The sequence below is a fragment of the Neofelis nebulosa genome, chromosome 11, assembly GCF_028018385.1.
Source record: "Neofelis nebulosa isolate mNeoNeb1 chromosome 11, mNeoNeb1.pri, whole genome shotgun sequence".
Classification (NCBI taxonomy): Eukaryota; Metazoa; Chordata; class Mammalia; order Carnivora; family Felidae; genus Neofelis; species Neofelis nebulosa.
In genome coordinates, this window is record NC_080792.1 from 70597345 (window position 1) to 70667903 (window position 70559).

The 70559-nt window shown below is 55.3% G+C and overlaps 1 protein-coding gene across 1 annotated transcript; it reads right to left on the minus strand.

Moving 5' to 3' along the window:
- Positions 1-9055: 9055 nt before the first annotated feature.
- MN1 (MN1 proto-oncogene, transcriptional regulator) lies at positions 9056-54124 on the minus strand. The gene is made up of 2 exons (XM_058693125.1): positions 49807-54124; positions 9056-9280 (listed from the first exon to the last, which is right to left on the minus strand). Exons 1-2 carry the CDS (start codon positions 53564-53566, stop codon positions 9099-9101), a joined length of 3942 nt encoding a protein of 1313 aa, XP_058549108.1. The 5' UTR covers positions 53567-54124; the 3' UTR covers positions 9056-9098.
- Between the last annotated feature and the right edge of the window lie 16435 nt (positions 54125-70559).

Genomic DNA, 70559 nt, shown 5'->3' on the forward strand with positions numbered 1-70559 from the left:
GCTGCCCAGGTGACCTGAGCCAAGCGGCTTCACCTCTCTGTGCCTCTGTTCTGGTTCCTCCTGAGTCCCCACCATCGCTAGGAAAACAAGGTGACCACAGGGCCTTTGCTAGGAGGGATGAGTTTGTCCTCTGTTTGCTCAAACCTCTGTAAAAAGCACAAGTAGAAGAAAATGACCCCTTGCCAGCCCACAAGCTGGGAGCTCAGATCTTCCGGGCATCGGCCAGCCACCCAGCTCCTGGGCGAACTTGGCCCACAGATGTTTGCCTGAGCCTCCTTTCCTCATCTGTAACCGAGGAAGGGTCCTGAGGCCCTCACTTCCCACGGCTGGCGGAGCACTAAATGTACAGGATGGGTGCCTAGCCGGCACTTGGGGTACGGCAGGCAATCAATAACCGTTGGCTGGACAGGTTCTGCTAACGGGCTAGGGTGTTCCCTCAATGCCCCCAGGAGTTCGCCATTTTCAATGTCCGCCTTCTATCTTTCCCTCGGAGAAAGCTTGCCTTGGGAGGCAAAGCCCAGAGAGGCGACTCTTGGCTGGTCAGTGGGGAATTTGGCACTGGCTTCCTCGCACCCCGTGTTCAGACCCCACCGTGGGCCCTGACCCGGCTGGGCTGGGGCTTCCTGGTGGCCACAGAGCACAGGCAGAGTTTGGGATGGGGATTCGGGCAGGCCTGGGTTCAAATCCCAGAAAATGGGGACAAGAAGCCTGAGCTTACAGCTGGAGCATCGGAAGTCCCTGTGCACGTGCGCAGTGAGAGGCAGGCAGTACCCGCAGTGACAGCATTATTCCCGCCCTCCTTCCCACCCCGGAAAATCAGAAATGGGACCGGGAACCCCAAACCATCCCAGGATAAAAGGAGAGCTTCTAGCTCGAGTGCGGGAGCATTCACGGCCATTCCCTGGTGCCCCCAGGTCTGCCTGCAGCCACAGGCCCCGAAGCTGTCGCCTCTGGCCTGGCAGCCTCTGCACACAGAGGTGATCGTATCACCTCCCTCGCCAAAATAAAGTGAGATGAACAGCTGACACCCAGGGAGCTTTGATGGGAGCCGGAGATGCGCAAACCCAGCAGACAGGCCAGGCCCAGGGAATGAGGTAGCAGGTGGGTCGGGATCGGGACAGAGAAACTCAAGGGAACACTGTGGGATCTCAGGAGAGAGTCATAAGGCAAAGAGGATGCTGGGAGCTTACTTCAGTTTCAGTCTTGACACGCCCCAGAGTAAGAGGGCCAGAGGGTAGGGACTGGATTCTCGAACCCCTTGCTGTTGTGTTTCCCTACAAAGCCTGGGCCCAGTGCAATCGTTATCACCACAGCCACCTCACTATTCCTCCAACGTGCCGAAGAGGCTCCCACCACAGGGCCTTTGCACATGCTGTTCCTGCTGTCCATATATCTCCTTGGCTTGCTCCCCTACTCTCTCAGCTTCTACTGCTGGCCCTCTATGAGGAAGCTTCCCTCAGCAGTCTAATGTCACCGTCTATTCCTACTTGTCTTCATACCAGGGCTCACTCAGGACCTGTTGTATATTTTGTGAGCACAGCCATAAGCGGCCCCAGGAGTGTACATCAGCCAGAGGCAGAGTCTGAGCAATCGGCTCTCATCCCCAGACACAAGCGTCATTCTTCACCCCTTAACCTCAACAGCAGCCAAAGGTGAAGAGGTCCTCAAGCAAGAAAAGAGAACCAGGATCGGCCCCTTTTCTTCAACCCGTATCTCGTGAGGTCCTACTGTGTGCCGGGCCCTGTGCCGGCTGCTGTGGGTACAAAACAAACCTCCCCCCGAGAGGAGCTACCCTCCCTCCCAGCTACCCTGCAGCCAGATCTCCGGACGAGGGATGACGGGAGACGGCAGGGAGGCAGGGCATTTGGTTCTGACCCCATGGCTGACTGCTGCGTGACCTTGAGCAAGACGCCGGACATTCTGAGCGTCTGTTTCTTCCCATGTAAATGGAGACACGGAGCGACATTTCTGGGAAGTCTGAGGCACGGTGGCACGAGAGGTGCGCAAACGCAGCCCTGAGCGACTCCCAACCTCCCAGCAACGCAGTCACCCTTTTTTTCAACTCTGCAAACCTTTCTGTGGCTGCAAGGGGATGGTCTCTGCTCGTGCTACTGGGTCTTTAACACTTTTCCAACAGACAGAAGTCCTCGGGCCGAGAGCTTTCATCAGCCAACGGCGACATGGCCGTGTTTTCAAGGCGTTTATTTTAGGATTATGGTAGGACACCCTGGGACCTTTCCCCTAGACTCCCTCTATTCTGTTCCATTCTTCAGAGGAGGCACGCCCAAATTTCCATGTGACCCCAGCTGAAAATATGTCCGAAAGGTAGACAAGCAGCACAGAGGGTGCAAAAATATAGCCCAACACGCACAGTCAAATGACCCCCACCCAAGATGGCTGAGGAGTCTACGGAGGAACGGAAAAGCTCTCCCAGCAATGCCACAGGACACCTGCACATTCTGGAAACAAAGAGCCCTTACCTTTGTCTCAAACCTAAACCAAAGTGTACCATCGAAAGCTAAACAAGCAAGCAAGCTAAAGCAAGACCGTCAGGCACGACCCTAGGGAGGACACAGCTCTTGCCATAAAAAAAACTTGATAAAATGGACCGTATGGTGAAATTTTAAAACCTTCGCCCTTCAAAAGATCGTGACAAAAAGCCACAGACTGGGAGAAAATATTTGCGAAACACAGAGAAGGAGCTTGGATTAGGCGATGATAAAAAGACACTCAGCCAAATTTAAAAGAAGAAAGAAAGAAAGAAAGAAAGAAAGAAAGAAGAAAGAAAGAAAGAAGAAAAAAGAAGGAAGAAAGAAAGAAAGAAAGAGAAAGAAAAGAAAGAAACTTGGGCAAAAGGTTTTAAGAGATACTTCATGAGAGAAGATGTACTGATAGCAAATAAGTACATGAAAATATCCTCAACGTCATTAGGGAAATACACACTACAACCACGCTGAGATGTCACTACACCCATATTAGCATGGCTGAAGGTTAAAAAGAAAGACAATATCGAGAGTTGGCAAGGGTATTAGGAGGAACTGGAACTCCCATGCTGGGATTGCAAAGTGGTACAATTTTGAAAAATGGTGGTTCTTTTTTTTAAGTTTATTTCTGGGGCGCCTGGGTGGCTCAGTCGGTTAAGCATCCGACTTCAGCTCAGGTCGTGATCTCGCGGTCCGTGAGTTCGAGCCCCGCGTCGGGCTCTGGGCTGACGGCTCAGAGCCTGGAGCCTGCTTCCGATTCTGTGTCTCGCTCTCTCTGCCCCTCCCCACTCATGCTCTGTCTCTCTCTGTCTCAAAAATAAATAAAGGTTAAAAAAAATTTAAAAAAAAAAGTTTATTTCTTTTGAGAGGGAGAGAAAGAGAGAAAGAGATTGTGTGTGAGCAGGGGAGGGAACGAGAGAGAGGAGAGAAAGAATCTCAAGCAGGCTCCACACAGTCAGTGCAGAGCCCAATGGGGGGGGAGGGTGGGGCTTGATCTCACAAAGCGTGAAGTCATGACCTGAGGCGAAATCAAGAGTCAGACACTTAACCGACTGAGCCACCCAGGGGCCCCAGTTTGGTAGTTTAAGAAGGGAAACATGTACCTGTGATATGACCCAGGCATTCCAGAAAAATAAAAGCCTAAGTCCACACAGAAGTTCGTATACACATGTTCAGTGGTACTTTTATTCCAGCTCCCCCAAAACTGGAAACAAATATATATCAACAGGTAGATGAATACACAGACTGCTTATGTCTACAGGAGGAAATGCTACTCAGCGATAAAGAGGGAGGGGCTCCTGGCTCGTGCTTCCTTTTATAGGACATCAAGATGCAAGAACGGGAAAAGCTAATCAACACCCATAAGGGGCTCCTGGGTGGCCCAGGGGGTTGGGCGTCCGACTTCGGCTCAGGTCATGATCTCACGGTCCGTGGGTTCGAGCCCCGCGTTGGGCTCTGTGCTGACAGCTCAGAGCCTGGAGCCTGTTTCAGATTCTGTGTCTCCCTCTCTCTCTGCCCCTCCCCACTCATGCTCTGTCTCTCTGTCTCTCTCTCTGAAAAATAAATAAACGTTCCAAAAACATTAAAAAAAAAAAAAAAAGGTACACACCTGAGAACTTCAGGCTGAGTGAAAGCAGCCAGTCACAAAGGACCACATATTGTATGATTCTGTTTATCTGAAATGTCTAGAACTGGCAAAGCCATAGAAGCAGGAAATACATTAGTGGTTGCCAGGGGCTAGAAGGAGGAGATCACGGGCATTTAGTGATTATGAGTACAGGATTTCATTTTGGGGTGATAGGAATGTTCTAGAAGTGGATAGCAGGGATGGACGCACAACACTGTAAGTTTTTACCAAAATCCCTGGACTATACACTTTATAGTCATTTCGGGGGCATCTGGGTGGCTCAGTCAGTTAAGCGTCTGACTCTCGATCGTGGCTCGGGTCCTGATATGGTTGTGAGATCGAGCCCCGCATCTGATAGTTATTTTGAGAGAGAGAGAGTCAAAGAGAGCATGAGTGCGAGTAGGGGAGGGGCAGATGGAGAGAGAATCCCAAGCAGGCTCTGCGCCCCCAGCCCACGAACCGTGACGTCATGACCTAAGCCGAAATCAAGGGTCGGATGCTTAACCGACTGAGCCACCTAGGCTGTCCTTCATCCCCTGTCTTGAGATGGCGCCTCAACCCTCCGGAAGGTCAGTGCTGGGTGGAGAAGCTATGTGGCTGGACATCTGGCTAAGGCAGTGTTCCTCTGTCCAGATGGAAAGGTCAACCTGCAACCTGTACCCTCCCCTGGAGCCCCCCCGAGGCCAACATGCACCCCCACGTGGCAGCCCCCACGTCACATGTTCCCACCCCCCCCACCCCCGCTCCAGTGATGTGCCAGTCCGTGGTTCTCCGGTCCTTGGGCCCTCTGCGACAGCAGGGGGACTCAGCCCCTCAGTCATTTCACACTGACCTGAAGTCTCCCAAATGCCCACACCCAATGCTCATCATTCTGTCATATCGCTTCCCTTCCTTGGGTACTGAACGTGATCATATACCACTGTCATTTTGAGCAGGAGACCTTTAAAGGTTAGAGAGATTTTTAAGCGTCTCCAAATTAAAGTGGATATACGAGCCTTGTCCTTAAAACTCTATATTCTGACAAATATGCCTTTGCGTGTATAAAGAGACTCTGAACTGATAAAGGGAAGAAATACAACAAAATGTCTGCCCAATTAGGGTCAATTTATATGCTGGGATGAGTAAGACGAACTCCTATTCATCCTTCAAAACCCCACCTGGACATAACTTGCTGAAGGAAACCCTCCCTAAGCCCCCTACATGGGATTCATGAATCTCACAGAGTGACATTCATCCCTCATATTTCCATGGGCTATGGGGCATATTCTCACTTTTAACTGCAATTTACTTTGTCTCTCCACCCCCAAACCCCCTTTTGCAAACTACTGTTTTGCAATGACCTTGAGTCTGAGGCTGCAGGTACCAGAATGAAGCTGCTGCCCATAAGGTGGCAGAGCTTTTACGGGACCTGGAACAGGGTTGGCGCTCATGGTAACCTTCAAGCTAGATGGCATTTGCTCCATTTCTGAGACAAGAAAATGGAGACCAGGCTTAAACCACCTGCCCACAGCCCATGGTTGTTCGCGGAGGAAGCAGCATCCAGCCCAGGAGAGCCCGAACCCAAAGGCTGTCAGCTGTGCCCCGCTCTGAAAGGATACAGTGTTAGCAATTTATCCACATGGAGCCCTCCCACCTGCTGGGTCCACATGCGTCGTCTCCTGTAACTCCACAAATCTGACCCATTTCACAGATGAGGAAAAAGGGGAAGCGGGAGTCTCCAAATGTCGCTTGCGGGAGGTCACAAAGCTCCCTGGGATCTGAACTCAGTGCTGGGACCCCAAAGAATAGCCACAGTAAGGCCACTTGGGTGGTCTCTCCTTGCCCCTTCCCTCCGGCACCCATCAGATACCAGAGGTTCTCAGTCCCAGGTGGCACCCAGTGGGTAGTGCCCAGGGATACTGCTGAACACCCTACAGTGCACAGGACAGCCCCACCGTAAAGAATTATCCAGCCCAGGCATCAACAGTGCCCAGGTTCCATGCACATGAGCACGCCCTGCAGCATCCAGACCTGCACTCCCGTCCCCCACGGAACCTGGAACAGACCTACGGAAAAAGGAGGGGGCAGGAGGAAAAGCAAGCAAAGCCCCGCCCACAAAGGTACCACAGTCACCATTAACGTCATATTTATTGTTATTTAGCTGCTCAGGAAAACATATACAGGTATATACAATATGCATGAATACAGAAGACTGCACTTTACATATTTTTTTTAAAAAAGAAAGAAAAAAATAACACTCAATTTCATGAGCTATTGTCACAGTCTTCCAACCAAGCATTTCAGAAATGAATTTCTTTTAAGAGTCAAAAAAGATTACAGGATTGCCTAACACACAGCAGAGTTAAGATTTCATATTTTACATGTGCAATAACGTTTTCGTTTTCTTTCCCAAAAAAAAGTTTGCTATGCAGTACCGATTACCAGTGTTTGGAGTCTCGTGGGTTGGGCGTGTTTTTAATTTGCTTTGATTCTTTCCATTAAACCAAATTTAATGAAATAACATCCTTTTGCTTAAGGCTATTTTTAAAGCTGTTCCATTCTGGGGTCGTGGGGAGCGAGGAAGTTTAAAACTTCAGGGGTTTCCGACGTTGCGGGGACCTTGAGCTGATGGCCAGGTGCTAATGAACTCAACACAGGGAAAGTCAAGACGCTTGGCTCCCCGGCCTTAAGCAATTAAGGAGAAATCATTCCTGTTTAAAAAATAAAATAAAACGATGCAGCTTTCAACCTGTTGTACATGGAGGAATCAGAGGGGGTGTGGAGTTCTGCTCAGACTGTGACTGACCCTCCTGCAGCCCGGGGAAGGGGGACATTCTCTCTTTCTTTCCTCTGGAGGCAGAAAACGGTTCACACCTTCTGGAGGCTGATCAGTTCACAACCCCTTGCTTCTGCCTGCCTTCTACGGGGCCCGGGGCCGGGGCTCTGGTCAGACAGTCCATGCAAGGACCTTCTAGTCTCAAGACCCGAGCCAAAAGGATCCCGCCCCCGCCTTGGCCGGAAAGATGAGGGGGAGGGGAAAGAGTGAGATGACCCTCTTCTCCCTTGGCTGAAAAGTTCTTTGAAATAAAGTGTGGGTGTTGTATGGTGAGCCCCAAGCCTTCAGGTCACTTGCTAAAATACAACAACAAAAAAGCCAGGTCTGTGAACTAACTCTTGGGGACCTGGGGGCAGAGGGGAGGGGACGCAAGGCTCAAAACGGGGCGTTCAGTAAGACTTGCTCTTGAACAAAAACTGAAGTAAAATAGGGGAGATACTGACGTGGGTGAGAGGCTATCCGCGGCTTCTGGTCTGGCCCACCTGGAATCTGTGTGCTCCCCACAGCCCCCCCCCACCCCGCCGAGCCATACAAGCCTTTCGTAGGCGTCCACAGCACCCAAAGGTGCCCGCCCCACCAACTCTGGGCTCCCAGTGACTGCCGTTCTGGGGCCCCCACTGGGTCCAGGAGCCCCGCTCTCTGATGCCACTCACCTAGCCGCCCCCCCTCTCGGCTCTGAGAGATTATTTCTTGGTGAGGCGCATAGGACTTGCCTCTAGTTTTGCAACAGGGTAAGATTAAATCAAAAGATGGGTGGGGGGTATTCCGGGCTTACATAAAAAGGCCCAGGAATCAAAGTCATTGGTTCTATTCATTGTTTCCTTCCTATAACCCGCAGGAGCCCGCAAACCCCTGCAGAGAAATACACCCATGTTCCGAGATGGGGGGGTTTGGCAGGCTCAGCCTGAGGGCTCCTTCCCCGCCCTGGCAAACGCCCCATTCCTCCCAGGGATGGGAGGTTGGTTGCCCAGGTTGGAGGGGGAAAAACACAGATGGGGAGGTGGGGACAGAATGGGAGAGGTGAGGGAGATACACGCATCCCACCTCCTTCCTCCCACAATGCCTGCATGGGAACAGCTGTCGGCAAAGGTCAAGGGCTAAGAACTGATCCTCCCCTAACTTGGGCACCCACCACCCCAGCCGGGCCCGGCTGCAGCAGGGCGGGAGCCAGGAGCCCCCAGAGGCTCTGCAAGCTGGAAAGGCACCATCCCCCATGCACACTAAGGCTGGTTAGCATAGCATGAAAATTCAGAGCCTGGGCGTTTGCACAGAGGCCCAGAAAAGGAGAGAAAAAACACCACTGTTGAACATTCCGACTCCTTCCCACTGAGCGGGCTGGACACATCATCACCTCCGTTGCAGAGAGGACAGCTTCCAGCAGAAGACAGAACGGAGCTGAAGGCTGAGCGTGTGTTTGTAGGAACGAAAAATATATCTCTCTCTATTTTCTTAGGGAACAGACAAAACAAAATCCCAGGCGGAAGACCTAAGGGGGGCATTAATTGTTTGGCTCCTGCCTGACTGATGACAGTTGGGTGTCAATATATAATATCGTGATGACAATTTGACTTTCACCCGGCAATCTTCCAGAACTACTATTCTCCAGGATTTCCATTTTAATAAGCAGTGAACAAAGCAAAAAGAAAAAAAAAAAAAAAGAAAGAAAGAAAAGGCGGTGGGGTGGGGGGGAGGGGGAGAGGGACAAGACTAAAAGAGAATAAAAAAAGAAAGTAACTCTTGTCTTATTATGAAATAACAATGCTTTGGACATACAGCAGCATGAAAATAAAACAAGGAAAGAGGTCATCTAAAAAACGTATGCCAAGATTACAGAAAAACGGGAATTATATCTAGCAGGAAAAAGGCTGAAGCAAAAGTTTGCTAACTGCAGAAGGGTTAACACTGGTAACATACTGTGGCAGACAAGTTTCTTTTTTTAAAAAATTTTTTGAGGCTTTTTTTTTTTCCCCTTTAAATTAACCCTTTCCGGTCCATATGCCACTAAGCAGGTACCAACCTAGAAAAAAAAAATCATCCACTCAGCAATAGTGGCCCTTTCAAATTACCAGGAGGGTGGGGGTGGGCGGAGGGGGGCGGGGGGGGGCGGGAGGAGAGGGGGGTGGGGGGAGGAAAGGGCGGAGGGGGGGTGCAGGGAGGGGCATTTCTTGTCAATTCAAGTCAGGGCGGCCACGAACGTCCCGAATCTGTTGGAAATGTCGGAGTGCAGAGACCGCCAGGTGGGCACGGAGGCTCGGGCCTTGGTGTCACCCACGTCGTCTGTGCAGTGGACAGACAGGCACTGCAAGTGGTTGCCCGGCTGGGTGGCTGAGGCCTTATTTGCAGGGAGGTCATGGGCTGCAGAGAAAAAAGGAAGAAAGGTTAGGAGCTTGCTCCGCTCTGCAGGAGGCCCTAAGGAGGGGGGGGGGGATGGAGTCGGAGAGACGTGCGTGGGAAGAGAGACACCACCCACGCCCTCTTTTCATGCCTGAAGACCATCCGAGGAGATCTAGAGATGTCTGGTTCAAATCCCCCTGAGGTTGCCTCTGACATGGCTGGGAGGCCTCCGCCAAGGGTAGGCCCCTGGCTCGGTGTCAGGTGTTTCCCTTCAGGAAATGGGAGAATGGGGCAGGGTTTGCCCATCTCTGACAGACTAGAGTTCCCAAAAGATTAACTGGATGTGGAATAAGTTGGGAAGGCTTCCTGGAGGAGGGGTATCTAAACTGGGCATTGAAGCATATGTAGGAGTTCGCCGGCTATACGGTCAAAGGGTGGAGGGGAGGACTGTCAGGGTCCAGAACACGGCTCATTCTCTTGTCATCCTCTGGACAGACACTCACTAAGGGCCTACTACGTGCTGGGGACTTCCTGAAACAGCAGCAAACTGCTGAGACCCGTGTCCTTTGCCCACCCCAGCTGCTTCACGAAGGGACTTGCGGTGGTGCGGGTGAGGGAGTCGGTTCCTCCCCTACACCCTCAGCGAAAATCCCTTCAATTTCCTTCTCAGTCGCACAGCACCAGAAACACCACCGATCATAGTGATGTCTGGGTTCGACAGACTTGAGGGGCAAGAGAGTCTGACAACCACTCATAACTTAGTATGAATGACACTCAGAGCACGAGCTGGGAGTTCTAAGGCAAGGAAGGAATGGAACAGTCGTTTCGGGGGCTGCTAACACGCTGGAATTGGGGGTGGGGGCCCAGCTCCGGCCGAGGGAGCACACCCAGATACTGAACTCCGTGACCGGCCCGCCCTCCTCAGCGTGCTGTTGCGCAGGCCCGGCCAGGGCCCTGTGCCAGGCAGGAGTTACCCCGCCCAGCCCGCCCTCCGGGATTAAGGGGGGGAGGCCTCCCCTGGGAGCCGAGCCACGGCCTGCAGAGAAAATCCTCCCAGAGAATGGGCCAGGCTGTGACTAAGTGAGCTCCCACCCTGGAGCCCCAGAGACACCCAGCTTAGGACCGGCATGCTGGGAGGAGCTGGGACTGGGGAGAAGGACTCTCTCCCTGGCTCATTCATCCAGTTAACAAGCCTTTACGGAGTCCCTACTATGTGCCAGGCACGGCACTAGCCTTGCGGATCAGGGAGGATTCGGATAAGGCAGACACCGTCTTCCTCCCCCTCCTGGGGTGGACAGCGAGATCAGGAGACAGCCTCGGTGGAGTCACAGGCTGGGGCTTGAACCCCTAATCCCTGCCACATTCCCCGGCTCTCTCCGAGCCTCAGTTCCTCATCGCCCCCCAGGTGGGGGCAATGTCACCTCCCTCGGGCGCACAGAGCACTCCCCAGACGGGGCTGTTGGGACTGCCATCCGTTTCTGGGGCGGCCAGGAGGTGAGGGGTCCTTCCAGAGGCCCCCAAGCCTCGTCCCCACCTTAGGACTAGCCACGTGGGCCTGCTCCTGCCCACGAGACTGGAGTCTTTGCTCCCCTTTCACAGAAGGGGGAGCTGAGCCAGAGGTTTCAAAGCTTGTTAGTGGTGGTGTCACTGCTGATGCCACACCCAGGGTCTCCTGGGGACAAGGTTCCCCACGAAGCTAGAGGCATCAGATTCAGGGTCCCCTAGCACACAGTGGGCCCCGGATTCCAGCCCCTACACCTCTGCTCTTGAGCCCAAGCTTGCCTTGCTCCCAGTGACGCCCTGCTCCCTGGTCTCCGCAAAAGGGATTTTGCTCCAAGCACTGTGAGATCTGGATTGGGGGAGGGGAGCATCTGCCAGAGAGACAGAGAGAGAGAAAATTCTGAAGGGGCTTCCTCACTTCATTTCGCACACATCGTCTCAAGGAGCCAACAGAGCAGTTGCTTGGGCCCATTTTACAGACGGGAAACCGAGGCCCCCTGCCAAAGTTTGCACAGCCAGAGGAAGACGAGACCCAGGCCCAAGCCCTGCCGCCAGGCTCCCTTGCCCTGAGGCTGCAGGATGAAGGGCACGAGATGAAGGAACGTTCTCCAAGTTCTGTGCTCAGATGCAGGAGGCCTGGGGGCCCTTCTGGAAGCGGGCTTTGCTGAGCGACGCTTCCAGACTGACCCAAACGGCCACATTTCCTAAAGACGCTTTATTGCCAAGTTATGGATGACTCCTAAACACGCCGTGTGCCGATTCTAGAAATAGCTGCTCCTCTTACTTGGGGAGGATTTAAGGAGGGAGTGTCAGGCATACAGCTGAACCTGTCCGTGTGTGATCTCATCCCGTCCCCCCGCTCCCCGCAAGCCCAGCAGCTGGGTGCCCCTTCTCCCCACCTGGGGGCTCAGAGTGGGGGAGGCCCTCGCCCAATGTCACAGAGCATGGGCCCACGATTCCCCAGCCTCTGCCTGGGACGAGCCAGAGAGTCTGATATCCACGGGGAATATTTTTAAGAGAGAATATTATTCTTCAGTTCCTGACAACCCCAAAGCATGACCAAACTCATCCTCCCTCCGGATTCATTCCAGCCGGGGGGACCCAACACGCCCTAGGTCTGCTGCTACCCCCCCCCACCCCCCCCCCCCCCACCCACCCCCCTCCGGCTGCGGATAAATCAGTCCCATGGAAGCGGCCTCAAGTCAGGGCCTGCCCCTACTCGAGAGAGGCCCTCACTCCCCGCTCCCCCGGGGGGCAGGCATGCGGCCCCCCAGGCCAGGACCCAGAGATACAACCACCCCTCGCTGAGCTCACAGGATCAGGGGAGACCCTGCAGCTACTCAGCGCACCGCGGAAACTGATGTGAAGTGTCACATTTTCCACTTGTTAGCTCTCGGCCTCCCCTGTCGGACTGTGGCTGCAGAGGGGACAAGGTCTGTCTGTTTGCCACAGCGCCCCATGTACAGGAGGTGCTCTGTTGGGACCCGTAGGCCGCGAAGTGAGCCTCATCCCTATTTGACAGATGGGAAGACTGAGGCCCCGGAGGGCATGGAACTGCCCCGGGGTCGCCGGGGGCCAGGCCACCAGCTTGGACCAGCCCTCTCCTTTTAGTCCAGGATTCCCCAAGGACTGGGCTGAGGTGGAAACCCAGATCCCCCATACCTGGGCAGCTGGCCCCATCTGCAGAGTCTCAGTTTCTCCATCTGTAACTTGGGGATGGTGATCCCTGGCAGGCCCATCTCAGAGCGGCTTGGGGAGACCATACAAGAAAAAGAGGGGATAACAGTGTGCATGTGGGGGTCAGTCCTTGAGGCATCAACTCAAAATGTGTCACCCTGAATGTGCCTCCCCCCTGTGCAGGCAGCACAGGGGCCAAGGGGAGGAGCTTTGGGGTCACGGGACCCAATGTCACGCCCGCCCAGCAAGAAAGGGCTGCGGGGCAGTTTTTAAGGACATTCCCCTCTTGGCCAGAACAGAGCACTTCAGTCCCCAATCCAGGGGCAGGGCCTGGAGCTGGCCACCCCCCCCCCCCCCACCGGTCTTCCTTCACGCACAGAACAAATCCTGGCTGAGCTATCCCGCCCTTCCTCAGCTCCCCCTCCCTTAACAAACACAGCACTTGACTTGGTCTTTTTTGCCACCAACTTGGAATCACGGTATCGGGGTACCGGCTGCCTCCGGCTCACCCCACTGTGAACATGAGACCGCGTCGGGTTTTGCCTTCTGTGCTTCTCCAGCCACGACAGGGGTCAGTAAATTCCACGAGGGGAAAGGCAGGACCCCGAGCCGGTGCGAAAGCAGCGAGCACACGAGTAACCCAAGTGATGCCATATTCCCTTACCGGGTTCGACAATGACCGCGCCTGCCGTTTGTGGAGCACAGGACTTCTGCGAACTTCACTTGAGCCCCCAGAACCTCAGCCCCAGAAAATGGGGGAAATAATAGGACTGGCCGCCACGGAGGCAGTTACGAGGATTAAAGGAAATGATCCATGTAAAAGGCTTAGCACGCGGCCTAGCACACAGCAAGCACACTCCCTGCCTGAGCGGGGAGACCCGAGGGGCCTGCCAGGACGGCCCGGGGACCCTTTGGCCTGGGTTGGAGGGAGGAGGGGAAAAGACATTTGTTTCCCTGGGGACACCTCGTTGTTGATTCCACTTCTGGGGAGGCCGCCCACACCCACGGAGGGGACTGACTGAGTTTTCTTTTTCAGAGTCCGCAAAACAGACCTTGCCACCGCCTTGCCCTGCACTCAGTATCCCCATGGCTGGGTTCCAATTCGCACGAGGCACGTGGCCCAGGGGTCATGAGCTTGGTGGGGGCAGCTGCCCGCCCCCGCCTCCCCGCCCCGAGGCAGGGCTTGGTGACACAGTACCACCTACCCCTCTGTCCTCGATCCCTCAGAAAGGGGACTTCTGCCTGGCCACCTCTTGCCCGCCCCCCTCCCCCCACCCCCACCCCCACCCCCCCCACCCCCGTTGCCGCCCTCCATACGGAAGGCCGGAGGTATGGGGGAGGGGGCTGTGGAGGTCAGGGTGGCCTCCCAACTAGCGCCCAGATCAAGGGCCCCCCGGGTGCTGATCCAGGGTGTGGCCTGAGCAAGGTGGTAATCTGTGCTGTAAAATGGGAACCAAGTTCACGGGCTTCTGGGAGGATTAATGGAGATAACACGGGTGAAGACTTGAGCACATGAGGAGCCTCCCCAAAAGGTTAGCTGCTCTCAGGATTATTACCCTCACTGTTCTTCAACAGCCCAGGGCCTTGCAGGCATCAGACCTAATACTGCCCATACGCCAGCAGGGGATACTGGCCACGGGACCGTCTCTTCGTCTCCGTGGGTGCGGGGGTGGGGGTGGGGGGTGTCTGCCCCACCCCCTGCCCACCAATGGGTGGGGGGACCGGGGTGCGATCCCAGGCGGAGCAGGCAAATTAGAATTCCGTGCGTATTTTTAACTCAAAGCTTATGTAAGGAGCAGTGTGGGCCCCAGCACACAATAGCGAATGACTCTCGCCCGACTCACCCTCGCCGGATTCCGACAAAGGGAAATGTATTTTGGTTTTTCCTTTATTTGGACCTGGCAGGGGGAGACACTGGCGTCTGACAGCTGCCACTCAGCTGGGGGCGGGGGGGGGGGGGGGAGCTGGGCCCCTGGGCCTGGAAGCAGAAGCAGGCCGGGGAGCCACGGGGTTGGGCCACGTCCCATCGGCCCTTCTGTCCTGCAGCCTGGGAGTCCCGTGGGCCCCCAGACACATCTGTGATCCTCCTGGCTCCTGTTCCCCATCTCCAAGAGAGGCCCGGCTAGCTCTGGACATTGAACATCGCCTTTCACTCTTGCCCAGGCCCCAGAGTCCAGGCACCAGGGAGGGAAGAGGCTGCCTCCAAAATCCACCTGCTTCTCTCCTGCCCCCCCTGCCTCCACCCCGGTCCAGGCCCCCACTGTCTCCTGCCTACTGTGGCCTTGTGCTGGCCCCCAAGCCCATTTCCCCCGCTGTGAGTCAGGTGACTTTCCTAAAGCGTCAACCAGAGCAGGCCCCTCTCCTGCTTAAACCTTCCATGGCTCCCCAGGGCCCCCAAGATAAAGCTCCCAGCTCCGCATAACCTGGCCTGCTCCCCTCTTGGGCCTCCAGCCTCAGAGTCTCAACAAAGCCCTGATCCTTCCCACCTCCACAACCCTGCTCCTGACGTTCCTTCTGCCTAGAACACCCTCTCCTCCTCACCCCTGCTGACTCCCACCATCCACCTGGCTGTCAGCCTTTTGGCAACGTTTCTCTGATGTCCCTACTCTGAGGCATGTGACTCCTCTCCCTGCTCACAGATGGCACCTCTGTCCCCAGGTCCCCCAGTGGCAAGGATAGCACCAGTGACCCCCTAGCACTGATACATCTCACCCTGGCAGAGGGGGAGTCCTGGGTTCAGGGCCCCTCTGTAACACGCAGCCTAAGATGGAAAACATCAGGGGGGGGTGGGGGTGGGGGTGGTTTGGAGTCAGATGACTTGGTCCCTGGCACTTCCCCAGCAGGCTGACCTCGGGCAAATCGCTGTCCCTCTCTGAGTCTCAGCTTCCTTCCCCGTGAAATGGGACAAGGACAGCACCCACTCGCTGCCCAGTCACACCAGGCTCTCCGGTGCCCGGCACGCGGCAGGTGCTCAGGTAACGGCCACCAGCTATCACAGCAGACAAAAGCCATGCAAGGGAGTCTTGCCCGGGGTGGCCAAAGTCCCCTTTCTAAGGCACCACTAAGGCCCATCTCCAAGAACCCGCCCCTGGGGATGTGGGGGACCCCTACCACCCAGCTGGAACCCTTCCGCAGAGCCCCACAACCCCAAAGCAGACCCCTCCTCGGCTGCCCGTCCACAGTGCGTCCCCGGGCCGTGTCCCCTCCTCCGGGGAGGTACACAGGCTCCAGGAGACTCACCCACTTTGGGCTCAGAGCAGGAACAGCAAATCTAAACCGGATGCTGGGCTACACAAAGAGAGTCCATCCACAGAGCCACGAACCAAGCCGGAAAGTGGCAAACCCAAAGCCCCACACCAATCCTCCCCCACACTCGGCAGCTTTGGGGGAGTCGAGGCTCTGTGTGCGCTGAAGCCTAGATTCACATCCCACCCTGCATCTGAATCTCACCAGCTCCGTGACCTTGGGCCAGATCAACTTGCTGAGCCTCAGTTTCCCCATCTGTAGAAGGGGATGACAATCCCTCCTGTGCCTGGCCTAGGGGCCCTGAAGGCAGACACACCCACGAGGATCCCAGCTGTCCCTCTGGTCCCTGGCACACAGTAGGCACCTGATAAGGATTTGTTGCATATTTTATGCTTTGCTGTGTGACCTTGGGCAGGTCACTCTCCTCCTCTGGGCCTATTTGGGCCTCTCTAAGATGACTGATAGTAGACAGATATACAACCTACTTGACTCTTTTTATTCCTTTGGGGAAATGAGATTTCAACGTTTTTTTTTTTTTTTTTTTTTTTTTTTATTTATTTTTGGGACAGAGAGAGACAGAGCATGAACGGGGGAGGGGCAGAGAGAGAGGGAGACACAGAATTGGAAACAGGCTCCAGGCTCCGAGCCATCAGCCCAGAGCCTGACGCGGGGCTCGAACTCACGGACCGCGAGATCGTGACCTGGCTGAAGTCGGACGCTTAACCGACTGCGCCACCCAGGCGCCCCTGGGGAAATGAGATTTTACATTCGACGTGGGCAGGAAGTATCCCCACGTGAGGGGCACTAAGATACTCAGCCTGAATAAGCCCCAGGAAACGGCACCCGCAACCTCAGGGATCAGGAACGGGGGGCTGGTGGCTGGAGGCCTGACTCTCCATCCGGGCATCTGCCGGCACCCCCTACCCTTTCTCTGCCCGCCCTTCAAGGACGGCTTCTGTGTCACTGTGACAAATGAGGAAAGGAAAAAGATGACCATGTCCCATGTCTCCAGTCCCATCAGCTCCAGGGATGTTAAGAGGGAGCACTGACCTCAGGCTCCCTGCGGGCCTCGGCCCGTATCTCATCGGATGACGCCAACACCTGGGGAGAGAGGGCCCGACACCCCAGCTCATTTCACGGGGGAGGAAACGGACGTTCAGAGAGGGGACGTCGCTGACCCACGGTCACACAGCTAGCCAGTGGCCGAGCCTGGGTCACTCCCAGGTCTGTCTGATGCCAATGTGTGTGGGTGCATCAAAGTCACATGAAAAAGTAAAATGTCCCAGCCAAGGTGGCAGGTGTTACCTCCCCCCCAACCCCCATCCCTCCTCTTTCCGTCTCCCTCTCAACACCCGCGAACTATTCTTTCTCAGTCTCCCTTGTTGTCTGTCTCTCTCTGAGTCTCTGGTGCTCTCTCTCCCTCCTTCCCCTCTTCCCCATCTTTCCCCGAAACCAACGCTCGCTTTTTGGGGAAGGATCCTAAGGCTCACAGATGGGATGAGAATGACCCGGGGTGACAGAGTAGCCAAGGACAAAACCCGAGGCCCCATCCGATGCTTTCTCCACGGACGCTGCCTGAGTTTCCACATCAGCCCCCTCTGATGCGGGCGACACGGAGCTTGCACGGGGGCTCCTGAGAGGTAGAAAGCGCCCCCCCACCAACGATCAGGAGGGACCCTGTGAGGCCCCACCTTCCCCGGCCCCACGAGGGTGAAGAAGGGGCTCACGCTGGCCCGCCGGGGCAACGGAGTCTGGTGCGAGGCTCGGCCAGGCCCCTGGAAGGCTTCGGAAATTAATTGGAGTTGACTTGGCTGAGGGCAGCTGTCATTTAGATTGAGAACTGGCTGAGGCCTCCACTGAGGCGAAGCAGCAAGGGCATCGTGGGGACCAGGCTGCTGAGCGCTGGGAATGGGGGGCGGGGGCTGAATGCGGGAGACCTTCTCCAGCCCTGGAGGAGGAGACGGGGTGGCATCGGAGGCCCAGACTCCCCGGGATGGACGGGGCAGGCCCCTCACCCCAGCCGGAGCCTCCGATCGGGCTCCCTCTCCTGGTGCCTCTGGACACACAGCCAGTGACCCGTGACAGATGCAGCCCCGTGCACCCCCCGGGCCACTCCCGGCCTGTGTGCTGCAGAGACGTGACAGGCTGGGGAGGGGGGGGGCTGCAGGCCGACCCCTGAGCTTGCCCCTTCCTTCTGACAGTGCCCACAGCGGCCCAGCAAGGGGGCCAGAGCAGGAAGACCACTCACGGCCTGCAGAGTCCAAAGCGCCAGGTTTCAGCCTCGGCCTTGGGGACGCGAGCTGCCCCCCCAGCCTGTGTTCTCATCCGTGAAATGGGGACGGAGGCAGTATTATTCTGAGAGAACCACCGGAAGGGTCCGGCGGGATCTCAAGCAGAGCAGTTAGCACCCTGCCAGGCACCAAGGACGCCCGGACAGACAGATGCTGCTATCGGTGTCTCTAGTAGGATTGTTAGGTTTGAGACACTCTCCAGCCCCGTCTCTGGCAGAGCGCTCCCAACCCTCTGTTTTCTCTCGCCTTCTCACTGGCAATTCGTTCCCCTTGGCACCAGAGCCACCCCTGGCCACCCCTGGCCAACCTAGTGCTGGGTGGCCCTGGACAGGATGCCGCCCCTCTCCGGGCTCCCGCCTGCGCACCTGTGCCCTGGGAGCGACCCAGCGCCTGGGTAGACACCTCCCCGGAGCCCCCAGCACCCTGCCTGGCGTGCGGCGGGCCATTCAACAAATACACTAAACTAAACTAAAACAAATACACACACACGTTCCTGTTGAGGTAGAGCCTCGTCGCTTTCAGCCCACGGAAGGAGAGGCCAGATTTAGTGACACCTTGGAATTTAAAACAGTTTTCAAAGTGCTGATGCTTTGGGGTGGAGGCTCTCGGGGACACCTGCCCCGCCCACCCACCCGGGGCCTGCGGGAGCTCTGCGGTCCTCCCATGGGGGGGGGGGGGGGGTGCTGTGTGTCCCGTAGTGCTTCTGCGTCCCCGAGGAAGGGCTCTGCACGGAGGTCAGTTGTGGAAGAGTCACGCGCTTTGCAGACAGGGGCTTGGGTTCAAATCCCAACCCTGCCAACCGTCAGGCTGGGGGACCCTGCATCAGCTCCTCGACCTGAGTCTCCACTTCCTCACCTGAAAAAAATGTGTCCGGTCATTCCTGCCTTGCCGACAGGGGCAACGGGCTGGTACCCAGGTGCCTGGTACCCACAGGACCCTCGATGTCCCGTTCCCATCATCATTCTCCAAACCTGAGGCTTCCTCGGGCAGCCTGGAAGAGGGGGCCCTCGAGACAGCAATAACAGGAGGGCGATGGGCCAAAGCATCACTACTGAACAGTTGTGCCCAGCTGTATGCGGGGCACGGGACTCGGAGAAGTGATCCCAGCACAGAGCTCCCAGCACCCCCACCCAGAGTTCTCAGACTGATGGAGAGTTACTCCACAGACACGTAAGCGTAAAACAGAGCGTTGTTGCTCCCACAGCAAAAGGCTGGCCTGTGTCATCGACGCAGGGCACAGGTGGGGGTATCCGGGAAGAATTCACAGAGGAAAGGGCATACAGGGGGGCTTACGAATGAACATAAAGCTTCGCAGCGAGAGAAGCAAGAGGTACGCCCCCGGCCAGCACCGTCACTGGAAAGAACAAGAGGCCAGCTCAGGGGCCCCGATTCAAGGCGTGGAGGACAGGGAGGAGGAGAAATCTGCAAAGTTGAAATGAAGTCAGTCACAGGGGACCCTGGACGCCCCAGGAAGTAGCTCTGTTCCTGAGAGCAGAAGGGAGCCAAAGTAGGCTTGTGAGCCGGAGAGGGGCGTTGGGAATCTGTCAAAACGAGTAAGAAGTTTCCACCTCATCCATTCCAGCCTTAGCATGGGACACCTGACTTAGAAACACATTCCACTGGGGACAGGGTCCTTTGTGTTCCACCACTCTCAACAAGAGGGGGTTCCGATCCCAACCCCGAGAGAATGGTACTCTGGGAGAGCTCTGATCTAACTGCACGGGCCGTTCCTCCCCAGCAGCTTCTGAGTCAGACGCCTATAACCCGGGTCCCCAAGAACCCCACTTCAGTCTTGCCATGTGTCAGCTGATGACCTCTGCAAGGGACTCCGCTCCACCTCTCTGTGCCTCTACCTCCCTTCCACACGATGGACGTGAACATCGTGCCCTGTGCATTTACATAAACGAATTCTCTCTGAGGACACTGGTGGGGAAACCGAGGCACAAAAGACACACATCCCGGGTTATCCAATGGTAAGCAGAAGCATCGAGGGGAAGTCCCTTGATCTCTCTGCATCTGAGTTTCCCCATGTGTGAAATGAGACCACACACCTACCCGGCAGAGCAGCTGGGAGAATGAATACAATAACATTAACAATAACAGACAAGAATTACAGTTAATACCTGTCACAACTTCATCCCTCGCCATAACCCTGGAGGACGGCTTCTATTCTCCCAACCCCTTTTTCACAGGTGAAGGACCTGCCAGGGTCAGCAACCTACAGCCCATGGATCAAGTCCGGCCGGCCCACTGTCTGACTTTATCAATAAAGTTTTATTGGTACACGGTCACGCTCAAACACTTACATTTAGTCCATGGCTGTTTCATGCTACAAGGGCAGATTTGAGTAGTTGTGACAGAGACTCTATAACCCATCAACCTAAAATATTCACTCTCAGGCCCTCTACAGTGAAAGTTGGCTGACCCTGAACCTGAGGCTTATAGAGATGACGTCACTTGTCTATGTAAGTTCACACAAGTAGGAAGGAGCAACCAGGCACCCAGTAGGCACTCAATACATGCTTCCTAGAAACATGTTTATATGTGAACAATGCTGCTAATCTGTGAAGACCCTTAAGGAATCAGAAATGTCCTCCTTGTTCACTGTGTCCCTGGTATTCCTTCTCGGGCCACCTCCCTCCTCCCTGCCTTCTTATTTAAAAGTCAGTAGGGGCACCTGGGTGGCTCAGTCGTTTCAGAGTCCGACTTCGGCTCAGGTCACGATCTCACAGTCCGTGAGTTCGAGCCCCGCGTCGGGCTCTGGGCTGACTGCTCAGAGCCCGGAGCCTGTTTCAGATTCTGTGTCTCCCTCTCTCTCTGACCCTCCCCCGTTCATGCTCTGTCTCTCTCTGTCTCAAAAATAAATAAATGTTAAAAAAATAATAATTAATTAAAAAATAAATAAAAGTCAGTAAATCATTCAAATATTGGCCAGGGGTACTGGAGGGTCGGGGTTGTTATTTTTAAAAAATCGTTCCAGGGGCACCTGGGTGGCTCAATCGGTTGAGCATCCAACTTTAGGTCAGGTCACGATCCCATTCTTCGTGAGTTCGAGCCCTGCATCAGGTTCTGTGCTGTCAGCACAGAGCCCGCTTTGGATCCCTCCGACCCCTCTCTCTCTCTCTCTGCATCTCCCCTGCTCGCTCTCCTTCTCTCAAAATTAAATAAACATTAAAAAAAAAATCATTCCAGAATGTGTCTACGACGCAGCCAAAGAGAAACGTGGGCCCTCCAAGGCAGAGTGAGTCAGCCACATCAGGCCAGGGGAGACGGGTGCCGCCCCCCAGAAGGAGGTTGTCACAGCTCAGTCTCCCCTCGTGGAAGGACAGGGACGGGCTGGGCACAAGCGGGGCCGAGGGGACACCAGTGGACAGAGCACAGGCCCTATGGCAGGCTGCGGGGTCTTCTCACTGGCTCATCTCGTTTATTCCCTCAGCGATCCTATCGGAGCCAAGGTCACACAGCGAGAAAGCGAAGTGTCGGAATCCAAACCCAGGTCTGTGTGAGTCCACGGGCCGTATTGTCTTACCCACCCGTGGCATCTCCCTGGCCTGGGGGAGAGAGACGGGTGGAACCAGGGAAGCTGGTCTGGGCTTGGGGGGAGCCGGTCGGTCACTCCCAGCAAAACAAGAGGGAACAGAGCCTCTGGATCGCCGGTGGCAGGCACAGACATCCTGAGCTCCCGTGTTCCAGGGGATCTGGCAGGTCGGGCCTACACTTTAGAGGGGAGGTGTGCCTGCCACCCCAGCTTGCGTTCCCTCCCTCCCCTGCTGCAGGAAACCGGGGCCCAGCTCTGCCAGAAGCTGGCTGTGTGACTTCAAATGCATCACTCACCCTCTCTGGGCCGCCGTTCCCTTTTGTAAGTGGCAGGAGTCCCTACGGCCAGGCCTGTGATTCTGTGACCTAAAGAGGCCATCCAAGTAGGTACTGCCACCCCAAATTCTGCTGTGGACTGACGGGAAAGGCTGGCTAAGCTGTACCTCGAGGACAGAGAGGGGACGGCTCTGCCCTTTGTGTGCCCAGTGGGGCCTGCAATGCCCAGAGCGAGTCTCTGGGGTTGACCTGGGAGGAAGGTAGGGTATGGATTCTGCGGGGAAGGCGGGGGCCACCACATTCCTTCCATGGCAGAGGTCATACCCCCTTGTCCCTGTGGTTTTCTGAAAAGACTGGGCTAGCCGTGCTGTAAACTGGAGAAGCTGAGGCCGGAGAGGAGCAAAAGTGTGAATAGATCAGAGGACTCCTGCCTGCTTGCCCAAGCCAGCACTCAGTCCTCTCTTCATCCGGAAGGTCTGACAGTGGAGTTTGCAGTATGCTGTCACCAAGTGGTGGCAACACTACGCATGCCTGCTCTCCCCTCTTTCTGGACCACTACGGTCACTTCTCCCTTCATCTAAGTCAACCCTTCTGTCTCCTCCTTCCTCAGGTAGGTCTTTCCAAGACCCTCAGGGGACTCCCAAGTGCACTGTATTATAACACCCGGTGCTAACCCTGACCTCTCATAATTGTCCTACCCTCTACCTCAACCCCTAGAACACGAGTTCCATGAAATCAGAGCCTGGTCTCCCTTAATCACCACTGTGGCCCATGGTAGACCCTCAACCAATTTGTGCTGACCCATCAATTCCTAGGAGCAGGCATAAACCCTAAAGGATCAGTGAAATAAGGAAGCTGAAACTACATCGCCTGGGCCTCCAGACAGACCTGCATAAGAACTTTTCAAGGCTTCCTGGTGCCAATGAAGCAAGCCTTCATTAGGAGACTTTCCCACTGACCCCCACCCCAAAATTTACTGAGAGGGGCCACATCCCCTCACAGACTTATTATCCAGCAATGGAGGAATTACATCCACTTCCTTCCAAGTCTAGAGGCTACAATTCGCCCAATTTATTTTAGACCCTGCTCGTGCATGGGGAAGCCACAAAATCCAAATGCCTTTTGAACGGAAAGAAAAACTCTGTGGGGAGAGGCAGGGGTCCGCTGACAAGTGCCAGAAACTCCCTCCACCTTAGAACCACTACCCAGGAAGACCCCTTTCCCAACCAACACCCCCACCCAGCCCACCGTGATCTTAGGCACCCCTCCTGCCTACTGGCCCTGAGCCCCTGAACCCACTCAGACAACCTCTGAGATGAGTATTCACGCGGACACCGGGCAAGGGAATCCGTTGAATAACCTCCAACATTCCCACCATCTCTGTGTTCCCTTCTTCTTCAGGGAAGGAGACCAGATTCCAGACACTCGTTCTAGAAGTTCCATGTCCATCCCTGCATCGGGACCTCCCACCAACCTACAGAAGGAGGGCCTGCTACTCCTTCTTAAAGGAGGCGGAAACAGGTGCACAGAAGCGAGATGACCCACCCAACACCACACAGCAAGGGAGCAACTGAGTCAGGATGAAGTCAAGTCCTTTCCCCAAGGCTCGGGTACTTGCACAGTAAGCCAGAAAGACAGAGGAGAAGAGGGAGCGAAAAGAAGGGAGAGAGGAGAAGGAAAGAAAAAAAAGAAGATTCCCTCTCTCCTAAAGGGCTGTCACCCTCCCTTCCCTCCCGGTCCGCCCACTGTAAGTCTGGAAGCACCTGCCACTTTCTCGGGAGTGAGAAGAAGCTAGCATGCCATCGGATGAGGGCATCTGATCCAGGCCAGGCCCCGCCCACTGCAGGGTCTGAGCCCTGGGGAACCAGGCCTCTAGGGAGGGAAGCGGGACAATAGGGAAAAGCCTCTGCCCTCAGGTGCGTGGGTCACCCACCTGAGCGAAACTCTTGCAGAGGGAGGTTTCCAGTGCAGGGGGCAGGGCATCTGTTGCTAAGCAACAGGCTTGCACCAACAACCTACCCAGAGATCACGACATGCTTGGGTTATAACAAGTCCCTGATCTTGGGGGCCCCTATGACATAGCTCAGGAGCTCTGTGCATCTGAAACCGGGCTGTCCACGCTCTGGAAAACCATGTGGATGATTCTCAAAAAATTAAAAATAGATCTACCCTATGACCCAGCAATAGCACTGCTAAGAATTTACCCAAGGGATACAGGAGTGCTGATGCCTAGGGGCACATGTACCCCAATGTTTATAGCAGCACTTTCAACAATGGCCAAATTATGGAAAGAGCCTAAATGTCCATCAACTGATGAATGGATAAAGAAATTGTGGTTTAGATACACAATGGAATACTACTTGGCAACGAGAAAGAATGAAATCCTGCCATTTGCAACAACGTGGATGGAACTGGAAGGTATTACGCTGAGTGAAATAAGTCAGGCAGAGAAAGACAGGTATCATACGTTTTCACTCTTATGTGGATCTTGAGAAACTTAACAGAAGACCATGAGGGAAGGGAAGGGAAAAAAATAGTTACAAACAGAGAGGGGGGGAGGCAAACCATAAGAGACTCTTAAATACAGAGAACAAACGGAGGGTTGGTGGGGGTTATGGGGGAGAGGGGGAAATGGGTGATGGGCATTGAGGAGGGCACCCATTGGGATGAGCTCTGGGTGTTGTATGTAAGCGATGAACCACGGGAATCTACCCCCAAAACCCAGAGCACACTGTACATGCTGTATGTTAGCCAATTTGACATTAAATTCTATTTTAAAAATAAATAAATAAATAAATAAATAAATAAAATAATAAAACTGGGCTGTCCAACACGGCAGCCACTAGTCTCATGTGGCCTTTTAAATTTAAAAATCAATTCCTCGGGGTGCCTAGGTGACTCAGTCGGTTAAGCATCCGACTTCGGCTCAGGTCACGATCTCACGGTCCGTGAGTTCGAGCCCCACATCAGGCTCTGTGCTGACAGCTCAGAGCCTGGAGCCTGCTTCAGATTCTGTGTTTCCCTCTCTCTGCCCCTCCCCAACTCATTGTCTCCCTCTCTCTCTCTCTCTCTCAAATAAATAAACATGAAAAAAATTTAAAACATAAAATAAAAATCAATTCCTGATTCACAAGTATTCAACAGCCATCTGTGGCCGGTGGTCACTGTCCCTGACAGCACAGGCAGAGGACCTCTCCATCATCGTGGAAAGTCCTATTGGACGGCACTGGTCTAGAATTATCATCTACGAGGTCCCAGTCTCTGTCAACTGGTTTTCTTACAAAAGGCAAGCTCCATCGTTTTTCCAATAAAAGTTTGTATAGACGGAGGTAAACGGGGGGGCTGGGATAATCCTTTTCCCGGATTATCAACCACTAGGGACTCCCACCAAAACATATTTCCTCTTGAGCCCAAAGCAGAGCACGGCCCGCTGACCGCCCACAGCTACTCCCTTCCGTGGAGCCCAGACACAGCCTCAGAGTCTTTCTCAACGCAGCATTCGAGGCAGCCAGAACGAATCGATCCGGATTAGCAGGTGATATTCAGTCTAGAAATCTGACTGACCTTGTGCAGTCCCAGGAAGGGAGACACTGAGGCCCAGGGAAATACAGCTCTGGACGGCTGAAGTTCACACCCTCAAAAAGTGCCTGGATATGCAGTGACGGAAAACAAAAAAAAGGTAGCAATAATGACAGTGATGCCTCTGTGCTGATCACCTGCTCCGCGGCCAGCCCCGAGCCTCCATTTACACTGGTGCAATCCTGTATTGTCATGACAACCTATAACGTATGCATTATGATCTCTCCATTTTCCAGATGATGAGTGAAGGGAGATGGAGAGATCCAAGGGGACCCACCCAAGGTCACACATTCGCTAACGGGGTGAGCATAATCTGATCTGGATAACTGGCACCTGGAGCCCTCCCAGGCAGGCCCTGGGCCAAGCGGAGAACGAGCGATGCGCTCAGCGCCCCCCCCCCCCCCCACCCCATGCTTTTCCCCGGCTTTGTGACCTTGGACAAGGCACTTTCACTCTCTGGGTCTAGTCTCCCTGCCACGGGGTAATAGGTCTTGCCTCGGTCAAAGAACTGAAAAATACGTGCAGATGCTGTATCCACAGTAGAAAGGAATGATTATCAGCCAGACTTTACAGTCCAAACCTGTTTTTAACTTACGCTTAAATCTACCGTCAAAGGGATTTCGAGTCCAGAAAACGGTAAGACCAACCGGTTCCATTTCTTGAGCAGCTTCTCTGTGCCACACGCCATGACTGCTTTCGCGTGACAAGAGCAAGGTTAGGTAGAAATGAGAGACCGAGCGGCCGGCAGAGCCACAAGCCCTTCACATCCGACCCCTCACAGAAAAAGTTTGCTGACCCCTGCGCTAACTCATCGAGGGGGCAAAACTACCCCCGTTTTACAAATGAAACACCGAGGCTCGCGATGAAAGGGAGGTGATTTGTCCGAAGTCCCACGGCTGGGCAGAAACTGCGGAAGTCTGGATTCCGTTTCTGGAGGTCGACCCGCAGGGATCTTCCAGGAAAAGCGGATCGAGACACGTGCCAGGCCACCTGCTGGAAGCACCGCTCCTCGGACATAAAGGAAGGGCGGGGGAGAGGGGGCACACGCAGCCTCTGAGCCAGGGCCGCCCACCGCCCCACGCCCTCTCAGCCTTGGCCTCGGGGAGAGCTCACCACTCCACGGGCAGCTCACGCCCAGCCGCCAACAGGCCCGGCGCCTGGCCCGGTGGGCACCAGCTCGGCCTGTTTTATCCCACTGCCTCGTCGCCTCTCAGTAGAGAAATCGCCCAAGACTAATTGCAAGTAATATTTAATTTTATCAGGGATAATTACATGAAATTAATTCAGCTTCTACCTGGAAGCACTTTGTTACCGTTCGCTTTCCCAAGTAGCTGGGGTGAGAAAAAGGAGGCAGGCAGGCAGGCAGGCAGGCAGGATGAGGGAGAGACAGGGCCCCGACATACGCGCGGAGCAGGCAACGGGCAAGGTAATCAGGCGATGACATAAGTGAGCGCCAACTGTATGCACGTGGGAAACGCTCCGCGGCACGGCGGTCACGCAACCCCAGGACAACCCTGCAGGCGGGCGTGACGGGCCCACCCCCCGACCGCCACTGCTTTGCAGAAGACGCCACGGGGTCCCAAAGGATCCCGGGCAGAGATCTGCGCGCCATCGGGGAGAGATTCCTGCTTGGAATCGCCTGCATTCCTGCTCGGCCGCTTCCTGGGGGCATGACCCTGCACAGGCCAGCTCGCCTCTCGGGCCCAAGTTTCCTCATCTGTCAGATGGGTGAACTGCCACAGTGGTTTCCAGGAGTCCACGAAGTAGCCCAGACGACAGCAAGCGCTCCACGGAGGCAACCGCGACTACCATCATCGTCATCAAGAAATGCTGCTTCCGAGCTGGGGCCTCCTGTCTCCACAGAACCCCGTCTGAGCCAGGGGTGGGGGAGGATCGGAAGAAGAATTTGGGGAAGGCCTGGCTTTCTCAGCCTCCCCGAGGAGACCCCACACACAGAACCTCCGAGCCAAGAAGTACAGATGAGGCCCCCAACAGGCCGAGAAACCCAGGCTGCTCCTCCCCAGGCTCTAGCTCTCCACCGGGCCCTCCAGGAGCCCCATTTGGGGGCACAGGCTCCCCCGGGGCACCAAGAAGAAAAGGGGGCCCCTCTCTCACAGCTGCTGTGGTTGCCAGCCTCCCAGAGGTCTGGGGGTGGGGGGGTGGCGGTCTGGAGCCGCTCTGAAAGGCCGCGGGCGCCGGGGGTTCATTTAGCTGTTTTCGGGTGGCTCTGATGAGTTCATTTTACCCCAGCAGAATATTAAACAGCTCCTGGGGAAACAGATGCTGGGCTTCGGTTTCAGAGGGAGGGAGGATGGGAGGCCACAGGCCGGCAAGGGGAGAATTCAAGTTCCCCTTCAGGCAGCTCCAAAGACCTTTCTAGGCTCGGTTCAGCTTGAGCCGTTGCCACGGTGACCGGTGACCAGGGACCAAATGCATGGCATCAGTGGGAGCCCAGGCTGGCACCCCCGAATACCTCACGTCACCTAGTCCTCACAGCCCCCGCCACGAGGCGAGAAATGTGCTATGCCCATTTTATAGAGGAGAAAACCGAGGCACAGAGTAGCAACCTGACTCACTCAAGGCCACACAGCAAAACGGCTGCGCTGAGATTCAAACATCACCTTGGTCCTCTGATCTCTCCCCACCCCCACGGCACCCTCTTGGAAACAGACGCCGAGCAAACGGTCTCGGGGCAGACCCGAAGCTTCCAAGTGTCCCGTGTGTTCAGATTTCCCTCCACTCGGCAGAGACATGATCCCACTTTCTATCATTCTAATAATAATCTCTGACGTCTGAACAGCTTTGTTGGAGGCTACAGAAACGTCTGGGCATGTCGTTTCCTCTAAGCTTCGCTGCGATTTACCCATTCCAGGCAGGGAAACTGAGGCCTGGCCAGCAGAGTGGATCCCAGAGCCACTGCCCAGTTAAGGGCAAAGGCATGACGCAAATCCCCTTCTGCTCCCCCTGCAGATTCAAGGTCCGGACCCCTTCCCCCCGCGGACGGAGGAAGCTGGCATGCCCTCCCACCTCCGGAGCACAGAGAGGTGGGGTGACTTCCCCGGGGCCACACGGCCTAGGCTCTGAAGTCAGCCCCTTGCGTACCCCCCGACCCCGCTCCCAGCTCTCACCGGCTCCCACCGGAAACCCTCACACTCCTGGCTATCCACACAGGTGCCAAGGGGTTTCTTTTGGGAGTTTGTGGTTGCCTATAGTTTTTCCGCCCCCCGCATTCGGGGTAATTAGGGGATTACAAATCAATAACAAGTTAATATGCACCGAGTCTTGCCAGCTGTGAGCGGTCGGGTTACGGGCATGAGCGAATGTAGTCGCCACAGAACCCCGAGGTGGATGCTGCCATCGTGCCCTCTTCACAGATGACAAAACCGAGGCTCGAAGAGAGTATTTGTGGCCGTTACCATATGGACCTCATGTGCTGGGAGCAGCTCTGCCAGGTGCTGACCTAAGCCGCTGACCTGACCCCGTATCACCCTGACACAGCCTCAGCCACACGCGCATTCTCCTGAGCCCCATTTTACAGACCATCTATGTGACCCTTGCCCTCGGGTAACTCCACAGACGATGGAGACCTTTGGTCACCAGGCACGAACTCTGTACTATTTCCATGGATTGGTGGGGCGGGGTGGGGGTGGGGGGGCAGAAAGATGGGGGTGCTGCTCCAGCTTTACCACCTCCCAGCCACACCCACCCCTGCACCTCACTCACCTCATCTGTAAAATGGGTCCACAGAAGCAGCTGCTTCACAGGGGCGTGAGGATGCCGTGGGTGACTCAGAGAAGGCTCTGGCACAGGCTGGCCTCTCAAGGAATCCAAACGCCACCTCTGAGTCAGTCCCGTCCTCCTACCGGGCCCCAGAGAGCTCTAGGGATCAGGGTTCAGAAGAAGGGCCCTAGTCCCATCCCTGCCTGGTACCAAATGGGAGACTCAGCACGTCACCACGGCCTCCAGGGCCTCGGTTCCCCCCCCCCCCCGCCAACACTCTAAAAACTGGAGCCCCCCGACTCTAGCGAAGACAGCAGGAAGAAGCACCCATACCCACAGGCAGGGGCTGGGCTCCAAAGGGTTAAGCTTGGCTCCGATTTCTAGAAGCTAAAAACCGCTGCCCTGCTCCCTGCTGCCTGAAGCCTGACCCCTGACATTTCCACTCCCAGCCGCACTTGCATTTAAAAAAAGGGAAGGAAGAAAATTTAGCCATCCACACAGACAAACAGGTTGGGTGGTGGTAGGGGTGGGGGGTGGCAAGGAAAGACGGGGGTGGGGGGGGGGCTGCAGATTTCCTTTTGTAGAGTCCAGTTCACCGCCCCCCCCCGCCCCCGCCAAAAAAATTTTTTTTTTTTTTTAAAGAAAGACCTAGAAGGGAGGCAGAAGGGGGAGAACAGAATAAAAAAGGTGGCAGACAAATTCTCCGGAATCACAGGGCACCACTAAATTTTCTGATTAATTAACCCTGAAAGGGGCCTCTCTCCCAGTCCTTCCTGGGGGAGGTTCTGGCTGGCGGAGCCCTGTTTGCGGAGCAAGCAAGCCTCTTTGGGGGGTGGGGGGGATTCACTCAGGGGTCCCGGGGGGGTGGGGTGCTCAATCCCCTCTCGAGGCCTCGCTGTAGTTAAAGCCAAAGATGATAAGGAATTTATCAAACGAGATTTACACAGGGAAACCCTAATTAAGAGGTTAGTCTCCAGTTTAATTGCCTTCAAACCTAGGCAGGCAGGCCCAGACAGATGGATTTTCAGTCTGACCTCATTAAAATATAATAATAACCAAATAGAATACAGAGCAGAATCCCAAGTCCACAACGTGGCTAACAAGTAGGGGAGTGGGGCTCGGGGGGCAGGGGGGGTGGGAAGGGCCGGGGGCCTGGCCTGACCCAGAATCCCCTCACGCTCACATCCCCGGGGCTGGCCTCAGACCCCTGAGCTGGCCGGCATTGCCTCACCCACTCCTCTTTTGAGATCTGGTGATTCTGGACTCTTGGCCCTCGAGGCCTTTTCTCCTCCGGCCCCTGCCCCCCTTGAGGCTGGCACGCTGGAATATAAATTGGAAGCATGCATGCCCCCCCCACCCAACCCCAGGTGGATGCTACATACCAGACAAAAACGACTGCAGGCCTGGTCATCTGGGGTTAAGAATGGTTTTTGTTTTTGGCGGGGAATGTGGAGGAACCCAAAGGAACTGGCCGGGACATTGTTCCAGGAATGAAAGGGAGAGGGTTGAAAAAAGGGGTGGTGGGGGTTGGGAGACAGAGCAAACACCTGGGGAACCACAGCTGGGGATATTTTTCTGTCCCCCAGGGACTGGAGGGCAAAGAGTCTTTGTGCCGGTTTTTAAAATGCAAGGAAGGGGGGTGCCTGGGTGGCTCAGTTGGCTCAGGTCACGATCTCAGGGGATCTCAGGGTTCGAGCCCCTGGTCCGGCTCGCTGCTGTCAGCCCAGAGCTGGCTTCCCGTCCTCTGTCTCCCTCTCTCTCTGTCCCTCCCCCACCCCACCCTGGGCAGATAGGAGTTTACTTCCTACCCACACTCTTCTCCACCCCACTTTTGTTTGATTGAACCGTAAATTAATGCTTGAGGCCGAAAACTCCAGCAAACGAGCTTGCTCAGCGTCACGTGGAGAGGAAACCCCAGCAAGATGAAAAGTCCTCCAGGTTTACACGGTTTTTCTGTCCCTAGTCGGCGACCCAGGCCGACGACAACGTAGCAGGTTCCTGGCGGCCAGGCACGGTCTGTAAGGGCTACTCACGGTATGTCTCCTAACAGCCCATGGAAACACGTCACTGTCCGCCTACAGAGTCGAAATGTGATTAATACTCTTTACATTCTTTGTTAGCGTTGCTGCCGTAATTGCTAGAAAAGTTTCTAAGGTTAGCAAGGGACTGGTTTTCTAAGCCCTGCACTAACAGGGAACCTACGAAGTGGGTGCGTGGGACCAGGGTACTTGCAAACTCCAAGGGGCTCCGGGAAAGTGCACGATTCCTATCACGGATCCGTTTTCTCACTGCCTTGTGTTCTAAAACCCCCAGCCGTCTGGGGAATCCTTGCCCAACACAGCGGCCACCATCTCCACCCGCCACGGCACCTAGGATCACCTTCCCAGACCCTGCAAACTGCTCTCTGCCTGCTGGAAACTGAGTCGCCTGGTAAAGGGACACCCCCCCCCCCACCTACTTCCTGCAGCGCGTTGCCCTTTCCCCTTGAAGGCTCCCGATTCCTCCTGCCGGTGGGGAGGGGGGGCGCAAGGCCCATCTTTATGTCAGAATTTAGTGACCTCTAGGATGTGCCGAATGCTGGGTAAATTCATTAACTCCTGTAATCCTCACTAAGACCCTGTTTAACCCAAAAAAACAGATGAGGACACGGAGGCCCAGGGCGGTGAAGGGACGGGTCCAGAGGGAGGCAGTGCTGGCCCAGACTTCGTGTGCTGTCCTCCTCCCTGATCTCTGGGGCGTAAAAGCCAGTGCTGAAGGCCAGCAGTCAGGGGACGAATGGAAGAGATTTGGGCACCCTGTGACGGCCCACCCAGGTCAGGGGGGGCGCTGGCATCGGTAACAAGCCTCAGGTGAGACAGGGGCTGTGTCCCGGGCCCCTGGGTCTCAGGCAAGCATGACCCATGGGAAGGAGGGGCTGGTGAGGACCAGTGTTGGGGACGGTGACGGGGCCAGCGGGGTGGGGACGAAGAATTCCAGTGTCCAGGGCGCCCTCCCTTCCCTACTCACCCCAGTCCCTCTGGAGGAAAACCCTCACAGCCCTCCCAGGTCTCAGGGCTGTTGGGGTGGCACTCAGCCCCCAGCCCTGGGACCAGGCAGGAGGCACCCCTGCATCTGACAGAGCCCCAGCCTTTGTTCATTCAGTCACTGGGCACCTACTAGCCACCAAGCGGCTGGGAGAGCTATCACCTGGTGTTCATTCTGGTCTCGATACATACGTCAGAGTTGCCCAGCCATCCTGGGCACCCCAGCAGGCCCACCCCAGACCCTCTTTCCTTACACTGGCCGGTTTCCTAGAGAACATTAACGATTGTTCGTTTTACCTGTGTTTCCTGGGTAATTCCCTCCCCCAACAGGCATGGTGCCTGCTTTGTTCACAGCTATGGTTCTGGCATGGTGCAGGGCACAGAGAAAGTAGGTGACAGATACACAGGCAGATAGTCCCTGCCTATGGGGTTCCCAGAAGATACCAGTATTGACCCATTTGACAGACAGGCAGACTGAGGCTCAGCCAGGTTGCACGGCCTTGCCCCAGTCACACCAAGTCACCTGCGTGCCCCCAGGTCACTGCCCCTTCAACCTTGCGGGGAACCAACGGTGAAGATCTCAGTAGTCAACGGTGTGGATGACATTTGCCAATAGAGGGCGAGACCAGGAGCCCATTCTATTTCGGGCACCTGTTGGTAAGAAATCAGCTTCCTGTCTTGTCCTTAGCGGTGCTGAGCATGGGATCCCAAGTCAGATGGGCCCAGGGGTGAAACTGCACTCTGCCCCCACTCCTAGCCAGGTGACCTTGGGCAGGTCACTCTGCCTCTCTGAGCCTCAGTTTCCTCATCTATAAAATGGGGCTTGGTATGATTGGTGCCCGGTGACTGTGGCCTGTTACAATTGCTTTGCAGCTCAGAGAGTCAGGGAGGAAAGCAAAAGAAAAGCTTCCAGAAGGTGGACGCCAGGCCCGGGTCACCCAGAGGCTCAGCCCTCTGCGCCTCCTCGGGCCGGCCTCGGCAGGGCCTGTGCCTTTCCTGCCCGGGTGACCTCTGTCAGGCATGGAGAACAATGCCTGGGAAGAGAAGGAAACAGAGTCTCCCTGGGCCGGGACATAAATCGTGGCCTGCCCAGATCAGGGAGCGGACGGACATCCCCCACGCCCCCCACCTGTGGCAGGCTGAGCACTCCCCTTGGGCTTCGGGTGCCTTGTCCTGGGGTGGGGAGGGAGGGGGAACACGCCCCCTCTGCCCTAACCTGTGGCCCCAGTGCTGCCAAACCAGGGGAAGAGAGTTTCTGCCTCCTCAGAAGGGGCCGGGCGTGAAGAAAGAGAAGGGAACCCGACACTGTCTCAGAGACTCTGGGCTCAGATGCAACCCCTGTTAATTGCACATCTACAATGTGCCATCAGATCCCATCCCTCTGGCGCCCAACGCCCTCCCCAGGCTCCCTGTCATCCACACTCCTGACCTGATCGTGATGATAAGCCCAGAGTGGCCCAGCCCCTGCCTGCCTGGACCATCTCTCCCCGCTCACCAGCCCCTCCCCTGCCCCCGGACACTGCCCGCTCCGTCCTGCCTCAGGCCCAGCCCCCCGCACTTGCCGTGCCCCCAGCTGGAAGCCCATCCGTGCACACCCTGACGGGGCTCGCTCCAGGATGTGGAAACTGTTCAATATTCAGGGATTCTGCACGCCGGCCGAGGGCTGAAGTCGGCCACGGTTGGGAGTATTTCCGCCTAGGGAATCGGCGAACGCTACTGAGCAGAACTTCCTCCCTCCTCCCCCAGAGAGCCGGGTGTTGGGCAGTTACCAGCACAACACTGGCGGGTCCCTTCTCATTATTCAAGCGTCTCCCTTACCTGTCACCACCCCACAGAGGCATCCCTGGTGGCCCAGCTTAGAAACTCTCGTGCACGCCCCCTTCTCTTAAGTCTCTATACCCGGTCCTGCCCGCTGTATCATTCTGCCTGTTTCGCTGTGTGTCCGTCTGTCTGTCCACTCCCCTAGAATATAAACTCTGTGAGGGCAGAGGCTTTGGTCCGCCTGGCCCCTGGCTGCATCCCAGCACCTAGGACAGTGTTACCACGGGCTAAGTGTTTCATTCACGTGTGTTGAATAAATACACATGCCAGGGGCTTTTGAATTCAGACTAGGCCAGGGGCGCCTGGGTGGCCCAGTCAGTAAAGCCTCTGACTCCTGACTTCGGCTCAGGTCATGATCTCACACTTTGTGAGGTCAAGCCCCGCGTCCAGCTCTGTGCTGACGGCATGGAGCCTGATTGGGATCCTCTCCCTCTCTCTCTCTGCCCCTCCCCTGCTCTCTCTCTCTCAAAATAAATAAATAAACATTAAAAAAAAAAAAAGGAATCCAGACCTGGCTATCATGTGTTGATTATTTTGAACCCCAGCCCTCCACCCTCCCAATCCCTCACTCAGCATGGTTCAGGGTTTCTCCGCACCGGCACATTTGACATTTGGGGCTTGGTAATTCTTCTCCGGAGAGGACTGGGGCAGGGACCTGCGCATCGTAGGATATTTAGCAACAGCCCCGACTTCTACCCACTAAATGCCAGTAACGGCTTCCCTCTCTGCAGTTGTGACAACCAGAAACATCTCCAGACATTGCCAAGCAATGGGGGGTAGGGGAGCGGGTGTCACATCATCCCCAGGTGAGGAGCACGGCCAGACTCCTGAGGGAGGTGTCTTCCTCTCCCCAGCATATAGCCGAGGCCACCGAGGCTGGGGGAGGCGCCGTGACCTGACCAATGTGGGAACAGAGAGTGACTCCCCTCCAGTTGATTCCAAAGCCTTTGGTCTCACCAACGTCCCCCCCGCCCCCGCTGCTCACTGTCCCCGCAGGGCACAGGGCTCATTGACCCCCACAGCAACCATCTTAATAGAGGGGCAAAGGGATTACACACGTGTGCCAGGTGAGGAAACTGAGGCTCACAGAGGCAAACCGCCTGCCCGAGGTCACGCCGCGCACCAGCAGCGGGTCTGGGATTCGAACTCAGGCCTCGACAGCCAGCTCTCGCACCCTCGCTTTGGGGCAGGGCTGTTCCCGCACTCTCCAACGTGCTCACTCGCTCTCTCTCTCTCTCTCTCTCTCTCCATTCAGCCCAAGTCTGCCAGGCTCCCGAGTCCCCACCTGAGGTGCCAGACACAAGGGTTTAATATTTTATCGCCGGCTCTCAAATTGTTTATGGCTGGCGCAGGCTCCTGGCAAAGTGCTCGGAGGCCGGGGACCGGCTCATCTCATGAATTCCTTCAATGAGAAGGCTGACCATTACTCACGCATATCAGGGAACTGTTCCTTCAGCGCCCGGGGAGAGCCGTCAGGAGGAAGAAAAATACCACAGTGCTGCTCTCCTACCGCCAGCAGCCCGTGCCTGACCGCGGCTGACCGCACCAGGCGGGGACCAGCCCACCGCGGTCCACACAAGGAGAGGGTCCGGCAACGAGGCCCGAGATCATCGCTGCGGGAGCAGGGAGTCCCAGCCCAGCAGTGCCCGAGGACCCTGCAACATTTACGGAGCACGTTCCCAGGGGCCGGCCCCGTGCTAAGCGCCAGATGCACAGCCGGGGCTGGGTGCCCTCCAGCTTGCACCACTTGATGGCAGAGGGCAAGTCACACACACGGCCTCTCTGTGACTCGTCGTCTCGTCCCCAAGATGGGACGAAAACCACAGCGGCAACACCAAGCTGGACATCCAAGCATCGTGCATATGAAACATCTGGCATACAGTAGGCGGTCAATAAAAGCCGTGTGCTGGCACAGTGCCTCCTTTGTGACAGGCAGTCTTCTGCGTATCTGCTCGTGTATATATTAACTCGCCGAATCTCCCAGCCCCGTGAGATAGGAATGATTGGTGTCCCCTTTCGCCCATTAGGAAACAGAGGCACAGAGAGGTTAAGCAGCCTACCAAGGTCACACAGCCAGGAAATGGGAGCTGCTGGACTTTGAACCCAGGGAGTCGGGCTCCAGAGCCTGTGTTCCTAACCACATCATTATGATCACCCTATTTAGCCTTATTCAGCTAAAATCGTCTGATTTAGCTCGCACAACACTTCTAGGAGGTAGGGACTACTTTTTTCGCTTTGCTCAATGTTCGGAGGAATCCAAGCTAAAAGCAGCGAAAGGTGGCTACGGTCACACAGCTCAGAAGAGTCAAAGCCCCAGGCCCGAGACCCAGACCGCTCGTCTGGCGGGATCCAGGGCTACTGCGGCTTCCCCAAGGTCAGGAATTGTCTCCTAAATGACACCTACCTCCGTAAGAGGAAAGGGAGTAAGTGTGGCTGTCATCGGGAATATGTGTCACAGTGCTGTCTACAGAAGTTCTAGAGACTTCCGGTTTCAGAGGTCCCCAGCCCTAGTCGACACAAGGCCTAGCCAGGCAAAATCAGGCGGTCAAGAGCTAGTAAGGCAAGGCCAAGGCCAAGGGTTAGCTGTAGTCCAATCCTTATTCTGCAGCTGTGCTGTGTGACCATGGCCAGGTTGCTTGCCCTCTCTGGGCCTTGGCTATCTCAGCTGGCAAAGGCTGGGAGAAGGGGCCCAAAACTGGAAGAAGTCCTTTCCCCAGTCTAAAATTTTACCTCAATGTTTCCCTTAGCGCTGTTTCTTTTTTTTATTATTTTGTTAAGCTTATTTATTTTGAGAGAGAGAGAGAGAGAGCCAGGGAGAGGCAGAGAGAGAGGGAGAGAGAGAACCCCATGCAGGCTCCGCACTGTCCGCGCAGGGCACGATGCGGGGCTCGAACCCACGGAACCGTGAGCCGAAATCGAGTGTCGGATGCTCAACCGACCGAGCCACCCAGGCGCCCCCTCAGCGCTGTTTCAACAGTGAAAACTACAAGCGTGTGTTTTAAGATGTTCACCTATGGTGACACCGCACGTCTAAGTTGCCAACACAAGTCCACACAGTATCTCCACATATGCACACCCGGGCAGGAAAAACTGGGTCAGCAGACACCAGCCGATGGCAGCCAGAACCATAAGCTCTCAAAGACTTTCCGCAACGAGGCCGCCGCAAGCTTCTGCTGGAATGCATGAAGCAGGCCTTCTAAGAAGGTCTGAATTTTCACTCCACCCCCAAAATGGCCACACAGGCCCTGGCAGAGAGCTGGCCCACAGGACCCCTCCTCAGCGTGTGCTCAGGGGCTAAGAGCAACCTCTCGCACAGCCCCCACATACTGGGGAGCAGAGAGTGGGCACCTGCGAGTCAGGGAGACAGGATGCTGGGGAACTTCCCCAGGGGAGGGGAGGAGGGGGGAGGGCACTAAGGGGGCGAGGGGTGCCCGGCACGAACAGCTCGAATTTCAAGACCAGTTTCCGTACTTGTGGAAACCACCAAACACCGCCCCCCAAAACCCACCCCAGAAAGAAGGAAGGAAAAAAAAAAATGTGAGCAAACCCAGCCCTTCTCCCTGTGAGAGAATCACCATTTCTCTCCATCCTCCTGCATGACCTAACTTCAAAAAATCCTGGGTGCAGGGGGAGCAGGGAAGGGGCCTCCTGAAATCCGGGACACCAGTTTCTTTGCAGGCTTAAAAACAGATCAGTTTTACTCTAAAGTTTAAAATGAAACATACCCCTGTTTGGGAAAAGAATTTCATTAGGAGGAAAATATAATATAAAAATACCCATTTAGAAAGAATGTGCTATTAATTCTTTGCACTCTATGCAGAAGGGAAAATTGCATTTTTATCTAAATGGTTTTTCTGCATAAGCCATTTACAATATTCTTTGCCTCTCTCTAATAGGTCCCTGCTACCATTAGTACTGGGATGACCAGGCGGAGGGCTGAAATCCCCCTCAAACACATTTGATACATAACCCCTGAAAATCTATTCCAACAGGGACCTTAGCAAACAGGCCTGGCAGTCCCTTTTTAAGGAAGAAATAAATATTGTTGAGGGAGACTGAGGGCGGGGGGCGGTGGTTAGGAGTGGGGTACCGGTGGGGGAGAGAGGGGACAAGATGGTTTAAGTTAAAAGCAAATGCTCCGGGTCCCTTTAGGCAGCTGTAAAATCGCAACGGGTCTTTGGCTGCACGATTGCAACCATTTGCGTGGCTGCGTGTGTAGAGATGTGTGTGCTGGTGTCACGCACACACACGCACACACTCTCACGGGTTTCCATCAGACGAGCAAACAAGGAAAGGATGAAATTCAGGATATGAAAACAAACTATTTTTAAACGCTAAAGCAAACACGCCAAGAGAGTAATACTGCTATTTTCCCATTAAACTAAGTTCCTCTCAATTTGAAAAGCGAGAGTAATCTAAACAATGCTTCCAAACAAAATGCATGGAGTTTGGGGGTTGTGGCCTCCTTCGTTCTTAACAACGGAAAAAAAAACCCTCCGTAGCAAAGCAAAACAGAGCAGGGACGGGGCCAGTCCTCTTTGCCACGTCCTGCCACGTCCCACCAAACGTGTCCTCCTCCACACCAGCGTGCCTGGATGTTCAGGCGTCTCCAACTTCAAAATGCAATACTTTTTCTTTTTTCCAAACAGTTAAAAGAAAAAAAAAAAAAAGTCTTCCAGTTCTTTCTTTCTTGGATTCCCAAAATAGCTACTTACTTAATACCAAATGTCGGGGAGCTAAATTAATTCATTAAAGAGATGTAGGGACTGTGATGGGCACGGAGCTGGGGGGTGGCGGGGCGGTGGCTGTGATTTCACTGCCAGGAGCCAGAACGCCTCGGGCCGCTCTCTTCTGGCTTTGCTGGGTCCATAAATTCTTCCTTTCAAACCAGGAGTCCAGAAATGGCATAATTATAGCTGATACAGGTAACAGGTGTGCCCCTCCATCCCTCCCACCCCCTCCCACCACCATCTTCCACATGAGCTTCTGGAAGATTTAGTGGTCTAGCCTGGGGTGTCGTAACTACAGGAAACGACTCTAGTTTTAAGGGTTAGATAAAGACCCTCTCCAAATTTAAGGCCAGACACCAATGTCCATTAGACTTTAACGGGCCATCCTCATCTCTCCAAATGCCTGTTTCCTCGGTGACTCAGGTTCATTTCGGGCTGGCTCCATGCCGAAAATACTCCTGTCCTGCCCTCGTTCCGCAAAGGCAAGGCCCTCGGTGGAAACCGATGTACAAGGAATTAAGCAAATGGGGTCTTGGCGGGGGCGGGCGGCGGGGGGGGGGGGGGGGGGGCAGGAAATCATTCGCTCTAAAACTGTGATGGCCGAAACCCGTCTTTTAAAAAACAAATAACAATGGAAGTGGAATTTTAACCCATCATCTGGAAGCAGAGAGCCGGGAAGGCTGTGGGGAGCCCAGGGAGGAAGGAGGGGTACCCCGAGCCGCCCTGCCGAAGAGCCCTCACCATCAAGAGGACACACGCTCCCGTTCTGAGACTCAAGTGATCAGAAAGGTCAAAGCTGAGGGCTGTTTGGCTCTGTTTTGCCTTGTCCCAGCTTTTGAGACTCATGCATACTTTTTCTTCCTTCTTTGGAAGTCAAGCCATGCATTTCTCGAAAAGTTACGCGCGCGCACACCCCCAGCAGCTCCATTTGTCAAGGAAGCAGCATGGAGGGTGCTCCAAAAAGGTTTACGATTCGTCAGTCTTCTCCATGGCAGGACTCAGCTCCCAGGCAATTAACAGAAGTAATGTTCGAAAACTTTCCAGGGACCAAGGCACCAGGAAGAAACCCGTGTCTCCAAGGCTCTGGGAGGCTGGGTTTGCTGGACAACTGGGCTTTTTCTCCCTCCGCTCCCCACCACCCCACAAGTGATGGCTGAAGGGGCCACTCGCCCTCTCTTCCTATCCTGGGGAGGTGATGGGAATTGCAACCGGGGGTCTCTGCTCCGTCTTGGGGAGAGGGGCCCCCGCGCACGCGCACCCACAATTATAATCCCAGCAAAATGCTTTCCACACTGAGCACAAAATAAATGCTTATTAACTAAACCGACCCAAAATAGTGAAACGTACAAGTAAATTAATCATGCCTCTCCCGGAGGCCTGACAGGATTACAAATTCGGCAAAAATTGACCACACGGAGATCGGTAAGCCTCTACTTAAAACTGAAAGGAGCCAAAACTTTGTATGAGCTTCTTCTTGGGGGGAAAAAACCATTTATTTGTTCATTTCTTATTAAGACTTCTCAGGCCTGTGTGTGTGCGCGCGCGCGCGTGTGTGTGTGTGTGTGTGTGTGTGTGCACAAGCAGAACCCGGCAAAAGGCATCCAAAGCTTTATGCCCAGACAATTTAGAAATAGTCACGGCATAAGGATCGTGAAATTGCTCGTGTTTAAAAAAGCCAAATTTTGGTCTACAGCCTCCGTTCCCTCAAATACTAAACAACCACCAAAAGTTACATTGCAGGGAATGAAAATGGTCAATTTGTTTTGAGCCTATTAGGCCTTGCTACAAAAGCATTAAAGGCTGCTGATGGCTGGACCGTGGGTCTCCCTCCGGAAGAGGAAGAAAAAGGAGACCCGAATCTCTGCGGCTCCTTTCCCCACTTGGCTTATCTGGAGTCAGGGAAATCTTCCTCTTGCTGAATTCATCAACTGACTTGCCTTCCCTTTTTGCCTACCATTCAGAAAAAGGAAAAAATATACATTGTGTAGGAGGACACTGCCTGCGTTTCCAGGCAGTTGGGGCCTGCCTGCGAGGTCTGTGAAAGGCAAGGTTATCCCCAAAGGGGCTGGGTGCTGGGAAGAAAGCCTCAGTGGTCACCTTATGGGGTCACCAGGGGAGAGGTCACTCCTTTTTCCCCACCCCCATCGTCCCTCTTTAATGGAAAGGTTCAGGCCCCTCTGCGAAACTCCGTGCATCTGTAGGGGGCCACATGGGGTCAACTCCTCTGCAGAAGGTGGCCACAGGCACTTTACAAGGGCTTGACCCACCCAGTGTCCGTCTGGGTCTTCGTCCTCTGCCCCCCACCCCCATGCGCCTGCCTCAGCCACTCCCTAACCAAAACCGGGCTCTGAGTGCTAAGAGACCCACCATTTCGGTCACCAGTCCCGTGCTGGATCCCTCCACATCTAGATTCTCCCCCAAAATCTGGGTCCATGTGGAGGCTCAAAGCAGGAACTTTGTGTGCTTTCGTGATGGCCAACGACAGCCCCTGAGCAATTCAGTCACCCCCAGACTCACCCAGGAAGTGTTCTGGGAATGATTTCCACACTGACAAATTATTCTCCACTCCTGAATCCCAAGTATCGGTAAATAACATTTCGACTCATATGGACCCACTTCTCCCTGCTCCACCCACCCGTCTAACTACCCTCTCTGAGAAAATCAACCGCACCCCAACCTCCATCCAGGCTTCCCACCGAGGGATGTTTTTCTCTCGCCTTCCAACTCCTAGGCAAAGAGAGCAAGGATATACATATCAGGCCTCTCGGGTCCTAACATTTGCAAAAGGACCCTTCCGACAGCCCACGCAGACAGGGCAGCACCCACTTACTTCTCTGTGAGTTCCCAACCAACCCTCGCTTTCGCAGGAAGGCTGAGCTTAGGAGATTTCAAAGCAGGCTATGTTTTCTTCGGACTCCCCGCCCCCTCTCTGATCATAAGATGGTCCCTCAGAAGTATTTTACTCCTGGTGGTCGTTGCCAATCATTCGACAATGCTTGTGTTCCAAGATCCAAGGGCGTTTGAAAACACTGCTCCACGGTAACTGAAAAGGGTCCTATCTTTTTGACACCCTACCCTGCCCTGGATGACTGGAAGCACAGGGAGCAATGGATATGTGTGTGTGTGTGTGTGTGTGCAAGTGTGTGTGGAGGGGTTCACTCATTAACTGTCACCTCACGTTCCAGGAGCTCCCAAATACAAGCAGGGACACCACACTGGGGCCCTCGCTCCACTCCGGGGCACGCCATGCAAAGCCAGCTTCGTCAGAAAGGCCCGAGCCCGTGTTGGCCCAGAGACCCTTTGGACCCAACCTTTATGATCAAATTAAATCTTGGTGCCCCGACACTTGTTAAATTATTACCAGCGAGAAAAAGGGAAACCTAATTTTAAATCCTCAGAATCGATCTACGATCTATGAGCCACTCGGTTCTCACCAGACTGGCTGCCGGCAGGGGGAAATGGGGGAGACAGGGGCCACCGAGTGCCTTAGTACCAAAGTTAGTCCACGCTTCCTCCAAAGTCTGACAATCACCGTCTATTTCTGACTAACCGTGGAGATCGTTTGGGGGTTTTTTTGGTTTTTGTTTTTTGTTTTTGTGAGACATGCAGGATAAAAGCAAGACCTGGTTCCCTCCCTCCCGGGGCGGTGGCGGTGAGGAGGAGGGGGGCGGTCTTTAAAGCACTCGACTTCCCAAAGAAGTCCACAGCAATGGGCCCCAAATAGGTCTCTGCCAAAGGGTCTCCCTGAACCACTCTCTGGCACATTTCCTAAGGCAAAACCAAACCCTGGCACAGATAAGTCAGCCTGCAACCCCGAAAGCCAGGGGCCACTGAAAGGTTGGGGATCCCAGGGCCAAACATTTCACAAGGAGCCCAAGATCTTGCACAGAGAGGGAGAAGGTGGGAAAGGAGACAGAGACCGAGGCTTCAGGGTCGGCCAGTGGATCCCACCAGCCATTAGGCTGAGGTCTCTGGACCGCTGAGCTTTAAAGAGCAGAACACCACCAACCTGCTTGGTCACAAGGTGAGCCTGTGTTAGGGTGTTCGTTGAGGGTCTTCCCCTTTTGGGGGACAAATCTATTCCACATCAGGTGTGCCTTCAGAGAGAGCCAATCGGTTACTGCGAATACACTCAGACCTCCAAACTGTTAAACTCAATTGCTTTTATGTTTAAAAGGGCATTTGGGTCCGTACGATGATGGATAAATCGTGAAAGGATTACGCACATGATCGCTATAAAGTTCTCCCTCGGATCCAGCTTTGCAAGGAAGCGGTGATTATGAAAACCTACCTGTTTTCTCAGCCAAGAGGGAGAATGAGAATTTGGGACGCCATAGCTAGGACGGACCCCCACTCAGTAGGTACGGGAGCCAGGAGCGGGGCAGGGGGCGCTGCCAGTCCAACGTGGCCTCGTCGGACCAAAGCTCAAAGCCATCAAGAACCCGAAAGAGCCCCTCAGATTTCAAGGTACGGGGGAGGGGGGAACCGTAGCAGTTCCTTCCCTGCTTCCTCTCCCGTGTCCTTTCTCGGCAAACACCATGTTGAGAGCAGACCCTTCATCTGCTTCCCAAACCTCGGAGGCCGCTGATTAAAATGCAGGCCAGCAGACAAAGCGGGCCTCGGCGTCCTGTAAGGATTGTACCCCGTGAGAATGCCGTCCCTCAACCGTCCCTCCTCACTCACACCCTGAGGTAACCGGTTGCCCTGCTGAGGCCGTGTGTCCCTGCCTGCACGATCAGGGCCACCTCCTCGCTGGGCAACCCAATCGGGCAAAATGTGCCGGGGTCCCCAAATCATCTCTTCCTTTGGGTCCCCTGCAGTTCCTCAGGGCCCGCGTGGCGTGGAGTTGGGGACGGTCAGCTGAGCCGTCGTGCATCAAGACACAGAGGGTCCCCGAAGGCAAGGCCGTGACTAATTCGAAAGCCCGGCATCGTCTCCTCCACGTTGGTACCAAAAGATTACAATAAAGGAGAGGAATTTCCATAAATGAGAAGCAGCGTCCGCTTCCCACAACTGGGAGGGGGAGGGGGGTGGGTGGTGGGCACTGATTCAAAGATTCGTCTCCCGGCTGGAGAGTGGGGTTAGCTGAACTCAGCCCGACAGACACCTCCACACACACACACTCACGCACACAACCCAGCAAGGGGCGATGTGCGTCTGCTACCGAAATACTCCAGATCAAAGTCACCCACAGCCCAGGAGGCCTGGGAGGCCGAGATTTCATAATTAGGATCTTCAAAATCCTCCGTCTATTTTTAGGACTTGTGCTCATTCAGTCCTTTACAGAATCAGAACCTGTCAGCTGACGCCATTGAGACTGAAGGTTTAGCAACTTTGTCCACTTGCCTTGGGAAAGCAGATTAAGGGAAAACTGGAGTGGCTGGATGATTTGATGGAGATACACTTGGCCATGCATATGTATATGTGCGTGTGCTGGGGGGGGGGGGGGCGCGCGGGGGAAGGAGGGGGGTGCTCCTTTACATGTTGAATTGCACGGGGCCTTGCTTTCCTCTCATGGGCCACAGGCAGGCCCAGACCCGACACCCACCTCGCCACGCTCTTTCGAGCCGGCCCCCAGGCCACTTCATTTGGCTTCCGTGTGTCCGAGAAGGTGAGGAAACTTGAAAATTTTCCACCAAATGTCTCTCTTCTCAATCACGCACTCTCATGTATATACCAACATCTCCGCCACCAGCAATCAAAACCCACACTCAAATCTGTCCACCCAAGTCGGGCCTAAAAATAGACACCGTCCTAAAACAAACACACCGCTCGGCAAGTCACAATCCCGACTTGAATCAAAATGATGAAGCCGGTTATTCCAGACCCTCCAGACTGAATATTTGGCTGGAACAAACAGGGGGACAGAGACGGAAGGACATAGGTACACCCACTGGTTACAGGGCCTGCCCTCCCTCCATCCCCGCCGGACAGACCCAGGTCCCCTCCGACATCAGAAGGTTTGGGGTTTTATGCTGCAATTTGCTGGGAGGCCTACTGGCCCCCCGCACACTCCCTGTCCCCGGACATTTGATCCTGTGACATAAAAGCTATAGCTTTTTATTCTCTAAAAATAACCAAACAGAGGTAAATACAGTGTTCCTTACTAGGAGTATTTATCTCCTGAATGCCTTTGGCAAAGCAGATCACTCCCGGGGCAAAGAACACGACCCTATGTGATCGCCGGCCAAGCGGAGAAAAAGGTGATTTTGCTAAATCTTCCAGCGTGGAGTGGGTTCAGGAGAGCCTGTGAAAAATCCCAAGGACACACTCAAGTTTGTCCTGCCAGAGTAGGAAGAATTTCCCCTCCTCTAATTTCACCTGGTCCTCCCGGACTGTTTATTAAAGATGTATATTTTATATCAGCAGAGAGTATCAAGTAACTTCTTGGCAAGGGCAGGATCTATTTTTCAGGACCTATTAAGATTTTCAGGGCCTATTAAGACTCTGTGTGGAAATTTAAATACCTCTGTCAGGCAAACAAAATCGTATCAGGAATCATAGAATTTCATTGCTAGAAAGAGATATTAGATTAACCAGCCCTCGCTCCCTTCCTAGAAACTTCAATAAAATAGAAGTACATTTCAACAGTCCCTTACTTCCGGTCTGAAGGGCCTCACAAGAAATCTAAATGAATTTATATTAAAGAAAGCCATCCTTGAGGAAAACCCTTCAATGTACAAAAATCGTACACATTTATATACTTACAGGTACAGATACACACATGGAAAAAGAACAGAGGTCTTTGGTATAGATCAGAAGGCAGCGGCTATTTAAAATCAAAACAGCCAGAAAAACCCAGCGGTGGAAACCACAACAAGTTCAACACCGATAAGCTTGAAACCCTTAAAAAATCCTTGTCCTTTATTAATATTTAGTAGAAATGTATAATTGCAGATGTGTGTGCTATGTTGGGGTTTTATGTCGGGAGGCGGGCAAAGAAGACAGGTTTATTACAGCCATGAAATATTAAACAAGCACCAAAGAACAGTAGTAGAATGTCCCGGACTAGCCGGGGAGCAAGCTGGCTGGAAAGTCAGCTGCACAAAGGGGGCTCCTATCTGTTTACATTACCCCTGATTAACACCTGCGAAGTTTTGGGTTACATCTTCCGGAGGCGCAAAAGTCACATGAAGGCATGCAACCCGTGCTGGGTGATTTTGCAGGGAAATGGGAAGGCAAGGAGCCTTGCCTTCCCAAAACAAGTCTGAGTGAGCCTAAAAAATTCTCTCCACGCTGTGGGCAGTGGGGGAAACGACCCAGGAAACAGCCCTAGGACCTCCCTCCTCCCCCCGCCCCAGCCTGCTCCATGTCTAAGAAAACTCAGTGTCCAGATCCTGCCTGCCTACTATTTCTCAGCCCTGCTTACTGCTGTCCGACCGGCACGCTGAGAGAAGCATGAAATTCCAAAAATTTCTCCCGCATCACTGTAAAAAGATCATACTTCCAAAAAGGGCAGGATACATGGAGCCCTCTCCTATTTCAGTGGGTGTGAAGGAACGTTTCGAGACGACTCCGGATTTCGGGACAGAGAGCAAGCCACGGAGTGGAAGTTTGGCAGGGATACACTTATCACAGAATACGGTTAATTCAAGTTTTGAAAATCGTTTCAGGGCCCGGAGGGGGTGAGCGTACTTTTTTCAGACTTAATTCCCTTTATCTGCAATCTCTCGGGGCTTTTTTTTTTCCTCCTCCTCTGTTTTGGAATTCCTCCAATAGCCACACACCTATTACAAGGATAGGTAGACGATGTTGCAAACTAGTCTCAAATTCATGTAATCCTCACTGATATAACAGATGTCTGAATAGGTCCCGAACTCAAGCTGGCTTTTTTTCTCTTCCCCCACCACCACCCCCCCCGCCCCTCTGCACAACCTCACCCTTCCCCCACCCCAACTTTGTGCAAACAGAACCTCAAGATGAGATGCAGAGTTTCATTATTATAAAAGTTGTTTGGCGGGTGAAGAAGTCGGGAGAAGCGTCATTTGGAGAAGCTCGCTTACCTGGTAGAAAAAAAAAAATCCTAATCACACGTGATCCTGGCCTGGACTTTGCCAGAACTACAACTGGCCACTTGGGTTCCCTCCCCTCTGAAGGACATCTAGACCCCATAAGACAATCTGGGCACGTCCCACTGACTCCACGGCTTGTGCAGTTCTGAAGACTTATTCGTTCTCTCCAATCCCAGCACAGATCATTTCGTTAAATACCGACGAGCATTTTGTCATCGGAGCGAAGAATTTCAGAAACGGTGTTAATATTTAATCACATTAGTACTGGCGTGTTTTACGGCGTGACAAAATAAAATATCGTTACCAAAACGGGCTTTGCCCGAGAGGGGGTGGCAGGGAAGGTCTTTGCTGGGGGCCGGAACCTCCAGAAGGTACATTCAAAGCTGCCGGACACCCTGCCTCACGGCTGACGGGCCCACAGGCATGTGTTTCAGGGGAAGCAGAACGTTTTACTTTAAAAATTCTTCTTCGACTCTATTTTGAAGTGGCACACTTCACTCTGATTTCCAGCCAGGGGACTCGGGGGCCTGTTGAAGGCTCTGTGTACCTATTTATACAACATGTGCAGATGGAGCTACAGGGTGTTATCATAATGAAAAGTTTAATCATCCTTATTTACTACCAGTAAGGGAGCAGGAATCAGATGCAGATACCTTATAAAGCCTTAACTAGCAGCCCCAAGGCTGCAGAAGCTGCGAGTGACCTCAATTCGGGGCTTTATCTAGGAAACTGTCCTTCCCACATCACAGAGTGGAAAACAAAGGAGGTCAAGTGGCTGTCCCTGCCTATGCTGCTAAGGAGGCCAGCCCCGAAGCCGGTCCCTGAAGGAAGTCCCCCTCCGCGTGCAGGGGAGGGCTGCGGTTAGCTTACAGGGGAAATCAACCCTAAAGTGCCTAGCATCTGTTTCCAAAAAAATATTTTCGCTCCTCTGACTGTGATAATGAAACAAACAAAACAAAACGTATCTTTAGTGACATTTCTTCGTGCACAGCCCGCATTCTTTTTTTTTTCTTTTTTTTCTTTTTTTTTTTTTTCCTGGAAAGGAAGATTAGTTGGGCTGGGAAGAGAGGGGTCTGTGACACCTTAAAAAAAAAAAAAAATCTTAAAACCACTCAATTCCTCTTCTCCTGGTCTACTGGAGGCCCTTCAGAAGACTCGAAGGCCACCAGCTACTGGTTTTTCTTCACTTAATTCTCAGAATCAGGGGTTTTTAAAAAACTTTTCTCACCCCTATTTTGGCCAATATGTTCTTAATTACTGGGAGAGGGGGGAGGGGAGGACGGGGAGGGGGAGGGGCAGCCAGGCCCAGCCAGGTAGAAGTGACAGGGGCTGGGATTTGTGCTAACCAGCTATCGATCCATCCATCGGGAGGGAGGATCGAGATGTTGTGTACAAGAAAATAAAAGAGACGGGGTGGGTGGGGGAGGCGGCCCTGGGCATGCAGGGTGCGGTGTCCAACTCCATTTTAAAAAGGAACGGGGGGAAGAAACAAGGAGCAGAAGCGGAGGGTCCCAAACTAACCAATTTATGGCCTTGCCTAGGAGAAGCCTGGAGAATGTCTGCTGTGCATGCTAAACACCCAGCTTCAAATGAGAGAGCGGCGTCCCGGGCTGGGCAGGAGGCGAACAAAGAGAAAAGCCGCGAGGCCGCATTCATGAATTAGAAAAACCTAAGCGGGAAAGCTCCCCGGGACGGCGCGGTGAAAGCCCCGAGTTCCCCGAGCCACCCAACTCTGCACGCGCTTCCCCTCCCCCTGTCCCTCCTAAAACCTGCCGGCCACCTTAAACCCAGGGTCGGGAGGACCAGGCACACCAACACCGAGGAAGAGAACTCTAAGAGAGAGCAAGAATCTGGGGCCGCGGGTTTTAAATAAAGGCAGAGGGTTCTATCGGCAGCGGCTGGCCCGGCCTCCATAGTAATATTGGGCCTGGTGAAACCCAGGAGAGGCAACTGGGGCTTAAAAGAAAAAGTGCAGATGGGGGGGAGAGGGAATGAGGATGTTACCTAATTTTAAGAAGCAATTATCTGCGTGTGGGGGGGGGGGGAAGGCCTCATTAAAACAAAATGGTTATCTACTGCAGTCCGGTCCTCTTTTGGTTCAAAACAAAACAAAACAAAACAAACCTGTTAGTACTTTAACTGCAGTGGAGGTCCATTTACTAACCCCCACCCCACCCACCTTAAAGTCCCCACCCCCCCCCAACCCCGTGCCTGGTGGGGAGGCTGCGCTCAGATTGCAAACACGAGCTGGGACCAGACATCTGTCACCAAAGCCTGGAGAGATATTGACAAACGCGGGTCCTTTGTGTCTTAAGAATATATACCCACATCCCCCCTACACAAATGATGCCCTGGCTGAGCCAAGCAGACCCCACCCCGGCCCCAGCACCCCCCCCAACCAAATGTCAAGGAGATGCCCAGGGAAAGCGGGCCTGCCTCCCACCACCAGACAGGTCTCCAGGTTTCTAATGCAACTCTAATAGTTAAGAAGAGACAAAACAGCTATTCATTAGGAACAAATGTCAAATTAGGCGTTGCCTCTGAGTGATGCTGCTGACGCCAGCGCTGGTAACTTTTTTTTTCCCCCCCTAAAGATGCTGGCACACACAGCCTCAAGCTGGAGGCTCTGGGTGACTAGGAAAAGGTGGGAAGGTATTAACACAACTTCCCAGGTATCCTACCAGGAAAGGGGGGGGGCGGGGGGCAGGGGAGAGGCACGCAATTCCTACAAAGTAGAAGCGGCCCAAATGAGGAGGGTGAGGAGGGGTCTTGGTGTGAAAGGAAAGGGGCCTGCCTAGTGGCCTGAGCGCCACCGAGCAGCTCAGCTAAAAGTTGGTGAAGGGACTTTAAGATAATCCCCAAAGGGCTGCCATCTAAGTCCCCATGTGAGTGTGTACCTCGAATCTACCCAGCAGTGCCTGGAGGTTGGGGGGAGGGGCAAGTGGGGGATCTGCCCACAGAGCCCTTGCTGTACCCAAAGGAAGGGTATCCAGCCCCAGGCTGGGCACTAAGAGGGCCCTGTGCCCTCCTCAGCCCCAAGGGATGGTCCCCTTCGATGGAGCATTCAAGGCTGAGGCTTGCAGTGGGGGGTGGGGACGGGTCTGGGGGAGCCGAGGAGGGAACAAGCGCATATACCTTCTTTGCTGTTGGGGTTCTGGGGTTTGGCCTTCTCCCAAGGTGCCAGCGTCTTGTCGTCGTCCGCGCCGTCCGCCAAGGCCTTGTCAGCGGGCATGTACCAGGTGGCGCTGTGCTCTGCCATCAGGGAGTCCAGGTCGATGGTGCTCATGGCGCTCTTGACCGCCTCGGAGCAGCAGCTGCCCAGCTCGCTGTCGCCATTCTGCGCGCCCGAGGACCCAACGGCGCACTCCCCCTTCTTGCCACCCTTGAGCCCCAGGGGCTGGTCCTCAGAGATGCTGAACTGCTGCCTCTGTAGCTGGATCTGCGCCTGGAGGATCTCCAGGGGGTGGATCTCGTCGGGGGGTGGCGCACCGCTGCTGCTCGTGGGGGTCCGGACCTGCTCCAGGCCCGGCGTGCCGGGATGGCCCGCGCCCCCGCCGCCGTAGCTGTCAGGGGTGGAGGTAGAGGTAGACATGATGCCCAGGCCGAGCGGGGGCGGGGGCGCCTTAGGTCCGTGTTCCCCAGCGCCCACCCCACGGGGAGGGAGTTTGGGCGAGCCTGTCACCAGGGGGCTCCTACTCGCTTTGGCCAGGGCTGGGGGGTTGTCGGAGCTGGACGACACCTCGTCCTCGTTGGCGTAGCTCGTGCTCACCTCGTCCGAGGCAAACTCGCCCACGTGCGGGGAACTCCCGTCCGACTTGGCCCCGCCGTCCAGGGAAGCCATGAGGTCCGACTGGTCCCCCAGGAGCAACTCGGCCCCCTTCCCCCACGACGGCGACGTGAGCGCTTTCTCGTGAGGCGTAGGAGCCCCGCGAGCCTCGCTCGTGGAGCTTCCCCCGACGGCTGCGCCTGGCGCCTGCTGCTGCCCTGGGCTCACCCCAGGCGCGCCCCCGCTGTCTGGCGCGGCCGAGTACTTGTCGAAGAAGGTCCCGGGGCTCACGTGACCACTGTCCCTTTTTCTTCGACCCCGTCCCCGGCCGCCGCCCCCGGGGACCGGCTTGCCGTCGTTCCCGGATGTTGATTCCAGGGTGTAGTTTGGGGAGAGGCTCGTGCCGTCCCCCTGGGCGGGCGGGTTGGGCGGCCCCGAGGCTTTGGAGCCACCGTTACTAGTCCCCGACGGGCCTCCAGGCCCTGGGGCCCCAGGGGTGGCCCCCCCCGGGAAGTAATCCGAGCCCGGGTTGCCGGCCACAGCCGCGCCGTCGGTCTCGTTCTGGCTCAGTTTCCTCTTGCCCTCGGGCGGGTTCTTCTTGTTGAAGGTCACGTTGAGGTTGGGGGCCCCGAGGCTGGCGATCATGTTCTGGCAGGCGGTGGAGAGTGCGGCCAGGCAGCTCTGGCCGAACAGGTTGTCCTTGGAGCTGGGCTTGTTGAAGGAGCCCAGCGACAGCGCGCCCAGCTTACTGGCCGAGGTGCGCTGGCTGGGCTGGAAATCGGGCTGCGGCGGGTAGGCGCCCCCTCCGCTGCCGCCGCCCGTGCCTCCCCCGCCCCCGCCCGCGCTCGGGGGCGAGTTCACGCCGGGGCCGCTGTGTGGCGTGGCCTGCCGGTTCGCCGCGCTGAACGGGAAGCCAGGCTGGCCCCCGAGCGCCGGTGCTGTGAAATCCGGCGGCGGGGGCCTGCGCTCGGAGGGAGCGCTGGGCAGTCCCACCCCAGCCCCGGGCGACTGCAGTTGGCCCAGGCCGGCCAGGCTGCCCCCGAACTGCAGGCCGGGGGAGGGCAGCGCGGGCACGTGGCCCTCTCCGGGCATCCTCAGCGGCTCCTGCAGAGGGCCGCGGAACAGCACTCCCGAGCCGCCGGGGGGAGGGGGCGGCGCCAGGCCGGGGTCGTGCGGGCCGCAGTCAGCCGGCAGGCCAGAGCCGCCCAGCCTGCGGGGCAGCAGGTCGCCCGGCGGCGGGTGCGGACCTGGGAACCACGCGCTCTCCTGCGCCAAGTGAGGCGCCTGCTGCTCGAAAGTGCCCAGGCGCCCCGCGCCCGCGCTTTCGCGCTCAAAGTTCGGCTGGGCCAGGCCGCCCGCCGGGCCACTGTGTACCAGGCCGCCCTGGCCCACGTCCCCGGGGTGGCCTAGCTGAGCCAGGTTCGGCTGGCGCAGCCGCTGCTGCTGATTCCGCGACGCCATCTGCTTAATCACGAGGGCCGCGTTTTGGCGCTGCTGCTGCTGCTGTTGCTGCTGCAGGGACTGGTGGTCCGGGGCCGGATGCTGCAGGGGCGGCCCTGAGGGAAAGCCGTCGGGCACGGGCGGCGTGAACTCGCCGGGGAGGCCCGAATAGGCGGAGGGCGAGAGGTGGTTGTCCAAAGCGCCGTTCCACGAAGCACAGCGGTCCGCTCCCGCGCTGCCCGGGAAGTCAAAGCGCGGCCTCTTGGCCACGTTCACGTAGGGGGGCGCGTCGAAATGCTGCAGCCGCTGGTTGGGCGCCTGCTGGGGAGGGGGGTGCTGCATGTTGAACACAGGCTCCGAATAAGGGTGCATGCTCCGGTTCTCCAGCCGGTGGATGGGATACTCGAACTGTGCGTGCTGGCTGGGGTCCTGCAGGCCGCCGCTGGGCGTGCCCGCCTCGCCCTGCTGGGGCCGCGGGAGCGCCGGCGGGCACGAATTTTGCCGGACCAGAAGCCCGGGGGGCGGCGGCGGCGGCTGCTGAGGCGGCGGCGGCGGCGGCGGAGGCTGCTGCGGCGGCTGCGGGGGCTGCTGCTGAGGGGGTGGCGGGGCCTGCTGGGGAGGCTGCATGAACGGGTGCCTGGAGCCTACTCCCGGCTCCAAACCCACCGGCATCTTGCGGAATCTCTCGAAGAACACGCCGTGCTGCTGCTGCTGCTGCTGCTGCTGCTGTTGCTGCTGTTGCTGCTGTTGCTGCTGTTGCTGCTGTTGTTGCTGCTGCTGTTGTTGCTGCTGCTGCTGCTGCTGCTGCTGCTGCTGCTGGGCGTGCATTTTGGACAAGCCCACCATGCCTGCAGCTCTGGGCATGGCCGACGCACCGGGGAAGGAGCCCCCGGGAACCTGGCGACCCGCCGCATAATGAGGCAGCTGCCCTTCGGAATCGGAGGGCGAAAACATGTCGAAATGTCCCGAGGGCGCCTCGCCAGGGTAATTGTATTCCAGCGAGTCGACGGCTCCTTGGTTCGCCACCCTCCGGGGCTCCAGACTGTGGGAATCGGAGCCGCTGGAGGCGGGCAGGCCGTGAAAGGAGGCGGCTCGGTTAGGGCTCTGGTCGAGCGGCAAGCATGGGGCAGGCACCGCATGGCCCGAGGCGCCCGAACTGTGGAAGTCCGGGAGGTTCCCGGGTCTCTGCGGGCCGAAGCTCTCCGGGCCCTGGCTCTCCGCCATGGGGTCATAACCCTCAGCGAAGGGCGGCTGGCTGCCCAGGCCGGCGGCGGCGCCCCCGTAGCCAAGTAGGCGACCCCCGTGCAGGCACGAGGCCCCTGGGTCCGGACCGCCGAAGTTGCCCCCAAAGTGGGGGTGATGTTGATGGGGGTGGTGGCCTCCCGGGTGGCCGTGGTGCGGCTGCTGGCCTCCAAAGAATCCGTGCACCGGCTGTGCCTGCAGCCCCCCCGCGTGCAACTCCGAGTGACCACGCGCGTGGAAGCCGTAAGGCTCCATGTTCATGCCCAAGATCGGGGGCTCGCCCAGCGCGCTCATGGCAGGGTCCACGGGGCCAGGGGGTCCCCCCGCGTGGAAAGCCGGGGCCTTGAAGTGGGCATTCATGCTTAGTCCGGCCTCGTTAAAGTTCCTTTCGCCCTGGCCAGCGTTCCTGCTGTTGATCTGGGGCTCGAATTGGTCCAGCCCAAACATACTTGGCGGGGGGCGGGGGGATCAATAGGGCATGACAGCCTGCTCTCCGCGGCGCGCCTCCGGCCAGCTAAACGTTCCGGCCCAGGGTTGGGCGCTCCGGGACGCTCAGCACCGCGGGGGCGCAGTGCGCACGGCCACCTCGCTTGCGTGTGGAGGCTGGGGGCTATCAGCTCCTCTCCCGAAGCTCTGGCTCTGCCGGACCCGGGCCTCTCACATCTTGCAGTGCCGCGAGGCCTCCAGGAGCCGTGCTGGGGGGCCCATGCCCCGGCAGTTGGCACAGACGCGGGTGGGTTTGCGCGGAGGGGACGGAGCTGCGGGCGAGTGGAGACAAAAAGTTAAGTGGGGGGGGGGGGGAAGGAGGCGGGAAGGAGGAAGGGAGAGCGGAGCGATCACCTTCTTAAGTCCGATCGGGGTCGGGTGGGAAGCCCCCAGGACGTCTCCCGAAGCCTCCTGGAGTCCGTGGCGGAGCTGCTAAGGGGCCGAGCGAGGAGACCCTTCAAAGCCGTGGCTGGCGCCCGGGCATGGACAGAGCAGTCCCTCCCCGCCCCCCCGCCCCCCGGAGTCCCCGCGCTCCGCAGCCCAAGCCTCCGCCGAGCACGATCCGCTCGCACAGTCTCCGTCGGCCCCGAGCAATTTTCTTCAGCGGGTCGGAGGGCCGGACGCTCGGCTCGGCATCACGGGTGCGGGCCCTGAGCCGAGGGCGAAGCGGGGCTGGGGAGGCGGCGGGCGCCCGGGGTCCGATCCAAGGTTTGAGGGAAGGCGCGGTTCCCCCTGCTCCGCGGCGGGTGCTCTGCACCCCGGCGCGCCGCTTCGCGGCCACGTCCGCCGCCTGCCGCTTCTTGTCCTCTTCTATTCGGTCTCTGAGTTCGAAGGGGTCTCCGCGCCCGGTTCCAGGCGCGGGCGGGCAGCGAGACGAGAGGTTGGGTCGCTCCGAGTCTCGGGTTCCGTGCCTCCGCTCCGAGGTGCTTCGCGAGTCCCCCTCGGACCCGAGGAGGGGGGCGTACGCGGGTTGGGGGGCCACGCTGGGCGAGCGGGCTGAGGCGTTCCGGCTACGCTCTACGAGCCCGGAATGGGGGGGCGGGGGCAATCCTGGGGGGGTCCGTGCACCCCTCTCCTGGCTGGCGGGGGGGCTCTGCGTGGGGCGTTCCGAGGGTCTCGGCTCCCCTCTCGGTGTCTGCCTCTCGCCCAGCGCCGGGAGAAGCAGCAACAAGTTTTGCATTTCAGCAATCAATTTCAGCCATTACATTTGCACCAATCAGCGCAGCCCGAGCTCCGGTCCCGGGGCGGGGCTCGCTCTTAAGGTGGTCCTGGTTGCTGGCTGCTGAGGCCCCCGCCATGAACCCGCACTTCGCCAGCTCCGAAGTACCCCGCTCGGGTTTTGCCTCGGGGTCCGGCGCCAGTGCGCTGGGGGGCGCGCCCTGGCCTCCTGGCGCATCGGGGTGGAGAGGGCGCCGGCGGAGAATGGCGGGAGCTTGGCTTTGTTCGCCCCCCTGCCCACTCACACAGTTCCCAACTCCCCACCCCTAACTGAAGCGAGACCTGCGGGTTGGGGCAGGGGGCGGGGAGGTGGGCGGTAAGCGGTGCGGGGCGCTTAGACAATGGGGTCGCCAAGCAAAGCTCTCGGACTGAGCACGGAAAGTCGCTAAGAGTCAGCTGCGCTTCAGCCCCGGGGCGAACCCTCGGTTCTCCACCGCTGTCTGCCTACTAGTGGCACCCAAGTTAGCCGGCCCTCGGATTTTCCTGGAGGTGAAAGCAGACGGGGGATCCCGAAGTTAGGGCTCTCCTCGAAAGACCCGGGCGCTTGCTCACTCCTTCTCACTAGGGCGCGCACAATTGTTCCCTGCCCGGGGTTCCCCGTTCTCGGTCGCCGGCTTCCGCCCAGGAGAGCCTTAACCGCTTGGCCACTTGTGGGGGGAGTGTGGAGCGGGGGGGTGGGGGGGGGTGCACCTCGGATGATCGCAGAGCCGGAAAGAAGACCCGCGCGCAAAAGGTGCACCGACCCGCTGGAGCATCCTACCCCGGACACCCGGGCCAAGGCCCAGGCCCTCTGCGGGCGCGAGGTTGGCCTCCTTAAGAGATCAATTAAACTGAAGAGGCCAAAGAACGGAATTGGGTTGTGATACTAAAATCAATAAGAGTAATTTAATATCTGCCCTGCTCTTTATGAAATATTTATCCCAATAATCTTAGTTAAAATGTTTAGATCTTCCTGATCCCCACTGAGGCTGAAATCTATCTTGCAATTAGAAGTTGGGAGTTAGAGGGGATGGAGGGTAGGGAAAGTGTTTATTCTGTGTGCCTGCGTGTGTGTGTGTGTGTGTGTGTGTGTGTGTGTGTGTGTTTTCCTCCCTAAAGTGCGCGTCAGGGAGGAAGGGGGAGAAGGCCTGTAATTTCCCTTGCCATAAAATAGCGCCAGGCGATTTCGCTAGCAGACCAGCATTCTTAGGAGAAGGGGAGGAAAAAAAAAAAAAAAAAAAAAAAGAACTTTCTTTGAAGTGCCCCTGATATCGCTATTAAATCTAAATAAAATTAAGCATGGTGTATAAAAATGCCTTTCCCCCCACAAAAGAAAGTGTTTATCACCCAAGTCTGTCTAGCGTTTGCTAAATTGCGCATGAAATCTGAAATGAAATAAACGTTATAATAAAACCAACCCCTGAGCCCTTTTTATTTAAAAACCTCAGATTAAGCACTCCACCGTCGCGGGCGGGAGTTAAAAAGTTACCGCGTTGTGTGCACACGGATTCATTGCTCCCTGGAGTCACTGCTGGGAAGGCAGACTCTGGGTGTTCCAGAGCCAAAATGCCAGGGACACGGCTCAACTTCGGGTGAGGGGAGGACAGCGACCGGGGTCTCTTGAGGGACTCCAGGAGAAAATAATACCCCTCCCAAAAAGAATAAACATGAAAACAAGCAATAAAAACTTGCAACTTTGAAACTCAGAGAGCCGAAGCCAGCTCAGATCTAGGGCCCGTCCTGGGACCTTCCTGTTGTGGATGTCTACCCAGATTTTTTTTTTCTTTTCGAAATTAAAAATGAAAATGACCCCCACCAAAAATGGGGTCCATAAATAAGCATCGGGAAGAAGTATTTGTACAGGGCGGTGGAGTTTTAAAAGGATTTTTCTGCAGGATCAGGTTGTTGGTCTGTGATTAAATATTGATTTTGTGTAATTAGTTTTCATGTGAACTATCCTCTTGCTGATAGCTTAGAGGTTTCAGAACTAGAAAGAAATGGAATCGGACATGGAAATTATTACTTAGCAAAGTGACAGGGAAGTGGGAGCCGGAAAAGACTGAGGCTTGGCTGATTTAGGCACAAAGAAATAGAGGTACTGGGTGGGCCTCCAGTGACCCCACCCAGGGCCCCAGGCCAGAGCAGGGGAGACCCTGAGCTTCCTGGTCAGGAAGGGGACAGCTAGAGGGGATGGTGGCCAAGGGGAAGACCCAGTTCGGGCAAAGGCCCGTGCAAAGCTCATGACACCTGGTCACATACCTCATCCAGAGCCATCGGTGCCGGGTGCTGTGCATCTCAGGAGGCCCTCTGTGAGGAGCATTATGTCTCCGTGCGTGTCTGGAGGAAATAGTGGCAGTCGGACCTGTCTGGAGACCTGGGTGGGCCAGGGCAGTGGGAAGAATGGCCCACAGACCTGCAGTCCGGGGAGCCCCCCGTTGGGGTGTGTCCTAGGCCAAGGCATGACTTCACACGGGGGTGGGGGTCCCCTGAACACCTGGGCAGGTTTCCTGTGGAATAACTGTGTGCTCCAGGGAGGGGGTGTGGGACTATTTTTCTGGGGCTGTTTCCAAGAGTTCAGTCTACAAGGTGTGTGAGCGTCTGAAAGGAGGGTGTGTTGGGGCCTGGCTGGGTTTCTCTCCAGGATGTGTCTGGGTCACCTTTCCGTAATGTGCGGGAGGGCGACGTGCGGCTGCGTCCATGTCTTCGCCTGGGCGAGCGCTGCAGGGCACCTGCGTGTATCTGGGTACAGGCCTTCTCGGGTCTCCGGGTGTCTCCCTGAGTGTCCCCAGGAGAGGTGCTGTCTGTCCCCCAACCCTATGCCTCTGCGTGTGTGTAACGCCTGCGTTTGTACCCGCGGCTCTGTCTCTGCTCGAGCATGTCTGTTTTCTCTGTGAGTGTGAAAGTGGACATCGGTGCCCGTGGACGTGCCGGTGTGTGTGCCTCCACGGGGTGGGCGCCCCTGCGTGTGCCTGTGTGCGCGCTCGGCCTGCAAGGGCCTGCAGTTTCTTTGGAACAGACACATTGCCCCCTAGCGCTCAGACGACTCAAAGTCCCCACGGCGCAGAGCCGGGAGCAGCAGGGTCCACCCCCGGACCCTCCTCCTTCCTACTCCCCTTCCTCCAGCCCTGCTTTCCGAGGGGGGCTGCATGGGCCCGCATCCAGGCAGGGAGGCCCCCTGGATGGAGAAAGGGGACAGCTGAACTGGGGCCCCAAAGCTGAAGAGAGCTGCTCCCAGCTGGTGACAAGCAGGGGGCTGCCTGGAATGGCCCCCAGTCAGCTACTGGAACCCTCCCTACTGGGGCTGAGAACCTGGCATGTTCAAAAGAGCCCAGGAGCCCCAGTCTACGAGGGGGCCCCCACCAGCCAACACCCCATTCAACAAAAACGCAAAACAACCGATACTCAACACCCTTCACCCGGTACACACCCTGCTCTCACGCCTGCCCATCGGGTCCCCAACACCAACACAAGCACACAAACGCCCCTGTACATGCTCACATGTGTGCCTTCACATACACATCCATAGTAGACGTGTGTGTACACACATGTGTGCATTCACACACCTCCATAGTGGACATATCTGTACACACGCGTGCATTCACACACCTCCATAGTGGACGTGTCTGTACACACTCACGTGCATTCACACACACCTCCATAGTGGATGTGTCTGTACACACTCACACGCGTGCATTCACACACACCTCCGCACTGGACGTGTCTGTACACACTCACACGCGTGCATTTACACACACCTCCATAGTGGACGTGTCTGTACACACTCACATGCGTGCATTCACATACATACCCATAGTGGCCATGTCTGTATGCAATCACACGTGCATTCACACACACCCATAGTGGATGTGTCTGTACACAATCACACGCGTGCATTCACACACACCCATAGTGGACGTGTCTGTACACGCTCACACGCGTGCATTCACACACACCTCCGTAGTGGACGTGTCTGTACACGCTCACACGCGTGCATTCACACACACCTCCGTAGTGGACGTGTCTGTACACCATAATGGCTACTGGGGACGGAAGGCTCAGTGCTAATTGCTTTACGTCCAGGGTACCATCTCCTCCTCAGAAGGGGCCCGCGAGACGGGGGCTCTGGACCCATTTTACAGATGAGGACATGGAGCCTCACACCAGCCAGGTGAGTCTCCCAAAGTCAACCAGTGGCAAAGCTGGGATTCTGCGCCAGTCCACCTGCCCCTGAGTCCCGGCGCTTAACCGCTGCCTCAACGTTCAGGTACAGCACTTAGCACGTGTCAGGAACACGGGTGAGCGCCAAGAAATGTTGGCGTGGCCGTGACGAGTATTAGCAGTCTCTGTAGGTCCCTCTCTCCCACACAACATGAGAAAACAGCGCCCACGCCCACATACATCCTCAGCCTTTTCTGCCCTAACCGCCTTGCCCTTTAGAGCCTGGGAGCGCACAGGACTCCCAGGGGGCCCGAGTCCCTCTTGCAGTTAGTCTCCCAGGAGCCCCGGACGGGAACCTACTTCCCCCGAGGCCAAGGGTAGAGCGTCCACGGAATGACTCCCTCTCCTGAGTCAGCGGTGGAAAGGGCATGAGTTTTGGCATTCCATACCCAGATTCAAATCTTGTCTTCCCCACTTTTGAGCTGGGCAACCTTGGACCACATACTTCCCTCTTCCTGGCCTCAGTTTCCCCTGGTGAAAAGGGGAATGAATGACGGCCAGTGCGGGCGGATCGTAAGGTTTGGAGGCAACGTTTAAAAAGTGGCCCAGAGCCTGACAGATGACCTCTCTTATTACCATTATTGTCGTTATTATTTCTTCTGTGTTTGGATCCGGGGAGGCGGAAGGCGAAACAGTGATCCCAGAGAAATCGGATTTATCTGACAAATCAGTCTTGCCTCACCAGCCAGTCTTTGAGGGAAAGGATGACTCTGTTAGGTGGTCGCCTCAACGTCCCTGACTTCACACACTGTGCTGGTGTAACTGGGGGCAGGCCCAGCACCTCTCCAGGGAGGACCCAGGGCTGAGGCCTCCAGGAGGGCCCAGTAGCTCGCTAGAGGCTGGAAGGGATGAGACCCTCAAGGAGCCACAGGCTGCCGGTTGCTAAGCAACCACATCTCCTCCCTCTCTCTATGCACGATGCCCGATATTTGGAGGGGGGGGGGGTCTCTCCTCCATCTGTCCATTGAATAAATGTATATCGAGTGCCTACTATGTGCCAGGGCTCAGGAAAAAGTGGAAGTTGCAGCCCCAGCTCTCAAGTCAGATCAAAGAAACCGCCTCGTAGTATAAGCAAAAGGGACTACATTACACGCTAGAAGGGGTAAAATAACTGTGGTGGGAGGGAGGGACGATAGAGAGGGATTCCCAGAGGTGGGTTTGGAAGGTAGAATAAAACTTCAATGACCAGCACAGAGTCAAGGGACTTTCGAAGCAGAGACATCTGATTACGGTACGCGGGGGAAGTTTGGGCAGCACTTTGTTCAGGGCTGGCTGAGGGAGAGGCTTGTCTAGAGGTCAAGAGATCAGGAGGGTCTGGGTTGAGAGGACCACAAAGGCATCTAGGAAAGTTTGCACATCGTTCTGGGGAATGATGAAAGGGTTTTAAGCAAAGCCAAGTGACATAGTCAGAGGTGAGTTTTAAAAGATCTTTGGAAGGTGCCTGGGTGGCTCAGTTGGTTATCGGCTCAGGTCACAATCTCATAGTTCATGACTTCAAGCCCCACATCAGGCTCTGCACTGACAGTGTGGAACCCGCTTGGGTTTCTCTCTCTCCCTCTCTCTCTGCCCCTTCCCCACGCTTTCTCTCTCGCTCGCTCTCTCTCTCTCTCTTTCAAAACAAACTGTTCATTTATTTATTTTGAGACAGAGAGAAAATCCCAAGCAGGTTCCACACTGTCAGTGCAGAGCCTGATGCGGGGCTCGAACTCACGGATCCGTGAGATCGTGACCTGAGCCAAAATCAAGACTCGGATGCTTAACCGACTGAGCCAGCCAGGTGCCCCAATAAATAAACTTAAAAAAAAAAATTTGTTTTTAAATAAAAGATCCTTGGAGACCCTGAGGGTCTCCCCTTTCTTGGCTTCCCAAGGTGGACCCAAAAGCCATCCTCACTGCTTTCCCTGGAAAACAGAGCCTGGGATGGGGAGAGTGACGTGCTCGTCCCCAGGCAGCCAGCACAGACCCAGGCAGTACAAGCCGGCTTCCCCATGTCGGGGTTGTTTGCACGGACAGGGGCCGCCTCACTTCAGTGACTACAGATGCTGTCACCTGTTGATTAGGACTTCCCACCTGGCCCTCAGCAGGAGGAGGCCTAGGGACATTTACAAGGTGTCCTGGGTTCGAAGCCCAGTCCCCCCACCCCTGACCGCACGACCATGGGCAAGACCTGGACTGGAGCTCCAATTTCTGAATCTGGAATCATACCTGTCTCCAAGGGTGTCAGGGAGGCTGAAAGCACCCAGGTCACACAATGGAATATATATTATATATAATTATTATATTTCATTACAGTGCCTCATATATTATATTATGTAGCTATATATTATATATATTATATTATATTATATTATATTATATTATATTAAGTAGCTAACCTGTGAGGTGAGTTCTATGATTTTTCCTATTTTATAAAGGAGGAAACTGAGGCACAGAGAGGTGAAGGGATTTGCCCCAGGTCACCCAGCAAGTAAGAGGCACAGCAGGACTCACACCAGACCTGGCTTGACCCCCCCATCGGCCTCTATACCTGTCCGCAATCTATGCAGCCTCCGCCCCCGCCCCCAGGTCTGAGCCCCCCAGAGGCAGGAGGGAGAATTGGCCCCGCCAGAGAAACTCCTCCTTCCACTGCCCTTGAGGACCCCCAGCTTGGGTTGAGGGCCCCTCCTTCTCTTCTCCTTCCTGCCCAGCCCCTGCTCCCAGAGGCCTGTAGGGCCCGATAACAGCATGTCAGTATGACAGAGCCAGTGACCTTCCCCTTGAACCAGACCTGGAGAACTGGCCGCTTTGCTGCTCACAGGGCTGGGCAGGGCCACCTATACGGGAAAAGAGCTCTTGCCGCCAGAAAGCGTTGCAGCTTCCCGGGGACCCAGGCACCCGGGGGCCGAGTCTGTGACCTGCTTCCACCACTGGGCCGTCCTTGAAGCCCAGCCATCCCTGGCACATGCTCCCCTCTCATGAGTCTAGCTCAGAGCCAGTCCGCGCAGGCTTAGCTGTGACCTGGCAGACCAGAAGCGGGCCCACTGCTTGAAGGTATGAACACTGATAAGAGATGCCTCTCTTCTGAGCACAGAAACCCACCTAGGCTTCATTTTATCTTGAAAGAGATCCTAGGAGCCTGGTCCCTCCACCATCCCTGGGAACTCGCTGGAGCCCACACGGCAGGGCCTGGTCTCAAACCGCGGTCCATAGGATCCCCAAGCTATCCGGCCAATCTCTCCATCTCCGAGGTTTTCTCTTCCCCCAGACAGCATCCAGCTCTGAGCTTCTATTTTCCATTCTCTAAGTGGAGTGTGCTGAACCCAGGCCCCAGTCCCAAAATAACTCAAACCAGCTCCATGGGCTGGAACCGAAGTCCCGGCAACGCCATCGCCTGGTCCGGCCTCCCTCCGAAAAATTTCTCTCTCCCGCAGCAAAACAACAGAGACCACGCACGAAGCGTCACGCACCACACGGTGAGTCAGAAAATGCGAAAGGTCGGCAGCGTTCATAATTATGCAACAAACCTGTTTAGCATGATCCCCCCCCCCTCCAGCCCCCACTGCCTTCATTCCCTCCCTGCAGCAGTCAGCAGGGCGAGCTCATTACCACTGAGAATCTAGCTGGCAAACCAGCTTCGTAAACGGAGTCAAACAAGCATATACATACGATGGGAAAACTTTGGACCAGCCAGTCGTTAGCCAAAGCCTTTCACATTACTTTGTTCCCTCACCCCCGCTGGGGAAGATTGCAACATGGTGGGGTCTCCATTGGGGTTGGGAGTTGGGGCACTGGGGAAGCCACTCCAAGGCAGGGAGAAGGTCACCCAGACTTGGTCCTGCAGCGCCTGGGGCCGAGGACTCCTTCCGGGGACGATTCCTGCAAGGACCTGGAGTCTGCAGCCTTGTCCCGTGGGTCAGTGGCAGCGACAGCCGCTGGGGTTTGCCAGCTGGATCCCCTTAGCTTTCCACTGCGAAGGGAAGGGGCGGGGCGGGCTGGTGTGGCTCAGAGCATCCCACAGATGTGAGATCTGTGACCTTGGACAGGTCATTCGCCCCCTGTGCCTCAGTTTCCTCATCTGTAAAAGCAGGTCCCAGCATCCCTACACCAAATGGTGTTTGTGTGAAAAAGATGAAATGATGTCTCGAACCTCCCCTAGGAGGTAAGTGGGAGCCAGTGCAGAAAAACGGAGGCGGGGGGGTGGGGGGCCCTGGCAACTCACAACAGGAGGAACACGGTCTCCAGCACTGAGTCCCCTCCGTAGGTTATTTCTAATTCCTAAGGCAAGAGGACACAGGGTTGTGTATGTGCCCATTTTATAGAGGGACCTTAGAGGAAGGTGCGGCGCTTTGGGAAGGAGCCTGGGGAGACTTGCTTTGAAACAGGTGCCTTCGCCTGTTCAGGCAAAAGACCCAGGCAGGAAATAAACAGAACTCCCTGGGGAAGGCTCAGACTCCCCCCAGCCCACCCGACCCCTCAGGCTGTGGAGTGGACCAGGGGCTGGTGGGTTTTGAATGTCCTTCCCACTCGAGTGAGGCAATAGAGCCCAGAGAGAGTCAGTAATGTGCTTATTGGAGTCAGATCCTTGGAAAAGTTCACAAATTATCGCTGTCTGGCCCGTGACAGTTCGAACAGCTCTCCCTCTGAGAGGGAGGCCCGGACAGTCTAGAGGTGCGCAGGATCAGCCTCGGGCACGGCCGCTCACAGTCGCTTTACCTCTCTGAGCCTCGGTTTCCCCATCCATCAAATGGGGAGAATAGCAGTTGGTTGGGTTGTCAGGGGGGGCGAACCCTGCACGGAGTACTTAGCACGTAGTTAACACTCAATAAACAGCAGTGCTACCGCATGGAGCGAGGCCCCTGCAGGGCGGGCCCGGCTCCCACAGGGCGGCCCTGAGAAGGATTGATGAGGTGCCTGTGTCACACTTTTGCTCCCTCTCAGACCCTGGCTGTGCAGTTCGAGGCTCCGAGCTTGCATCCAGACCGGAGACCAGCACACCGCCGGCTCCGAGGAGGGGCAGCAGGCCGGGTGTCCCCACCCCGGGTCCTCTGGGCCAGGCCCCAGCTGCACAGGGCCCACCCTCCCCTGGCTCCCCCCCAGCTGGGGCCCAGCCACCTCTGACATTTGCCACCAGGCCACCTGGTGAGCTCCGGGCAGGCTCCCGGGCGCCAGCTGCCCCCACCTCTGGCTCGGATGAGCTCATCTGGGTTTGGTAACAGGAATGTTTGCTCAAATGTTCCAGGCCCGGGGAGCAGAAAGAGCAGAACGGGGCCCCCGGCCCCGCTTGTGCATGCGGAAAGCAAGCTGCTATAACTCAGACAGGCTGGCTTCTCCGGGCCGAGGAGATGAACACCACGTTTTGGAATCTGTATCACCCAAAAGGAGAACGCCTCTTAAATCACAGGGATTCGGGCGAGAGCAAGGACCTCGTGACACCCCGGGTGTGGGGCCACGAGGGAGGGACTCTCTCCAGACACTGGACCTCCTCCTCCTGCCACCGATGTCCTGCCTACGCCTCCTTTGGAGGGATGTCAGGTGGAGGAAGCGAGGCCTGGAGGGGCTCGCCCAGCCGTGACCATGCACACGCGCACACGCACTCACACACACGCACTCTCTCACATCCACATCCCCAAGCCCTGTCGACACATCTCCTGGCTCCTTCCCTTCCCCGGTTCTGGCCACCCCCCCCCCCCCCCGCCCCACCCAACACCTGGACCGCAATCAGGACCTAAATCTGATCAGATCAGGTCACACACACCCCTCCCCTGCCCCGCCCCCACCCTCCCCACACCCTTAACATGCACAGTGGATCCCAGTGTTGGGCAATGACGATCAAGTTCCTCGCCACGGTCTGCCAGCCACACCTTGTTTTTGTGTTTCGCAGAATTTGCAGGTGCAATGCCCACAGCTGGGGGGCTCTTTCCCGCCCCTGCCCCCTTTCCCCCAGGTGAGGCATAGTCTCCCTCAGCTCAGCTACCGCATCCTTAGGGAAGTCTTCCCCAAAAGCTGACTTCAGAATGTTCTCTTCATCCCAGGCCTGGGTAGTGTGACATCCGTGACGGTGGACATCCATCCAGCTTTAGCTCGTGGGATCGTTCGACGAATCTCTGTCCACCCCACTCAATAGTGAGTGCCGGGCAGGGAGGGACTCTCCCTGGTTCTGGGTCCCTACTGTTTGCTGGCCCCAGGTAGGGACTGCTCAACATACATTTGCTGAATGAATGAATGAATGAATGAAGACGTTGTGCCATCCAGAGAAAGTGGCAAGGTTGGGGGTCCAGAACATTTCTAAAACGCAATAGATTAAGCCCAACAGTTTTGCCAACCAGCAAGGGCCCTTGCAGTTCAGTCTTCCTTGTTCAGTCCCTCCGGCTCTGGGGCCTTCCCCTGGTCTCATTGTTACTTGTCTTTCTGGGCCCAGCAAACTCCTATTCATCCTGCAAGACCCCACTTCATGGGAGAGTTGTGACCGATTGATACGTTAAAAATCCATCTGGGGGTGTGGGTGTGCCTGGGTGGCTCAGTCACTTAAGCATCTGACTCTTGATTTCAGCTTAGGTCAAGATCCCAGGGTCGTGGGATTGAGCCCTGTGTTGGCCTCCACACTGAGTATGGAGCCTGCTTAAGATTCTCTCTCTCTCTCTCTCTCTCTCTCTCTCTCTCTCTCTCTCTCCCCCCCCCCCCACCCCTCTCTCCCCCTTGTGCACTCACTCTCTCTTTCTAAAAAATTAAAAATTAGAAAAAAGAAAGTGGGCTGGAGGTCACCAGGAGCTGGGGTAGGGGGCAGTGGGGAGTCACCATTTTATGGGTACAAAGTTTCTGTTCGGAGTGATGAAAAGGTTCTAGAAATGAGCAGTGGTGATAGTCGAACAACATTGTGAATATACTTAACGTCGCTGAACCTTACACTTATAAACGGTTAACATGGTAACTGTACATTATGTATGTTAATAATAAACAATCATAAAAGCCTTAAACTACCCAGGTAAGTACCCAAGTAAGATTTATCTGGTGAAACTTTTGTTTCATTTGTGTGTTTATTAGTGTATTTGTATAAAATATGTTTCTTACTTTGGGTCAAGATCAAGTAATTTTGAAAAACACTGCCTTTGGGGCAGATGGGGCACGGATCCTCAGAAGCCTGCCCTGACCTTGGGGACAGTGACCAGCTCCCCGCTGTCTGTTCTCAGGCCCTTTTGCACCGAGTCTCAGCGCTCAGCAAGCATCCCTGTGGTCTAGCCTCACGTGTCTCTGTCGGCCACCAGAACTGGAGCACAAGCTCATGAGGGCCCAGGCCTGTGTCACATTTATCTCCATGCCCTCAAGATGCCAGGCTAGGTGCCAACACGTGACCAAGATGTAGGTGAGGCCAACAGTCCCAAGTCGGGATTCACCCTGACTTCAGGTCCCAGCCCCACCACTGTTAGGCTGTGTGAGCTTGGGTGAGTCACCGCCTCTCTGGGCATTTAGCATCTACTGTGGGCCTGCCTTTTGTACGGCTCTGTTCTAGGCCCTGGAGAAACAATACTGAATAAGACTGACAAGATCCCACCCCTCGCAGAGCTGACCCCTTCGAGACCAGATTTGTGATATTTCATAAACCATCTTTTTCTTTCCTTCCTTCCTTCCTTCCTTCCTTCCTTCCTTCCTTCCTTCCTTCCTTCCTTCTTTCCTTCCTTCCTCCCACCCTTCCTTCCTTTCCTCCCTCCCTTTCTTCCTTCTTCTTACCTCCCTCCCTTTCTCCCTCCCTCCCTTCCTTCCCTCTTCTCTCTCTTCCTTCTTTCTTTCTTCCTTCCTTCCTTCCTTTGTCCTTCCCTCCCTCCTTCCTTCCTTCCTCCCTCCTTCCCTCCCTCTCTCCCTCCCTCCCTTTCTTCCTCCTTCTGTCCCTTCCTTCTTTCTTCCCTTCCTTCCTTCCTTCCTTTGTCCCTCCCTCTCTCACTCCCTCCCTCCCTCCTTTCCTTCTTTCTTTCTTGCCTCCCTCCCTCTCTCCCTCCCTTCCTCTCTTCCTTCCTTCCTTCCTTCCTTCCTTCCTCCATTCCTGCTTCCTTCTTCCCTCCCTCCCCAAGGGCCTCACTGCTCACCCTTGTGTCATGTCACCAGCTGGAGGAAAACCATCTTCCAGCAGCTGCTAGATGGGTAGTGACCCCGTGCAGTAACGTCATAGGGCTCCCATAACAAAGCACCGCAAACTGGGTGACTTCAAACAACAGGAATGTATTCTCTCAGAGTCCTGGAGGATAAAAGTCCAAAATCAAGGTGTTGGAGGGCCATGCCCCCTCCAAAGGCTCTAGGGGAGGGTCCTTCTTTGCCTCTTCCAGCTTCTGTGGCCACCAACCATGCTTAGCCTTCCCTCTAGTCTCTGCCTCCATCCCCACGTGGCCTCCTCCTCCTGTGTCTCTGTATCCAAATTTCCCTTTCCTTGTCCTACAAGGACACCGGTCATACTGAAGGTAGGGCCCACCCTAATCCAGTGCCTGCCACGTTCTAACTTGATGACGTCTGCAAGTAAGACCCTACCTCCAAATAAGGTCACACCCACAAGCTCTGGGTGGACCCGAATTTTGGGGGTACACTATTCAACTCGGTACATTCTGGGTCTTTTAAATCAACTAGAATGCTTTCCAGAGACTTTTCCAAGATACACTGGGTAAAACCCATGGATAAGAATTGTCCAGACTCAGCGTGTGTTATCCAATTAGGTGCTAAAATATATTTTATTAGATATATCAGAAAGCATTTCGGGGGGGGGGGCATCTGGGTGGCTCAGTCGGTTAAGCGTCCAACTTCAGCTCAGGTCATGATCTTGTGGTTCATGAGTTCAAGCCCTGCGTCGGGCTCTGCTGACAATGCAGAGCCTGCTTGGGATCCTCTCTCTCTTACCCTCCCCTGTTCTTTCTCTAAACGAACAAACACATAAATAATAGCATTTCATTCTATTACAGTCAATCCACATTTCATCTCACGTGACATTTAACAGGTTCAGCCAATAATTAACAACAACAAAATTTTTTAAAAGAAGCTAGCTGCCGACCCGTTGGGTTTGAGCAACATACACATTAGCTTGTCCTCTAGGCAGAGGAAGAGTTTGATAGTGATTCTCCTCGTAGTCTTTAATTACGGGACAGGTTCCCCCAAAGAGTTAATAATTATTTCCTAAAATGGAATTGTTTTTATAATTATGTTATTATGACACGTATTTTATAACAATTATATCATTATAATAACGATTTTATAATAATTTTTTTAAAAACGTATAATCTATTTCTGTTACTTTGGTCAACTGTATGCCACTGATAACTGTAATGATAACTCAAAATCAGATAACAGAAAAAACAAAATACTTTAACCCTTAGAGCTTTATAGTCAACAGAAAATGAGACAAATATTTTGAAATGTTAAAAATCTGCTTGCAGGGGCACCTGGGTGGCTCAGTGGGTTGAGCATCCAACTCTTGATATCGGCTCCTGTCATGATCCCAAGGTCATGGGATCAAGCCTTGAGTTGGGCTCTGCACTGAACCTGGAACCTGCTTGGGATTCTCTCTCCCGCTCTCTGACCCTCCCCCACTCGTGCTTTCTTTCTCCTTTTTCTCTCAAAAACAATAAATAAATTCAAATAAAAATAAACAAATAAACAAACATAGATAATCTGTGTGCAGGGGCTTCTGGGTGGCTCAATCGGTAAGCGTCCAACTCTTGATTTTGGCTCAGGTCATATCTCATGGTGTGTGAGTTCAGGCCCTCATTAGGCTCTGTGCTGACAGCTGGGAGCCTGCTTAGGATTCTCTCTCTCCCTCTCTCTGCCCCCTCCCCCACTTGTGCTCCCCCCCCCCCAAATAAAAAATAAATAAATAAAAATAATAACTAAATAATCTGTGTGTAATAGTTTGGCCTGGAGACAACGGTGAGGACTGAGTCTGGGTGGTGACAGTAATATTTCTACAGTAATATTTCATGGGCTAACCCACTGAGATCCTGGTCATGTTTCTGGACCTTTCTGATCCTGCCAAGACGTGGCACAGTGAGGAAGATCCAGTTTAGAGTTGAGAGGCCCTCCGGGGATCAGCCAGCAAGTTCAAAACCAGTCTCCACCCCGGGCTAGAACCAGCTTTCTTGACCCTCGCTTGTGAAATTCCTTAGACCCAGGAAATCAGAACCCCTCCCTCAACCCCCAGAAGGACTAACGTCTGCACAACTCCTCCAACCAAAGACAGCTACTTGAAAAGGCCTTGTAGCTCTGCGGAGTCGAATTTCGCCCTGGAGGCACCCAGAGCACGGAGGTGAATTCCAGTCTCCCGGAGAGCCCAGGCTGGAGCCCAAGAAAGGGCTCCGCTCATCTCGAAGCTGACGCGTCTCCACCACACCTCAGAGGCCCAGGGAAGCCTCAGCCCCCCAGGCGCAGTCATTTGGGTGCCTCCTGGCAGTGCGAGGAGCGAGTGAAGGTGAGCCCTGCTCACGCTGCTTCACGGAAATACGTTTCAGTAACAACAGACCCTTCAACTTGGTTTGACAAGCCCCCTACCCCCAGACCTCTCTGGGGGCTGCATTTCTAAGACGAGTTCCGGACAGAACCCCACACCCACCCTGACCTCCGGCCATTTGGGAAACCACCCAGAGGGGCTGGACACTTTTTCAACCCCTTTTCCAACCCCTCTAAAGGAAATCTCATTCCCATGAAGCAGTCATTCCCTGTACCGTCTTCCCCCGGCCTCTCGTAACCGCCAGGCTGTGTGTTCTGTCTTTCCCGACTTGCCTGTTCTGGATATTTCATGTCGATGGGACCGTACAACATATGAGCTCTGCGCGAGGCTTGCTTCACGCAGCGTAAGGTCTTTGAGGCTCATTCAGGGGTCCGTACCTCATCCCTTTTCATGACTGAAGAATATTCCATTGCACGGATAGACCACGTGTTGTGTGTTCATTCGTCCATTGACGGACACTTGGGTTATTTCTACCTTTTGGTTGTTGTGGATGGTACTTCGGGCAGACAGCTGTGCTCGTCAAGTTGCTTCTTGTCGAAGCAACCGACTGGGGGCCAGGCGTGGTAACGGTCATTGGGAAAGCGACAGGGAAAAAGCTAGGAACATGGCTGTTCCCTTGAGCTCTGGGTCTGTGCCACACAGCATGAGATGACGAGGTGTGTGAAATTATAAAGCGGATCTCCTGCTGGACAGTTCCTCTTTTGGTTCTGCAGCTCCTGGCACATAGTAGGAGCTCAATAAATATTAGTTGAGTGAATGAACCAATGTTTTTGTCTAACCCATTACTGGATCCCCAGTGCCTGGAACAGGGGCCACACGTAGTAAGTATTCCACGTATGTTTGCTAAATGATTGGACCCAAAACCCAGTGTCTGGTCCCACAGAGAAGCACAGGGCTTACGTTCAGATCGTAGTTCAAATCCCAGCTGTGCCATTCACATGTCGGGTGGCCTTGACCAAGTCCTTTGCCTACTCCTCATCCGGAAAGCTGGGCTGGAGCTCTTCCCCCTCCTGAGGCTGCTGTGACGGATCACCACGGCCGGGCCACTTCAGGGAAGGGATTGTTGGCCCCTGCAAGGGTAAA

Coding starts and splice junctions, on each gene's coding strand:
- MN1 (XM_058693125.1), bottom strand. CDS start 53,566: ATGTTTGGGCTGGACCAATTCGAGCCCCAGATCAACAGCAGGAACGCT. Junction 9,281..49,806: donor GAACCCCAACAGCAAAGAAG/GTATATGCGCTT, acceptor TTTTCTCTGCAG/CCCATGACCTCCCTGCAAAT.